The 60948-nt window shown below is 36.2% G+C and overlaps 3 protein-coding genes across 3 annotated transcripts; 1 reads left to right on the forward strand and 2 right to left on the reverse strand.

Moving 5' to 3' along the window:
* The first annotated feature begins 1662 nt into the window (after positions 1-1662).
* wu:fc38h03 (acetylcholinesterase collagenic tail peptide) lies at positions 1663-29959 on the forward strand. The gene is made up of 17 exons (XM_056479368.1): positions 1663-1990; positions 6945-7051; positions 7126-7239; positions 7317-7361; positions 7442-7468; positions 10205-10276; positions 10552-10614; positions 11067-11093; positions 11190-11234; positions 14884-14919; positions 15010-15090; positions 17012-17108; positions 19061-19194; positions 20600-20719; positions 20808-20934; positions 25804-25906; positions 29270-29959. The coding sequence occupies exons 1-17, from the start codon at positions 1888-1890 to the stop codon at positions 29337-29339; spliced, it is 1371 nt and encodes a 456-aa protein (XP_056335343.1). The 5' UTR covers positions 1663-1887; the 3' UTR covers positions 29340-29959.
* Positions 29869-54014, reverse strand: wipf3 (WAS/WASL interacting protein family member 3). Its single transcript, XM_056479367.1, has 8 exons — positions 53481-54014; positions 50308-50391; positions 43993-44125; positions 41680-41850; positions 40776-41594; positions 36280-36429; positions 34643-34744; positions 29869-30953 (listed from the first exon to the last, which is right to left on the reverse strand). Exons 2-8 carry the CDS (start codon positions 50377-50379, stop codon positions 30913-30915), a joined length of 1488 nt encoding a protein of 495 aa, XP_056335342.1. The 5' UTR covers positions 50380-50391; positions 53481-54014; the 3' UTR covers positions 29869-30912.
* A 727-nt stretch (positions 54015-54741) lies between these two features.
* Positions 54742-57647, reverse strand: LOC130246738 (proline-rich protein 15). Its single transcript, XM_056479861.1, has 2 exons — positions 57284-57647; positions 54742-56492 (listed from the first exon to the last, which is right to left on the reverse strand). The coding sequence occupies exon 2, from the start codon at positions 56482-56484 to the stop codon at positions 56098-56100; it is 387 nt and encodes a 128-aa protein (XP_056335836.1). The 5' UTR covers positions 56485-56492; positions 57284-57647; the 3' UTR covers positions 54742-56097.
* Between the last annotated feature and the right edge of the window lie 3301 nt (positions 57648-60948).

The raw sequence follows: 60948 nt of genomic DNA on the forward strand, positions 1-60948 counted from the left end.
CTCCTCTCTAGCTTTCTCAGTCAACTCATATTGATAGGAGACTTCAGTTGAATATTATTCAGTTGAATGCTGGTTAACAGGTTGGGTATTGGGTGTCTGCTGGCTTGTTGTCTGGATACCCAGAGAAACAGACATTTTCTGACAGGATCTTATTTATCTGGCGTAAATAGTGTAATCTAACAACGATGAGCAGGATGATGAATTTAAATCTTTTTAATCTTTAATGATGTACTAAATGTAACCATCCCTCTGTCCTGTCTTAGCAGTTATAAATTACTCGTATTAAATTACAAATCCATATGGATGAAATAAAGATATTTTGTTTACATTTTTATAATTTGAAAACATTTATTTGAAATTTTACGCTATTTGGGTTTTACTTTTTGATAAGCATTTTTATATTTTATGTAGTTGTTTATTTAGTTGATTTAGTTACTTTTGGTGACTTTAAAAAAAGGTCACAGTTATTTGGTTTTGCAAAAAAATGTTTTGAGGCATTTATTTATTTTTACTCAAGAAGACATTTATTTGTCTCCTGAATCAAAAGTTACAGTAAAGGCATCTACAAAAGATTTATTTATATTTTAAATAAATGCTGCCCTTTTAAACTTTCTATTCATCAAAGAATTTTAGAAAATATATTAGAATTTACACCAATATATATATATATTGCATGACTAATAGAAATAGAAATTCTGAAAAATGTTTTGAGTACCAAATTACCTTATTAGAATGATATACAGTGCTCAGCATGTATAAGTACACCCCTCACAAATCTATCTTTTAAATTCATATTTTTAGTAGGAAACTATATTGTACAATGTTATATTTGTGCATATATACTTTAGATTAGTCAGTACTTAAACCAAATCTGGAGCTTATCTAACAAAATTGCTTACGATAACGGTAAAAAAACTAGTACACCCAAATTTATATGTTAGAAAAATATTAAATGCAAATCTTGTTAAAATTTTGTACGTTGTTTTTTTGCAATATTTTGCTTGAATTTAATTGTATTATCTTTCAATTTCTACACATGTTTAGTGACTAAAATATTATTTTAATAAATATTTCTGTTTAATAAATCTGTTTTGTTTAAATGCACCAAAATACATTGCCAATATCCACAATTTCAAAATAGGGTGTACTCAATTATGCTGAGCACTGTAGAACAGAATAATTAGAGTAATAATATAAAAATGCAGTTTTTTTTATCAAATGACACAATTATATTTAAAAATATGTTAGAGAGCAGTTTATTTGGTTTTTTATAATATTCCAAAATGTTTTTTTTTTTTTTTGGAAGTTTGAAAAAATAAATGTAAAATAAAGATAAAAAATTGACTACCTTTTCAAAAACTGACTCCACAAACATTGTGCTTACTAGTAGAATAGCCTACTACACTATATAGACACAAAACAAGTGACCTGCCTAAAATAAGCTTTCTCATTGTAGGCTGCCACATAATCAGATTTGAGAATGCGACGATTTGTGATTAAAAATTGAAATGTTCTTTTCTTTACAAAATTTGTTTCGCAAATATCTCGACAACAGTTGTCCATCACAAGCTTCCCCTGAATTCTATCCGGTCAGTTTGTTGGTGGGTGGTATTAAGTGTATGGTAGTACATGAGTCTAATCTTGGCATGAGGGGCTGCAGAGGGTGGATCAGATGTCAGATCCCTGACTGTAATAGCAATCTCGCGTGGAGATTCCCACAGCCTCCGTGGGAGTCATTCTTACGACTTAATAACACAGCCACATTGACAGACGAGACCGAGACAGCAGAAAAAAGGTGCCAGAGACAGAGCTGTCGCTATTTTGATTGAGCGGTGAGAGGGCGGGAACCGACTCGGATCTCCGTATTTTTGTCACACTCAGAGAACCATGGCCACGAGCAGGACTGGGATACAGCTGCAGTTTCTGCTGTACTCGGTGTCAGCCTACCTTTCACCGTATAATCTGAATAATATCCTTCCTATTCCTACAGGTAGGTTATGAGAGAGATTGAGAGCGCGAATCCGTGTGCGCGCACGTGAGCAACACCGGTTAGTGATAATGAGCGAGTGGTTTGCGTACATTTTATTACATGATGCGTTTTTTAAATGTATTTAATAATGTGTGTGTACTGTAAGTGTAGGCGTTTAATATGTTTGTGTCATCAAATTATTATTTATTTGTTTCGTTATTACACATTATATTATCAGATTAACAATTTAAATCAATCCGAATTATAAATAATAATATTGTTAATCATGAAACTCTCAAGTACCTACATCTTATATCATGTTGTTGTTGTTGTTGTTGTTGTTGCTTCACTGACAGCTAAAATTTGTGGAAAAATAAAAATCAGATAGGTGTTCTGTTTATCCCAATTGCTATTTGTTTGGAGAATTTTATGGTAACGTTATGCTAGTTAATTTTTTTTTTTAATTCGTAAAAATGGAAACAACATTATATTTAGGATGTTTCTCATGGTTTATATATGCATGTATATGTTTTAAGAATTCATTTGGTTTGTAAATTATTGTCTGGGACTAGAAATTATAGAAATATTTAATTATTAAATTATTTCATAATTGAGTTTTATTGAATTAGCAAATTATATAGAAATAATATAGAACATGTAGAAATTATATAAAGCTGCTTTGAATCAATAATTATTGTGAAAACACTATACAAATTAACTTTAATTGAAGTGATTAGGCTAAAAAAAATACAGTTCTTGAAAACGTTCAGGGATCATCCACTTCAAAGTTATTTTAAGCAGTAGATATTTGCTTTGATAATGACTTCAGATGAGGTGTAATCAATATTTCAAATAATAATATTATCAACATCGCTTTGCCTTAGAGAAAGACCTGGTTCAAGTCCAAGTGTTGTGCCCATAAAATGCACCCCTGCCAAATGATGCACCCCATGCTGAATTCACTACCTGACTGACTAATCTTAACCATACCCCCTAATCCTAACCCTATCCCCACACCTAAACCCAAATGTACCCTATACTGGTGAATGAGGGGTGCACAATCTGCAGTCAGATACTATTGGAGCTTTTTGGCACTGCATCTCCATTTTCTCCAGTTTTACTCAAAGATATACGATATAATTTAATTGGATAAACTAATTTGGCCATAGTGTGTGAATGGGGAGAGTATGTGGGTGTTTCCAGAGATTTTATACAGTGAGGTCCTTCATAAACATTTGGACATTGACACAATTCTAACATTTTTGGCTTTATACACAACACAATCAATTTGAAATGAAACATTTAATTTGAGTTAATTTCAGCTTTAATTTGAGGGTATTTACATCCAAATCAGGTGAACGGTTTTACAACTGTTTGCAAATCTGCCTTTCCCTTGTTAAGGGTCCAAAAGTAATTGGACAGCATAATAATCATAAATCAAACTTTCACTTTTCACTTGGTTGCAAATCCTTTTTCAGTCAATTACAGCCCGAAGTCTGGAACACATAGACATCACCAGATGCTGGATTTCATTCCTGGTGGTGCTCTGTCAGTCCTCTACAGCAACTGCTTGTTCTTGGGTCCCTTCAGTTTTGTCTTAAGCAAGTGAAATGCAAGCTCAGTCAGATTCAGGTCAGGTGATTGACTTGGATATCATTCCACTTTTTTTCCCTTCAAAAACTCTTTGGTTGCTTTTGCAGTATTCTTTGGGTCATTCTCCATCTGCACTGTGAAGCGCCGTCCAATGAGTTCGGAAGCATTTGGCTTAATATGAGCAGAAAATATTGCCTGAAACACTTCAGAATTAATCCTGCTGCTTTTGTCAGCAGTTACATCATGAATAAATACATAAGAACCAGTTCCATTGACAGCCATACATGCCTACGCCACCATACTACCACCATGCTTCACTGCTTAGAATCATGAGCAATTCCTGTCCTTCTCCATACTCTTCTCTTCCCATCACTCTGGTACAAGTTGATCTTGATCTCATCTGACCATAGAATGTTGTTCCAGCACTGTGAATGCTTTTTTAGAACTGTAATCTGGCCTTCCCGTTTTTGAGGCTCACCAATGGTTTACATCTTGTGGTGAACCCTCTGTATTCACTCTGGTGTAGTCTTCTCTTGATTTTTGACTCTGACACACATGCACCTACCTCCTGGAGAGTGTTCTTGATCTGGCCAACTCGTGTGAAGGGTGTTTTCTTCACCAGGGAAAGAATTCATTGGTCAATCACCACAGTTATTTCAGTGGTCTTCCAGGTCTTTTGGTGTTGCTGAGCTCACTGGTGCGTTCATTCTTTTTAAGAATGTTCCAAACAGTTGTTTTGGCCACACCTAATGTTTTTACTATCTCTCTGATGGGTTTGATTTGTTTTCAGCCTAATAATGGCTTGCTTGATTGATAGTGACAGCTCTTTGAATCTCATCTTGAGAACTGACAGTAACAGATTCCAAATGTAAATAGAACACTTGAAATGAACTTTGTCTGGACCTTTTATCTGCTCACTGTAATTGGGATAATGAGGGATTAACACACCTGGCCATGGAACAGCTTAGAAGCCAATTGTCCAATTACTTTTGGACCCTTAACAAGTGGGAGGCACGTATGCAAACTGTTGTAATTCCTACAGCGTTCACCTGATTGGGATGTAAATACCCTCAAATTAAAGCAGGCAGTCCATAGTTAAAGCACATCTTGTTTAAATCAATTGTGTTGGTGTACAGAGCCAAAACTGTTAGAATTGTGTTGATGTCCAAATATTTATGGACCTAACTGTATGTCATAAAATGTACATTCATTTGTATGATTGTATGAAGTTCAATCCATAAAGGCCACAACAATGCTTCTGCTAAACAATAATCATTACATACATTACATAGCTGAAAAAATCACAATTTCTTGTTGTCTGTGTTAGTGTATTTTTTCCATTTTGTCCATATATTTAAATTTTTAATTTTACCATTACTATTTCATGATACTATTACTGTACAATATCACTTGTAACTTTACTTACTAACATCAGAAGCTCTGAAAGGTAGACTGTTTTTGCTAATAAGATATTAAACCAAGGGCTTTGTAAAGCTAGTGGAGCTAAACAGATACAAGTCAGTTCTGTTACTTGTGTAAAGCACCAATGACAGTAACAGAATTTTATTTTTGTTGTTTGTTGTTATTGCAGAGTGTCTGCTGGGTCTTAAAGAGACTTAAAATGTCTTAAATTTCTAAAATAAATTTACTGAAATATTGTGTTGTGTTATAAATCATTTTAAACAGGTCTTAGTTTTCCTCTGTCCAAGCTACCCAATCGGGCCGACATCCATTCAATCACCAACATTCCATTTTAATAAAATCAGGGTAAGAAAACTAAAAACAGTTTCACAGTTCCTCATGATAATAACAGAGCAATATATCCCTTTACATTATCTTCCATTTATACAAAAACTATTTACAGAAGTAAGGGGGAGTAGACATAATCTTTATAAATAGAAATGAAACGTGAGGTTTAATAACAAAAACTCATTAGGTTGAATAGAAGTTATACCTAATCAATTTGGAACAAAAGCCAACAAAAACACATTTGTTTAATTATTTATTTAACTGCCTCCACAATAAATAGACTTTTAACAATGTTAAACTTGTCATTAAAAAAAAAGAAATATTATGTTAAAAAGTGTATATAACTACAGTTTCTTGTTTTGACACATTAAAGTATGTAAAAAAATTTTGTGGCCACCAAAAAATAAAAAACAATTCCATTGGCCCAATCAGAAATGCTAGATTAGATTATAATATTAGGCCATTAGAAATAATCATTAGTGTTTAGCCCTGTATAACATTCATTCATAATGGCCTTAAAAGAGTCTTAAGAAGTCTTAAATTTGACTTGATGAAACCTGCAGAAACCTTGTATTGGTTTACTTGTGTTTGGCAAGCAATGAATACACTAAGTATGTTACTGAAAGAAAAAAAAATTGTCAAAAGTTGCAAATCCATTCATAGAATCATTTATTTATACATTTATTTAATCTATTGAGCTTATTCTTCAATGCGGAAGTGTGCTCATTTTTGTGACTTTTTTTAATAATTATTTATTTCCTTTTTTATTGGGATAGGATAGTGAAGAACAGACAGGAAAGTATTAGGAGCAGAGAGAGAGGGGAAGGGTCAGCATAGGACCTCGATCCAGGAATGGCACTTAGGTCGCTGTGAGCACCATGGGGTGCTTTATGTCGGTGCACTTAACCACTAGGCTATTGGCGCCAACTTTGTGATTGCTTTGGAACTTCCAATTCAGCTGCCTATGGGAGAAATGACTACACTGTCAGAAATAAACGTACGCGAGCTGTCACTGGGGTGGTACCTTTTCAAGAGGTACACCTTTGTACTTGAAGGGTTCATATTGGTACCTCAAAAGTATATATTAGTACCTAAAAATTTTAAGAGGAACACTTTTGTACTTTTTAGGTACTCATATGCACCCTTGAGGTATTAATATGGACCTTTTAGGTTCAAATTTTTACCTTTTGAAAAGGTACCACCTCAGTGACAGCTCGCGTACCTTTATTTCTGAGAGTGTAGAATTAATAAATTGGTCCCAGAAATTGGTCAAACTACTTGCTCTGCAAACATAAGTTTGCTTGATTACACAAATAAAGCAGAATCATATGATAAGAAAATATCAGTTTTCAACATCTAGCAGCATAACAAGCTGCTTTTAATGTCTAAAAATTGATGGAAGCGAATGGGACTGGAAGTCTCTAACCAAAAAGATTCAAATGGCTGTGCCCGCTGGTACGCAAAGAATAAAGTGAATACACAAGATAAGTGTGTTTTTTTTAGTCATACTATTGTTCCTTACTGCACGTACTGCAGCTTTTACTGCAGTGCTATTTCTCCTCAGGTATTCCTGCCAGGAAGAAAATGAACTACTGTTCTCACTCTTTATCATCTGGTGTGGTTTATTGCTTAGGCCAGGATCCAAGCGATGTCTTGAACAGATTTGACCCTTGTTGTCTGTTAACTCCGCCTCCACCTCCTTTGTTCCCGCCTCCTCCTGGTGTTTGGAAGAGAGAACCTGTGAGTGTCATGACATTAGCATACATCTTTCTACCACCAACATATGACAGTATGACTGTTAATTGCTTTTTAAGGCCCTGCCTCGTCCTGTGGTGAGGGTAATTGAGAAAGATGAGGATGAGGAGGAGCAGGTCAAGGAACGCTGTGTGGAGGGACCCACAGGACCTCCAGGACCTGCTGGACCGCAGGTAGAACCAAAGTTCCTCCTCAAACAATAAAATGAAATATCCTCATATATAAATTCAAAGGTTTTTCTTCATTTTAGGGTGACAGGGGTGTTCCCGGGATGGTCGGACCTAAAGGAGATAAGGTGAAACATCAGAAAAATCTGACCTATTTGCTTCAGACTCTGTTTTGATACTGAAAGTATTGTTTTTTGTTTCACTTTAGGGTGATATAGGACGACCAGGGTCAAAGGTCAGAATCTTATCTTTTACCTTTTGAAGTGTTTATGCATTGCTGTGTATTGATAAGACCAATGATGGAATTTGATGAACGTATTCACATAATGAAGTCTAGGTTTAAACTCGATGGCTTTCATATACAATGTCTGTTTATAATGCGACAGGTTGCAGTATGCAGTCCCGTATGCTGTTTATAATTATGACATGCTCTGTTGGTGCATGTAATAGTTTTACAGGGTGTCAGGCCATGCGCTGTTTCATTGGCTGCGGTCCACAGTGGTGCTGCCCTGTAATATCCCTTAGTGCTGAACTCGAACATTAATCTCAGCCCTGCACTGCTGCTCTCAGTCAAAACGCACACAGTGATTTAATTGCACTAAACTTTAAGCACTTCAAGCTAAATGAAGGGAAGGCGTTTGGAGCATAGGATGTTTAATGGAAGACTATAAAAAAACTTGATTAAAAAGATTTTTAGAATAAAGTTTTTCTTGATTTCCAGTAAAAATGTTTAAACTTATATCAGAAAATCTGAACTTAAAACAAAAATATTGAAAACTCTGTCATATTGACAGCTGCAAGTTAGTGGAAAATCAGTATATTATGTAGAGTGGAGTTTGCATGGTCAGTGTGTCCCAGATGTTTTTTGATTAGTGACCTAAATGTAGTGCAATTAAATTCTAAGAGTATATATTAAATAATAAATAATAGAACAAATTTTGCACACATTAAATATTCTAATGGGAGTCACGGTGGCACAGTGGGTGGCACGATCACCTTACAGCAAGAAAGTCACTGGTTTGAGCCCAGGCTGGGTCAGTTGGCATTTCTGTGTGGAGTTTGCATGTTCTCCCTGTGTTGGTGTGGGTTTCCCCCGGGTGCTCCAGTTTCCCCCACAGTCCAAAGACATGCTCTATAGGTGAATTGAATAACCTAAATTCGCCGTAGTGTATGTGTGTGAAAGAGTATGTATGGCTGTTTCCCAGTGTTGGGTTGTGGTTGGAAGGGCATCTGCTGCATAAAACATATTCTGGATAAGTTGGCAGTTCGTTCCGCTGTGGCGACCCCTGATTAATAAAGGCACTAAGCCTTTATTGTGTGAATAAATGAATGAAATATTCTAATACTGAAATTTTCTTTAAAAATTATCTCTTATGCTCACTAAGACTATATTTATTTTATTTTTAATTTATATAATTTAAAAAAAAATTTATTCGCCCTCAAATACAAGTTTGCTGAATATTTGTGTTTTTATCACAATACCAACAATACCGTTTAGCATAATATCTTTGAAACACAGGCCCTCCCTCTAAACCATGCCTTCTGATATCATCCTGATAGCACCTCAAAGATGACAGTAGACAACCCACTAGACTAAGTCATTTGCCAGTTTATCAAATGTCATTTGCCAGTTTGTCATTTGCCAACTTTATAGTACTTCATAATACTACAATTCTAAATAAAAAACTGTATTATATCTAGCAGGTTTTCAGTTGTGTAGCAACCAAAACTTGTGATAATGTGCAATATTTCAGGCATGCAAGGATTGCTGGTCTCACTCTCTCATGCACTATGTCCTAAAGCCACTACTGTATGCTTAGTATTTGGCGGGGTGCAGAAATTACACTTATTACTAAGCCATACTTACATGCTTTTTCCAACCAAATGTTCAAAGTAGCATGGTAAACAATATAGAGAGCGTGTCACAGGTTTCAATGTTTAATAATGAACCAATGTGAATATAAAACCAACTTCACCTCAGTAAAGCAAGCTAGGTGGAATAGCGCTATTCACTTATGTTTTGATGTTAAACTAAATAAAAATCAACATTTTCGATGCTGTAAAAGGTCCCTTATGAAACTGAAAATAGTCACATCAATCTTTTGCCAGGAGATTTCAGTGGCTGAACAACACTTCTGTGCATATAACCCATTCTTAAAACAACACAATATACATAAGCTTTGCGTGACTAAAATAGTTTTAAAACATAACATGACCTGTCTAAAAGATATACTTCAGCTATGGTGTCATTCTTCCTCCAACGTGCAAAAGTAACTTAATATTGATTCAGGATTTTAAAGTTTTGAATCAGCATTTTTTTTTACCGCTGTCACTCTCTGTTTCGTGTCCACTGAGTGAAAAGGCTGCGCAGATGTATAAATCTACATTAGCTGACAGACAGTTTGGGCTAAATAATATCAGAATTCTGGCAATTGTCGGCCTGACAAATTTTAATTGGATTAACATTTTTCAGTCTCATACCTTACCTAGAATATAAAAAATCATATAAATACATTTAGACAATTTACTTTAATCATTACTATTGGAATGTGAAGAGACTTTCAATCAGCACAACAAAAAATGTTTCTGAAGACAATCACCTACTGCACCTTTAACAAGTTATTTTTCAAGTAACAAAATTTGTTGTAAGGTTGCTTGGATATTTTTCTTTCACATTTATTTATTTATTTATTTATTTGTTGCAGTAAAATGAAGTTAGATACAAAACTGAGCATTAAAAGCAAAAGAAAGTGAGGGTTTGAGGAACCTGGAAGGCAGTCAAAAAGATTAGATAGGCTGATGTTTAAAAGGATTGAAGAGGACTGTCGAGAGGCAGGGATGCTGAGTAGGTGCTTTTGTCTTTGATTAAAGCTGCTCTGAACACTCAGCACATTGGCCACACTTCCAAATCTGCCTGGGATTCAGTGGATAAAAGCAAATTAGCGCATATTTCTTCACTTTGTCATTATAGGGTCGTACTGGGCGTCCAGGTCTGCCTGGGAAACCAGGTTCTGCAGGGCTGCCCGGCCCAGAGGGACCTAAGGTGGGTGAGTTTTACCTCCACACTCCATCTGACCTGTGTAATCTAGTCACATAACGCACTAACCAAATTCAAAATCAAATCAAAATCTTATCAAAGTCTACACTAAATGAGTGCTCTTTCGTTACTGCTTTAATGTAGCTACTGTTACTAGTCAGTCAGTCAGAAAGCAAGTGTCACTCTTGACTGCCTTTTCCATCAAGAGAAATGGACCTAAATAGATCTAATAATAGCTCACTGGAACCCTATTTACTGTTTATATATGACCTCATTGGCAGGGAGAGAAAGGTGACCCAGGACTGATGGGAATGCCAGGAATGAGAGGACCAGTCGGACCTAAAGTGAGTCACTTTCTCCAGGTGAAAAAAGGCCATTCACACCAAGACCATAACTATAATGAACAAAAAATTTAGTTTTAACATTTTTTAACAGTTTTTAAAATTGGAAAGAATGGCTCTAATCCATACTAAAACTATAGCAATAATCACAAAGAGTAACACTATCATTGGAATCACTTTCAGAATTTTTTTTTCTGGATGATCAAAAACAGCCAATCAGAATCCAGATTTTGAATCCTGAGAGTGAGCTTTTTAACAAAGTTTTGTTAATGGTTAATAAACAACATTTTTGAGTGCTGATGTTATCTTTATAGTTATTATTCTTGGTGTGAACGAGGTGAACTTGTGTACAATTTTAATGTTATATTTTGATGTTTATTGCCTACTTCTCTTAGTGAGAAAAATAATCCTCAGATACATCATAATGCATAATGTATTCTTCTCTGTCCCATTAGGGCGTGGCAGGGTACAAGGGAGAGAAGGTACAATTTGTCTGTTATACTTAAACTAAGTAAAAATGCGTAGAGAATGGGTCTCTAAATGACTTTAATTTTCTAAACTTAATCTAATGGTTTCAGGGTGCACGAGGGGATTTTGGACCTGCAGGTCCAAAAGGAGACAAGGTTAGTGATTAGTGGCTAGTGTGAACAGCTGCCCAAAACATCCTATGACCAAAACAGCAAAATATTTAAATATTTATAAGACACCTACAGTAGCAGCAGCAACCAACAAAACTCACTCAAAAACATTTTAGTCATTTAAAATGCTTGCAACCAAATAGCAACACATTAAAATCCTTTGAACATGCTAACACCCACCTAGTAGCAATCCAGTTTACCCTAGCAAGCAGAGAGCAACACACTGAAAACACAACCCACACCCATTTAAAATACCCAAGACAACCAACAACAACTAAAATGTAATGTTAAAAGCCACCCAAAACCAAAAGCAAAATCCTATTAAAATATATTAGGTACACCGAGACTCACAGAATATATTGAAACACAGAATCCCTAGCAACCAGATACTCATATGTTAAAATTAAGCAACCTACCAACCACAGGGCGAGGCATGTCAGATACTAGAAAGAATTTGATTGGTCAAGATTTGATGAGAAACTGAAGTACTGTATGAGGTGATGTGAAAAAAAATGTTGATCCATTTAGGCGGAAGTGACAAATTGCAAGCGTTACATGTTTATATCTGTTTGATAACTTCTAAATACAAATTTTGTCATTGTTTTGTACCACACTAGCTTTTAGATATCCTTGAAGACTAAAATACTGATACTAACATCTAAAAATTTTTTATTTTTATTACATGGGATCTTTAACAACCATATAGAAAACCCTAGCAACCAAATAGCAACACTCCAAAAAGTGTAGAAAAGCAATCATTAATTTATAATTAAGCAATCTGTGTGAAATCAAAACTCAATTCTAGTTAATTTCTCTAGCGCTTTTACAACGCAGATTGTGTCAAAGCAGCTTAACATAGAAGTTCTAGTAAAGTCCAGTTTTCAGAGTTGAAGTTCAATTTAGTTTAGTTCTGTGTGGTTTCAATGTCATTGCTGAAGATTAAAACACTGAAGAGTAATCCATCGATATGCAGCTCCACAAGTCCCAATCCAAGCAAGCTAGTGGCGACAGTGGTAAGGAAGAAACTTCACCAACTGACAAAATGGAGGAAAAAAACCTCGAGAGAAACCAGGCTCTGTTGGGCACAACCATTTCTCCTCTGGCCAAAGTTTCTGTGTGGAGCTGCAGTATAAGTGCTGGAGGCTGGAGAACGCTGGATGTCCATCGTGGAGAACTGCAGGTGTGAGTAGGTCACTGGCGGGTGATCAGGCTGGCCCACAGGATCAATGCAGTGACGGTCACGGTGGTCATCTGTCATCTGTCACGGTGGTCTTACAGGAATCAGTCCCATGCACTCCACTCCTCCATGACCACCACAGCATTAGCTCAGGATACGGCCTGGTCCAGGATTATGGTTACCTTGGCATAATTTCTTCACAGGTCTTGGATCGCATCAATGGCGCTTCATAATCTCTGGGGGACTCGGTATGAATATTACCAGGTGGAAATATAGAATAAAGAAAATAATTAGCATAGCTGCTGTTTATAGTGTATTTAAACGAGATGCAAAAATTAAGTGTTATAAATGAAAATAGTAGTTATACAAACAAACATAGAAACAAACATGTAAAGCATATGAGTGTTTCTAACAAAATGTCTAGTGCATTAAGACTGGAAGACTGTTTCCTACAGTGGTTGTCAAGCCCACTCACCTGCATAGAGCACACTCACGCATCATACCGTTATGTGGTGCATTGTGTGTATGCTTTACTAAAAAGATAAGTCTTTAATCTAGTTTTGAACTGAGAGAGTGTGTCTGAGCCTCAGACATTATCAGGAAGGCTATTCCAGAGTTTTGGAGCCATAAATGAGAAGGCTCGACCTCCTTTTCTTGACTTTGCTATTCTAGGTACTACCAGAAGCCCTGAGTTTTGAGATCTTAAAGAGCGGGTTGGATTGTAGTGAGACAGAAGGTTGGTTAGATAAACAGGAGCTAGATTATTTAAAGCTTTATAGGAAGCATTATTTTTTATTTAAGCATTATTATTTAAAAAATCAATATTTTATAATCAATACGGAACTTAACAGGCAGCCAGTGCAGGGATTATAAAATTGGGGTGATATGATCATATTTTCTAGACCTGGTAAGAACTCTGGCATCTGCATTTTGTACTAACTGAAGTTTATTAATAGAGGATGCTGGGCAACCAATGAACAAAGCAGTACAGTAATCCAGCCTAGAAGTCATAAAAACATGAACTAGCTTTTCTGCATTTGATGGAAAATGTACAATGTTTGTTTTGCTAATGCACATTGTTACACACTGTTGACAAAGTTTGACACAATACTTTTAACCACACCCCTCTTATGAATAAATAAATAAATAAATAAATAAATAAATAAATAAATAAATAAATAAATAAGCTCTGTCCCCTACTCAGTGTTCTGTTTCAGTTGGAAATACATCATTGTACTGAAATAAAAGTTTTGGTTCACAGAGTCTTTAAGAACTTCTAAACTACAAAATATTTAAAATCAACACACAAACTAACTTAAAATGCAACAGCAAGCCCTCAGAATACTTGGTAGTTTTAGATAACATTAATAAGATATCCACTTGTTAAGTCATAACATATTGGTGACGTATGAAATACTGTTTCTGGGTCCAAGCCGCTACTCATTTGAATTTAGAAAATATTCATTTATGACCACTTTTTAATTATATCACACATTAAAATGAATTATATATGAATTATCTCTCCATACAGTTTAATATAGCGATTGGGCCCGGAAGCCACTTTGCGTGACATCACACTTAACAAGTGGATAAGGCTGCTGTCATTGTAAAACCCTGCATAGGTTATAATTATCTAAGGAGAAACTGCATAAGATTTTTTCACAGGTATCTCCACTCGGTGACAGGTGTAAAACAGCAGAAGGATCCCTAACCACTTGATGTTGTTGTGTCCTAAATTATAAGAATTTTGGGAAAATATATTTGAATGTTTTTCTAAAGCCCTCCAAAAAAAAATCTTGAACCATGTCCACTTATAGCTGTTCTTGGGATATTTAGTGATTTAAAGATGTTTAATAAATATGAAAGACAAGCCATGTTAATTAGTATGGTAATCGCCAAAATGGGGATTTTGGGAATGTGGAAAAATGAATCTGTACCTAAATTTGGTATGTGGGGTAGAGATATTGTAAACATGCTTGCTTCCCTGTTAATAACAAAGTAATTAAAGATTGAGTGTAATTGATATTCACTATTCATAATCTATATCTTATGTTTTTAATAATGTGCCCAAACTATTATTTGACAATAAAAGTATAGTCAGGATAATGCTTTTTATTTTTGTAATACAAAAACAATGTTACTTTATAATTAATTTTATTTATGCATTACCTGACCAGCTAAATTATATTTTGCTTCCATGTGCATTTGTCCCCCTTTGTTGTTCGGTTGTTCTGTCATAGGTTAGTGTTTTTATGTATTGTATTTTATATGTATTATTATTGTATTGTATTGTTTTTTTCTCTCTTTCTTCTATTTTTTGTTGTAGTTTTGTTGTAGTTTTTTAAAATGCAAAAAAACACATAAAAACATTTAAAAACTCTGTTAAACATTGTTATTTAGATTTTAACTTATAAACATGCATTTATAATGACTGTATGTCTGGTCTGCTTTCTTTAGGGAGCTACTGGACTGCCTGGTATGCTGGGACAGAAGGTATATGTGACATTTTAACCAATAAAATCAATCCTATGCTTGTGATTCGCTCCTTCTCTCTTAACCTCCCCCTGCTCGTCACTTCCCCAGGGTGAAATGGGACCCAAGGGTGAATCTGGTGTGTCAGGGAAACGTGGCCCTACAGGACGACCAGGCAAGCGAGGCAAACAGGTGAGGGACACACGCATTACGCCACATTAGAGCTCTACTGCTTGGTTTTGATATTGAGACTCGAAGTGACGATTAGATGGTGGATCATTAACAGAAAGAGCCTCGGTCAGATTTAAAACCCACATACACACATCACTGTTAACCTGTCTGCCTCAGTCAGCGGGTCAAATTGTGACTATATGAGTGTGAGTGTCATTTCGTAAGCTGAGGCGTTGAAAATCTCATCATGCTGGTGCCTGGATTTGGACCAGCAGGGCCTCTGATGTTGGATCCAGCCCTGCCGCTCAAGTTTCCGAGCTCTTGTATTACACTGAGGAGAGGCACTTCCTGGGAATGTCTTTACTAACTGCTGGGAAATACCAGTGCTGTTACCGTAGGCTAAAGATTCCTACTATCAATCAAGTCAATGTTTTAACAAATACACATGTAAGATCACTGCGCATGTCTCAGTCTTGAAAGTCATTTCAACACAAGCATCTAGCATTGGCTTCTGCTATATATACATTCACAACCATTTGGTTTGGTGTCAGGAAGATTTTTTTCTTTTATAGTCACAATGTTGAATGTTGTTGTTGTTGTTTTCAATTTTCTATCCAAGAATTCACTCATTCACCACAGTGGAATGATCCACCAATTACTCTGGCATGTGCTTTATGCAACAGATGCCCTTCTAGCCGCAACCCAGCACTACGAAACACCCATACACTCTCTCATTCACACTCACATTCATTCACTAAGGCCAGTTTTGTTTATGCAATTCATCCAATTCAGTCGTCCGCATGACTGTGGGCAAAACACACAGAAATGTCTTCTAGCCTAGCTGAAACTCGACCCAGTGACCTTCTTGCTGTGAAACAAGAGTGTTACCACTGAGCCACCGGGCTATCCAACCTAAAAAATCCTAAAGTTTTCGATGCTAGTGGATGCACATATACACAACAAATAAAGATTTGATGATGACATGGCTGAGTGTGGAATCATGGGAGTTGTCATCTTCATTACATCCAATGAGAGCCCTGCAGAAATCACGTTCATGAAGGAGCTAAAATATCCATTATCATGGTATATCATGGCTTTTATTATGCCACAGTCGACCATTTCCAGTTCTTCTAGTTGTTCGAAAGAAGCAGTGCTGTTTTCAAAAATATATGTTGTAGTGGTTTTTTTATATTTAATTTTTTTATCATTAGTAATAACATTTGAGCACAAAATTAGCACATTTAGCTTATTTTGATATATACCTGACAGAAGTCTTTTTGCCTATCCAAGTTTTAGGAACAACAAATAATAACTTGACTTCCAGTTGATCATTTGGTATCAGAAGTGGCTTAAATGAAAGGCAAAGCCCTCTATATTATGCTATTTTACCAAAATAAAATAGGATCATGCCTTGATTTTGAATTATTTAATTTGGACAGTGTGGTCTTACTTTGCCACTTAACAGTAGTACTTGTACTTAATAATGTACAGTATAGAATATAAAGTCATGGTGCAGTGAAAAAATAATTATATTGTGTATGACTTCCATGAGCTTGTAGGCCTGCATCCATACATCTCTGCAATGACTCAAATAACTTATTAAAAAAAGTCATCTGGAATGGCAAAGAAAGCATTCTTGCAGGACTCCCAGAGTTCATTAAGATTTTTTGGATTCATCTTCAATGCCTCCTCCTTCATCTTACAACTAGAAGTCAAGTTATTATTTGTTGCTCTTACAACTAAAATTGACAACAAGACTTTTTTCAGGTAGTGTAGATATTACAGTATGTGATATTAAAAACTGGATTAATTGATGCACTTCTGATTTTAAAAATGCAGAAAAGACTACATATTTTCATATTGAAATCATATTTAGCTGAATGTTTTAACAGTAGCGTGTGAAGATGAGTCAGCTGAATTATTTTTGCATGCTGTGGCATAGGGAGCTGATGGAGAGAGAGGTTTCTCAGGGCCAGTGGGTCCCATTGGTCCACCTGGACCCAGGGGCCACCCTGGACCTCCTGGTGTACCAGCATCAGGTATGATAGCACATACACACTCACACACTAGCAGGTGTTTCACTATATTAACAAGGACATTGGAAAGGCTTTTTTATTTCGATTAATAGCTTTTATAGCAGGTTATTTACTATAATTTTCTATAAATATCACAAAACAGAAATATGATTTAATAGGATTTATTAGTCGTTAAAAACTAAAATTTCCTCAATTGTCTTTGTATTTCATTAAGTGAGGAGATTTAATAATTACACAGACACACACACAGTTGTAGCTATGTATTTATAGTTAAACATTTCTTTGTAAGCTCTTACATTAGACATAATTATTTTTTATTATTTTTTGAAACCCTTCAAAAAACATTCTTGCTTTTTACAATTCCCAAAATTCATCATTCTGTATGTTGTACTTGCTGTTTTTGTCTTGGGGGCCAGAAAAAAGCCCCCACAAAGTCAAAACTGACTGGAATTGCTATACTTGTGTGGTCCTTCTAAGGTATACCATGGATACCATGTACACACACACACCAAGAAAGTTCTTCAAATGCGAACAACAAAATTTGGTTTAATACAGTTTAAAGCCATTTACAAAAACTTCACTTTTTTTAAACCCTAAAGAATTTTTTTTTAACTAAAACATTATTATTTTTCAGTGGAGGTCAGTAAAAGTAAGGTTTTGTGAAAATTAGTTTTTTTCTGGCAGGCCAGTTTTTGCACTTTTTAATGACATTTTTGCAGTGGTGTAAAGTAACAAATTACAAATACTCAAACTACTGTAAGTCACGAATTGTAATTTACTAAGTAGTTTTAAAAGAGTAGATTTTTAGTGCCGTATCGGTACTTTTACTAAACTACTTCCCTTCAACCTGCAGTCACTACTTTATTTTTTCTTGTCTATGGGGATTAGAAAAATCAGTCCTGTGATTCCTGTCCAATCAAATCGCTGAAAGAAGTAAAGAGGTAAATTGCATCATAATGATCTACCTTAAGACATGGGTGATTTATAATTGCAGCAAACTGTTTGTAAGCATTAAAAGTGTCCAAGAAGATGTCCAAAATCTTTACTCGCTATCACCCAGAGACTGTTTAGATGCATGTCACTGATGAAAAAATGAAGGATGTTTACTGTATGAAAACCGAAATGGCATTAAACACCCAGAAGGCACAAGACGTCAACATGACGTCAGATTGAAGTTTTACCCCAACGTCGTGGGGACGTTGCATTTTGTTTTAAATAAAAATCGGTTTGACATCAGAACTCAACGTCAGGCCAACGTCAATGTCCAACGTCCAACCTAAAATCAACCAAATATCAATGTCTAATGATGTTACAGCTTGACGTTGTGTGGACGTTACCACTATAACGTCTATCAGATGTTGGATTTTGGTTGCCGTACCTGACTAATAATTGCCAGTATTTGAAGTCACTATGACGTTGGTTTAAGATGATGGCTCGACGTTGGATTTTGGTCACTTTCTAACACAACTTAAAATCAACCAAATATCAACGTTATTTGACGTCGTTATTGTACATCAAAATAACGTTGTCCTTAGACACTGGCTAGACATTGAATTTTGGTTATCTGACATCACAACCTAAATCTAACCTAATATTAACATCTTATGATGTTGTGTGCCTGCTGGGCAATGACTAAATACACTACAGAATGTTACGTTTACACACGTCCACAAATTAGATGTAAATGCATCAGCTTTTTACAGCGTAATACTCACTATTCACTACTCTTGAGTACTTTTGAAAGGTCTACTTTTACTCATATGGTGAGTAATATTTATTTGTATTTATTCAGATACTTTCACTTTTCTTTCACTACATTTTTAGGCAAGTAATGCTACTTTTACTTGAGTATGATTTTCAGTACTCTTTCCACCACTGCATTTTTGTACATTTTTGCATTACTAATCTATGTGCAATCTATTTAATTTAGTTTCCTGATGTCTCATAATGTACAGGGCTGTTTGTAGTTGGGGAAAAAGGCGAAAAGGGATTGCCTGGTCCTCCTGGAGTCTGTGACTGCAGCTTCCCCTCTCTCAGTCCAGGCAGTGCCCCCTTACAACATCGAAATAAATATGACAAAGTTCCTGCAGTAAGCCCAACACTGTTTAATTTTTATGCTGATGGCTTTCCATTCACTTCTGTTGCTTGTGAATGTGGATTTTAGTCGGCACTACATACCAGAATGAATCACAGCTACATTCATTCATTCATTTTCTTTTCGGCTTAGTCCCTTTAGGGGTCGCCACAGTGTAATGAACCACCAACTTATCCGAAATATGTTTTACTCAGCGGATGCCCTTCCAGCCGCAACCCAACACTGGGAAACACCTATACTTTCCCACACATACACTACAGCCAATTTGGCTTAATCAATCCACCTATAGCGCATGTCTTTGGACTGTGGGGGAAACCGGAGCACCCGGAGGAAATCCACACGGACACGGGGAGAACATGCAAACTCCACACAGAAATGTCAACTGACCAGCCGGGGCTTGAACCAGCGAAAATTCAAGTTTATTCAAGTTAAAATAATTAAAAAAAAATTTATTTCATTACTATTTGATTAAAAAACAAACCATATTTACTTTAGAATGGAATGCAGAGATAAGTTGTTCCCAATAAAAATTGTATAAATGGCGTCAATTTATTTTTACACTTTAAAGTCACCATGAAATCAATATCAGCAATTGATGTTCTTAAATTTTATGACATTTTGTTACATTTAAAGTGATACTTCACCAACAATGTCTTTCTTTTGTTGAACAACAAAAGTAAGATATCTTGAAGGATGTTGTTAACCAGCAGCCATTTTCTTCAATAGTAGGAACAAAAAATACCATGTAAGTCAGCGGCTGCTGCTTTCCAACATTCTTAAATATATAAAGAGTTCAGATGCAAAAACCTCTAAGCGCCATCTAGAATTTTCTTCCACATTGAGCAGTTTTCTCAGCCTCTTATGTTTATGTTAAGTTATTTCATGTTAATACCATACACACTCATACACTATACAATTTAGTCTTTAGTCTTTGGACTGTGAGGGAAACTGGAGGAAACCCACACAAACATGGGGAGAACATGCAAACTTCACACAGAAATGCCAACTGGCCCAGTTGGCATTTCTGTGGGACTCGAACCAGCAACCTTCTTGTTGAGGTCGTCTTGTGAAGCAACAGTGCTAACCACTGAGCCACCGTGCCACCCCAGATTTATCACAATAGGAAAAGAAAAACTAACAGTTTTATCTACACCTTATCCTTGTTCTTACAGAAAACTATATTCAGAATTTTATTTAGACATGATTTGTGAGGAAGTCCAGCTTTTTGGCCTTTTAATATCACTGTGGGTACATTCTCTCCCTTGGCCTAGTACACATTGTTCCCATCCAGCTTCAAGATCAAATTTACTTTGCCTGTTTGCAACTGAATCAATAAGGCCATTCGTTCAGGTTTCATATCTGCATCTTAATCGTTTTGTTTCCTGATCTTCCTGTTTAGATATTTGTTGTGGGCAGTGAGGAAGAGCTAAAAGGTCTCCATGAAAATAATGCACTCGCCTTCAGAAAGGATCAGAGGTCGCTTTACTTTAAAGATGAAAATGGATGGGAGCCCATTCAGGTACAGGACTTTTTAAAGAATATATAATGCAAAAAAACATGCTGATATACTGGCATTTTGGGAAAATGAGCTTCTGTTTGTCATTTAGCTGATGCCGCTCCAGGCAACTGAGAGGATGAGGGATGGGAATGGAGTTTGTGGTGATGGAGAAGTGCAGGAACTCAATGGTGAGGAATGTGACGACGGAAATAAGGTTGTTACAGATGACTGCATAGGTGAGTCACAGCAACCAACAAACAATGACATACTATAACCAGCCTGATCTCACAAGCAAATATAAAGTTGCTAATATAAGGGCAGCAGATGCCCTTCCAGCCGCAACCCATCTCCAGGAAACATCCACACACACTCATTCACTATGGACAGTTTTAGCCTACCCAATTCACCTGTACCACAGGTCTTTGGACTGTGGGGGAAACCGGAGCACCCGGAGGAAACCCACGCGAACCCAGCCGAGGCTCGAACCAGCGACCTTCTTGCTGTGAGGCGACAGCACTACCTACTGCGCCACTGCGTTGCCTAATATACATTTATTTTTACCTAATTATCCCAACCACTCCCATATGTTTTCCCATATTCATTTGTTCCCAAATCCCTCCTTAGCGTGAAGCTAATCTGCGCTGATTAGACTGATGACCCAGTCTGTTGTGATGGGTCGACTGCGTTCAGCGCGAGACAGAGAGAAATGACCACCACGGCTATAAAGTAGCAGTGTGTGAGAGCCCAATGCAGGAATGCAATAAAGCAATGCAGTTAAACACCAGCATATGACTGTACTCTTAACCCTAACCCCAGTAATAACAACAACTCACATTCAGTAATAATCCACACAGTGGCAAAAGTTGAACTATTCAAAAAAAAAATTATCACACCGCACGTGTGTAGGAACAGCTGACGGGGGACATAGCAAAGGCAAACAGCAGAAGATCACGAGCTCACAAAAGCATTTAAATCAGTAAAGGAAGACGCATGTGTCACATTTTCAACGTGGTTTAGGATGCGATATGTGAATAGCCCATACAGATTTAACCTGAGAGATACAGTACAAGCACTGATCTATAATAGATGCGCGGGACGATTACAGCTTATAACATACAATTAAACATATATTTTGAGAACTACACAAAACAAGGCAACAATTTTAATCATGCTTGCATGTCATGATCTGAAGGAAGAAAAAACTGGTCCATATGAACTGTAACAGTTACTGATAAAGTCCCTGCCGATGTCTGACAAAGTCCCATACATAATAGTCTTTGCTGCTTCTTCCATTAATAACAAACGGTCGATGAGTCCCGCACTGCAGTATAGGTTACTGTATCAAAAATCTAAAAAAATGACAGGAACAAACACAACACTAGATTGGCTATACAGTGGTATTGTTGTGAAAAATGAACTTTAACCCTTTATTCCCCACAGCCGAATCTCCATCTGTCAGTAATCATCATCTTCGTGTCATGATCAGTCCTGTGATTCCCGCGCTCCCCTAGTATCTGAAGGGAAAGCTCGTTCACATTTTTACCGGATCTGGAACTACATATTTGGTGATGTAATGTATCGACGTCGATACGTTCAAGCAAAAGATCCGAACCTAACACGGTTCATTTATTCGACTTTGAGTCGACTATTTTGTTAAAGAATTAATAGTTTTAAACACGGTGCACTTTCAGACTCAAACCTCAGCTAGATGTTTTCATTCACTTAGAGCTGTGTTAAACACTGCATGGAAGGTCATTTTTTAAAAACCCATAATAGGGGCTCTTTAATTTTTTTTAAAAGAAGCCATACCCACCTGTAAACCTACCCCTTATTGGGGGATGAGCAAATTGTACTAAAATATACAAATGAGATTGTACAAATACAAATTAGCCACTAAATCAAAATGTTCTGAATTGCCATGAGATTGCTGTGAATGTAACTAATCAGCTATGCTCCTTCACATATTATATTCACATTTAGGGATATTACATAAAAATTTTAAATGGCATCTGTGCCTACAGCCACTGGTCATTCTCTGACATACAGTCCCTGACAAAAGTCTTGTCGCTTGTGTACAAATTGACCTGAAGCACCGCTGAAATATATTTCTAATCAAGATTTTTTACAACTAATGGCTCATTTTAATCCCAACAGCTTTTGTAAGAATGTTTCAGTGCAAAACAAACTGTCAAAATATATTCTAATATTCCCAGCTTGGTAAAGCCCATTGAGTTAATTTTTGCAAAGACATAAAGCTGCGGTCACACTGGGCTTTGTGTGTGCGAAATTCTGTTGTACGGCGCTGCGAAAAAGGTCGGGATTAAACAAGATGATTTGACATTTAAAAAAGCCAGCGATTGCTCCATCTTTTAAATTTCCTGTTTGGGTCCTCGATTGGTCTCACGCAGTCAAGTAATGCGATTTCGCAGGTTAGAGTTCACTAAGCTTGAAATTTGCACCACAGCGAACTGCGAAACTTAACGCATGACCCTGCGTTTCCTGTCTGACGCATTCACATGCGTATAAATGGAAGTCTATGGGAGGAAAAGCCCAGTGTGACCGCAGCTTAAATGTTGTCGCATTGTCATATGAGCTTTACCTGTGACTAATAATAGATCAATTAGGTCTCAGGTGTGTATAAAAAGAACCCCAGTACACTAGATCTTCAGGTCAACTGCAACTAGACATCTGCAAACATGCCTAAGATTCACCCTGAGACTAAAGTGTTTATTATTAAGAGGCTGAAGACCAGATCCACAGCTGATGTGGCAGACACCTTCAATGTTTCTCAGCATCAAGTACAGAGGTTAGAAGACCAGATCCACTGCTGATGTGGCAGAGGATAAAAAAATATTTGAAGAAACTGTAGACGTTTTTGACAAGCCCAGGACAGGCAGACCCCACAAAACAACTGCAGCAGAGCTCCATGAGACCTGGTCATCTGAAATCCCTGTGTCAACCAGAACAGTTTGTCTGATTCTGTTTCGAAATGGCCTCCATGGCCAAATCAGTGCCCAGAAGCCAGCACTATACATAAGACAATTGAAAAACCGTGTGGCATTTGCCAAGGCCCACAGCCTGGTAAAAGTGTGGATGTTGGAAAAGTGGTAGAAGGTGGAGTTTTCAGATGAATCTTACGTTGAATTACACCACAGTCGCCGCAAATATTTCAGGAGACCTACTAGAGCCGGCATGGATCCGAGATTCACCCAGAAAACACTGAAGTTTGGTGACGGAAAAATCGTGGTCTGGGGTTATATCCAGTATGGGGTGTGCAAGAGATCTGCAGGGTGGAAGGCAACATCAGTAGTCTAAAATACCAAGAAATCTTAGCTACCTCTTATATTCCCAACCATAAAAGAGGCCGAATTCTGCAGCAGGATGGTGCTCTATAGCATACTTCCATCAAAGTTCCTCAAGGCAAAGAAGATCAAGATGCTCCAGGACTGGCCAGCCCAATTACCAGACATGAACATCATTGAGCATATGTGGGGCAGGATGAAAGAGGATGCATGGAAGATGAAACCAAAGAATATTTATGAACTCTGGGAGGCATGCGTGATTGCTTTCTTTGTTATTCCTGATGACTTCATCAATAAATTGTATGAATCCTTTCCAAACCTCATGGATGCAGTCCTTCAAGCTCATGGAAGTCATACAGGATATTAAATTTGGATCTCAGAGCACCATTACTTAATTTGCTGACATATTTTTGTATTTGCAGTAAATTTGTTTCTGTGTAGGCGACAAAACTTTTGTCTTGCCAAAATTTTACCTTTCTGGCTTGATTAAATGATAATTTTTTTTTCAGTAAAACTAATTTATTTCAGTGCATTAAACATCATTTGGGGGGGGGGGGGGGGGGGGGGGGGTTAGCTATTCATAGAGCTATTTCTAACACCAATTGATTAATTAAAAGTCAGATTACTAGCAGGTGTTTCTACAAAATAGATAAGCCACAAGACTTTTGTTAGGGACTGTATGTAGCACAAGTTTGCTGCTGGTGCCACGAGTTTGAGTCTCGACCATTCTCAATCCCATAACCCTCTCTCTAATTTAACTTCCCGACAGTATCTACTGTCCTAAAAAATATAAAGGCAATAATGTCAAAAATAAATCTGAAATCTTTTAAAAATGCTGGATGGAAATTTTAAGGTGCGCTTAAAATAACATGTGAATAAAAGACTTGTGCGCTCAATTGAGATATTGAATTCGTTGAAAAAAACTACTGCAACAAATCATGTGATTGGATAACTGGATTAACCAGTAGATCATTTTGCAAATCTCAAATGTTGTTTTTGTCATGCTAAAATGCCTGAGCCAAACTCAAAATTAATCAAAAAATCTTACAAATAAATAGGATATAACGACTTCAAATCTGTTACTGTCTTCCCAAAAAAGATAACAAACACAAGATAATGTGGTATAGTTTGTAATTTGATGTGTCAAAAGCATTGTTTTTTTCAATGTAGGAATGACGCACTACAGTGGTTTCCCATGTTGCATCAAATTCCAGTTTCATTGAAAGTTTGAACCCGTTTGAACCAGTTTCATTACATTTTTGTTATCTTGAACATGTGGAATGGTAATGGTGCTTTATTTCCAAATTATTTATGTAGCATTACAACGCTTTTTGATGGCAGTTCATAACTTTTTGATTTAATGGCTAATTCATTGGAATTTGTACAATTTCATTTATACAATTTGTTCATCCCCCAGTGATGGTTGAGTTTAGGGGCGGAGTTTGGTGGCATGCCTCCTTTTTAAATTTTTACATTTTCATTTGACTGAACTCGTATACGAATTAGCCACTAAACTGACAAAATGACAAAATGTAAAACAGTTTTAGGTTTTCTTATAAGATAAGGCTAGGTATTTCCAATCTCTTGTATGCTTTAAGCCCAAATACGTGATTAATATGTGGTTTTAAAACTTGCAAATCTTGTTTTGATAATGTGCAGACTTAGGGTTAGGATTGCAAAGTTTTATACAAACTGTAAAAGCAACACTCTCTATCTTGTTGTTTTAGTGTGCTGATCATTTTCTTACATCCGTCTGTTTTCCCTCATTCCACTTCTGTCTCTTTCCTGTTTTTCTGTGTGTAGGCTGTAAAAAGGCATACTGTGGTGATGGATATCGTAATGAGGGTGTAGAGGAGTGTGATGGGAAAGACTTCGGTTACCAGACCTGCAAATCATATCTGCCAGGGTATGCTTGTGTATTATTTAATAATACTATTTATACTATCTGCTATCTATTTTATGTTCCCTAAGCTTAAAACAACCTTTACAGAAAGTGACTGCACTTTTAATGAACAATTATAGCATTTTAATGAAAATAGTTATGCACTGTACATAATTAGGGCCTGGAACCTGAATACACACTACATCATAAAAGCTTCAGTGTTTTTAAGTCAGTTAAAGTTCAGCTTAAAACCAAAAACTCAATTTTATTCAAATACTTTTATAGTAATGAAATATATCTTAAGTAACGAAAATGTTTTCCTTGTATTTTTCAACAAGATGGCAACTAAGAAATTCAGAAAACTCCGAAAATCGAAATCCTTTAAATAGCACCTATAGTGAAAAATCTACTTTTAAAGCTGTTTGGACAGACATAAATGTAGGTATAGTGTATAGACCGTCATATTGGGGTGATTTAAACACACTCAGTCCTGTTTTTTCAAATTTAGATTAGATTAGATTCAACTTTATTGTCCTTACACATGTACAAGTACAAGGCAACGAAATGCAGTTTAGGTCTAACCAGCAGTGCAATAGCAGCAAGTGCAGGATACAGGTATAAGTTATAAAGTGCAGTTATAGAAAAACTATAGTGATATTTACAGATGGATGTACTATCAACATTATATACAGGTTGTATTAGCTATGAACAGATTTACAATAAATGAATATATGTACAGGATGCTATTAATAATCAGGAGTGGCAGATAGATAAACATAATTACAAATGTCCATGTGCTGTGGGTATGTCCAGTTCAAGTAAATGAATCAGTGCAATGAATATGTGCAAACTTTAAATGTGCAAATGTTAAATAGTGCAGTGATTGTGAGGAGTATAAGTTAGAGGAGTGTGGGGGGTGTATTGGGGGGGCAAAAGAGTCAGTGAGGGGCAGAGTTCAAAAGGGAGACAGCTCTGGAGAAAAAGCTGTTTCTCAGTCTGCTGGTTTTTGTCCGGGGGAGCCTGAAGCGCCTGCCGGAAGGCAGGAGAGAAAACAGTCTCTTTAACAGTCTCTTTAACAACATAAAAACAATGGACCAATTGGAGCGGTTTTCATACCGACCGCAACTTGACGTAGGAGTGCGGTCCCCCGCCCACCAATATTGATTGACAGGCGTGCATTAACATGTCTCCGTAGTAACGCATACAATCATATCAACAAGAGAGGATGTGCGCAAAGCAACTGGGAATAAAAGGTCTGTTCAGTTTGCTATGATCATCAATCATCAAAAGTGATCAAGAGTAAGTTTCACATGTTTAAAATGTTTTAAAACAGTGCACGTGTGTAATGAATTATAGCGATTCACTTCAGATTCACTTCACTAGCACAGCCGCGTGTCAGAACGATTATAAAAGAAGACGCTTCAATCCCGGTTTGTGGACGTTAAATCAGGTTTATTTTGTACATTAACATAACAGATATCCATACAGCAGTGGAGATTAACCTGTATCCTGTCACATTTGCGTGCAAAAAGAGTGCAAAGCTAAACGCGCACTGTCTGTGTGTGTATGTGTGTGTTCTCGCTGTGTGTGCGTGAACTTTGTTACGACATTGTGTGTGACTCATGGTTGCAACTCCACAAAAAGATGCATCAAATACTCATTGGTAAAGTTCTTACTGTAGTATTTCTTACAAATGTTACATGAGATCTACTTTCAGAGGGAGCAGAGGGCGGCGATTAAGGCATGCTGCTGACAGGCACGTGGGAACGGTGGGCGGGGAGGACTAGCCTTAAAGGCCCAGTACAAAAAAACAGCAACAAGGTTTTACCAGCTATAATACAGGCAGATAATACATTCAGACAGCTATAATAAATAATCTGATGGGTGTTTTGAGCTAAAACTTTACAGACACATTCTGGGAACACAAAAGACTTATCTTAAATCTGGAAAAAGGGGTAACCTAGGAGCCCTTTAAAAAGAGTATTAAAACCTCTGAAATGTCTTGGATATAAAGGATGAGTAGCCAATATATAGTGTGATTTCTAGACCTGTAGGCATGTGCGGACTTAACCAATAAGCGAGGTAAGCAACCACTTAGGGAAAATAGGGGCCCCGACCAATGACAAGAAGCCTATATTTATTAATCATATGTTGTAAAATATGTCTATAACCATTAAGATTTTAACATTATTCTTTTATAAATCAGGGGGGCCCATGAATAGTGGAACATTCCTTCCTTACTTCACATGCAAATATTAAAATTTAATCACAAGTAGGGCTAATTAACTGTACATAGTTTGTTAGCTTACTTTTTTATTATATATATTGTATTTAATTTTAAATTCAGAAGGCTCCACTTAAATATATCTTTAACATGCAGTTAATTTACAAAAATAAACTGAATCTAGAGAGAAAACAAATATCTATAGAGAAAAGTGTTTTGAGTTTCAATGCTAGGGCCTCATACCTGAATTTGCTTAGGGCCCCCAAATCACTAAGTCTGCCCCTGCCTGTAGGAACATTCTACCAGAAACGTACATTTTTACTTATGAAAAACATTACAGGGCTTGAGATTTAGCTTGTCCTCCTCAAAAATCATACAAAAACAAGGAAAAAAACCTACGATTCAATGACAGAACACATCCTCGATCACTGTCAGCTTCTTCTCTGTCAAATGTCACAACAAAAATGTCACTTCCGAGTTATACCCTTAAACGTGTGATGCACGCATTTCATGTTAAATTTAATGCAAATGTGACAGGACTGACAGAAACACAGGGACAATTGTAAATTTATTTGTATTTGTAGTATTTATTTGTAGAATGTATTTATAATTTCATGTTTTTAATCATTTGATGTGAATAATAACAACTTAAACTTGATATTTCTGAAGTAATTTTTTCCTAAAAAACAGTTTATAGCATAACAAAACTATTAAAGCTGTAGATTCAGTTGGGCTGAGGACAAGGACAATGACAGAGTTTGTACAGTGTAAAGTGTTTAATAAAGGACAAAAATCTAGGAACCAAATGAATCACATATTCCTTCACAGAACAGCTCACAGAAATCAACTATCAGTCCATTTTAGAAATATTTGGAATGAAATATCTTTTATTCACTGTATTATAGTTTTTCTTTCAGGGACAGATAATGTGCATTTCTGGTAAAATGTCTTTGTAAATCATGTACACAAATACATTTTAGTAACTCAGTGGTAAACCATAGCATACTCTAAAAATGTTTTATGAGGTTGAAATCCAATTAAAATCACAATCGAAAACAAACTGGGAAGTCATGTTCAGTAATGCATAATAGAGGAACTTTGAGTCAAAAAGGTATGTCAGCACTCTATATAATAAACGTGTCTCTGTCTTTTTGTACACATAGCACCTTTGGGCAACTCAGGTGCACCGACTCCTGTTTCATCGACTCAACTGGCTGTAAATACAGGACCTGAAGACTACAAACGCACACATGCGCGCGAGGGAAATCCAGCTGAGATCAACAGTATTTAGCTGATGATCTGGGAGGATTTGGCAGATTCTGTCATCTCTCCCTCTCTCTCTCTCTCACACACACACACACACACACACACACACACACACACACACACACACACACACACACACACACACACAATATAAGGAACATCTTAACCTGTTCCTTGATGCTAGTATGTTTTAATGGCAGCTGAGCTGAAGGATGAATGTTTTGGGTAAGGAATATTGTGTATTGAGAAGAAATGATAAAAAGGAATGTATAATATGTTTATATGAAACGTATTTATTAGTTTAATATCGCTAATGCATGATTAAAGCTTAGCACGTTGCAGTATCATGTTAGTTTTCATTGCTAACAACAGGCTTAGTATTACGCTGGTACAGCATGTATTTAAAAGCAGATATTTATGGTATTCATTTATTTTTTTATTTATTGAAATGTGTCCAAACCTTTATGAAACTATGCCTAATAATCACGCAAACAAGTTTGTCTTGTACATGTTTATTGGGGTTAAATAATGTATTTAGATTCAGTGAGAGCAATAAATTGCAAGCATGTCCAGTGGGTGGCACTGTTCCCCAGTGTCTCGCGTGAGTATTTTTTCTCCTGATTGAGAGCTTTAATACAGCATTTTATACTGGCACAGATTTAAAATACAGAGAGATGAAACAATTAAATGTAGAATGAGAAGGAAACAAGTATTTTCTTTGGTGTAGATTTGATAATTTAGACAAAGAGAGTCAGTAACAAAAGGACTACAGCAGCCACAGGAAGCTAAAACAGACAATATTGCCTAAAAAAACATGTGTTAGTTTTTACAATATCATTTCAGTGTGGTGATGACATTGGCCCATGAATATTTCCTGCTTGTTGTCAAATGTTTTAATAACTAACATGAGGCAATTCAATCATATATCTACGTTACAATAGCTGTCATGACGTTATTTATCAATATGTGGACCTTTTAGGATTCTCGAGAGCTATGGAAATTAAAAATGTAAAACAGGAAATTTGTTAGGACCATTGTTATTGTTTACATCCCTCAAAAAGTGTATATATGTATATATTTTCATCCATTTTAACCGTTTACCTTGAAAACCCTGTTTCACTCTTACTGGTTAAACTTCTTCCCTTTTACAAACAAACATGGCTTTTATTTGAAACTGTAATGTCAACAAGACTTTTCTAATTTGTAGGCACTTTTTGCTCATATTTAATCTGTTAGTAGTTCAATCATTTGTTATGGAAATCTGATTTCAACACAGGATAAAAGAAATTAAAAAGGTAATTGCAACTTTTTAATCTTACAAACAGTAGACACTTTCTTGAGTTTAAATCTCCCAATTCAGGGATATAAATGAGACATAAAATCAGAAGATGTCATTGTTTTTTTTGCAGAATGTTTTCACAGATTCCGTTGATTTGACCTACAGATTTGGCTGCTGTTCTTCACTGATGATGAGGATGATGATTAAAATAAACTTCCTGATAAAGGTTAGCACCGTACTTCATATCCATATTGTCCCATTTTATCTTAAATGAGTCTTCATGGCAGGAGGTTGTGGGTTTACTGTAAAACAAAACAAGAGTTCAGTGTCAGATTCTGTTTGTGCTTCACCATGAAACCAAACTGAGGAACTGAGAGTGTTGTACGCATACTTGTTTCATCTTGGATATTATAATAGCAATATCTAGTGCTAGTCAAAATTTGGGATCTGTGTTTTTTTTACATTTTTTGATGTATACTATGCTAACAAGGACTGCATGTATTTGGTCAAAAATACAGTAAAAATAAAAAAATATTTTAATTATTATATAAAATATTGACATATTTTATTATATAATCAAATGTAATTGATTACTTCCAGAATTTTACTGCAGGCTTCAATGAAGACTCTGAAATCCTTCAAATAAACCGATTTAGTTGTCATTGCTTTTATTCAGTTTTATTACGGTGCCTAATTTTTGCCGAAAAACATGTTTGTTTGAAATGGACATGATTTAAAGCATAAAAAATTCTCACTTTTGATCAGTTTAATGCATCATTAAACTATGACTCACTGACCAAAAGAGACAACTCTTTAAGCGCATAATTATATATAATAGTGCATTTGCAAAAACATATAACATCTATTGTACTCTTCAATGCACCCTTCAATGCATTGAAAACTACCCAAAGTGGAGTATATATATGTATATATATATATATATATATATATATATATATATATATATATATATATAAGTATATATGTGTGTGTGTGTGTGTATATATATATATATATATATATTTATATATATATATATATATATATATATATATATATATATATATATATATATAAAATATCTATTCATATCAATGTCTGTTTAACGGAGAGAAGGTTTTTTTTAACACATTTCTAAGCATAACAGTTTTATTAACATTTCTAATAACTGATTTATTTTATCGTAGCCATGATGACAGTACATACTATTTTACTAGATATTTTTCAAAACACTTTTATACAGTTAAAAGTGACATTTAAAGGCTTAACTAGGTTAATTAGGTTAAGTAGGCAGGTTAGGGTAATTAGGCAAGTTATTGTATAACGATGGTTTGTTCTGTAGACTATTGGAAAAAAATTCAAATAAAAAAAATAGCATAACTTAATAATTTTGACCACAAAATAGATTTAAAAAAATTAAAAACTGCTTCTAGCAAAAATAAAATAATAAGACTTACTCCAGAAGAAGAAATATTATCAGACAAAATGTGAAAATTTCCTTGCTCTGTTAAACATAATTTGTGAAATATTTAAAAAAGATTAAAAAAAATTCAAAGGGGGTTAATAATTCTGACTTCAACTGTATTTGGTTCAAATATCACACATTTTAGAATATTAATGTACATTTTGACATACAGAGGGAGAGAAGTAAACTAGGATCCAAATGATTGTGACAATTATTGACCCCCAGATATATATTTATATATTTAAGAAAAAAGTAAAACAAAAAATACAACAAATAATAATAATAATAATAACGATAAAATAATAATAATAATAATAATAATAATAATAATAATAATAATAATCTTGTACCAACCAAAACAATATTTTATACACCAAACTAAATGCCTGGTCATGATGTCACAAGATGTCACACAGCAGCGAAGAATGTAAAAATGAACTATCATCCAGTATGCAGAGAGTATACATTTCCATATATTCAAGGAGAGAACCCTAAATTTTATACAAGGTTTTGGAAAAATCCTTCAGACAGTGTCTAATTTGTTCCAGTTTTATGAAGTCAAAAAAGTCATTAATCAACATGGAGTGAGTAGATGGAGCGGAATTGTCTGTAGACCTCCGGGACAGGATTGTCTCGAGGCACAAGGCTGGGGAAGGTTACAGAAAAATTTCTGCTTCTCTGATGAAACTAAAATTGAACTCTCTGGAGTGAATGCCAGGCGATAAGTTTGGAGAAACCCAGGCACCGCTCATCACCAGGCTAATACCATCCCTACAGTGAAGCATGGTGGTGGCAGCATCATGCTGTGGGGATGTTTTAGCAGCAGGAACTGGAAGACTAGTCAGGATAGAGGGAAAGATGAATGCAGGAATGTATCCTGAATAACATCCTAAATGAAAACCTGCTTCAGAGTGCTCTTGACCTCAGACGGTACATCTTCCAGCAGGACATTGACCCAAAGCACACCACCAAAATATTAATGAAGTGGTTTCACAACAACTCAGTGAATGTCCTTGAGTGGCCCAGCCAGAGCCCAGATCTAAGTCCTATTGAACATCTCTGGATAGATCTGAAAATGGCTGTACAACGTTGCTTCCCATTCAACCTGACAGAGCTTAAAGGTAATGCAAAGAGGAATGGGCAAAAATTCCCAAAGACAGGTGTGCCAAGCTTGTGGCATCATATTCAAAAAGACTTGAGGCTGTAATTGCTGCCAAAGGTGCATCAACAAAGTATTGAGCAAAGGCCGTGAATACTTTTGTACATGTGATTTTTCAGGTTTTTTATTTTTAATAAATTTGCAACTTTTTTTAAAAAATATATTTTTTCACATTGTCATTATGGGGTATTGTGTGTAGAATTTTGAGGAAATTAATTAATTTAATATATTTTGGAATAAGGCTGTAACATAAAAACATGTGGACAAAGTGAAGCGCTATGAATACTTTCCAGATGCACTGTACCGGTTTAATTGCTTGCCCAACTACTTGAGACAATGTCTCAAATATTTCTGACCAATAACCACATAAAGTTGGGCAAAACCAAAACATATGTGCCAGTGTTGCAGAAGCCTGGCAACAATGGTCAAAGAGAGGACCAACATCAGATTAAACAGTCCCCACAGTTCATCTGAAATACCCTCTGATAAGTCCTCCTATTGGGTTTTTATGGATGTCAGTGAGCTTCTATGCAAAGAACATATTTTTAATCTGTTTTTTTAAAGAAAACTTCTCTGATCATTGGTGGTTCATTCCACTGTGGCGAGTCGACCTCAGGGAATAAGCCGAAGTAAAAATAAGAATGTGATTATTTTATTAGCACCTGCTGCTTATTTTGGTTACAGGTTAGTCGATTAGATTAGAAAAAGTTCACCAAAAATGAAACATTTCAGTTCATTTAATCACCCTCAGGCTGTCAATGATGTTACCGGCTTAAGTTTTTTTCTTCAGTACAACATTAGACAAGATTTTTTGCTGAAACTGCAGTCCTTGAAAAAGAAAGTCAGTCATCATTTTGAGATTCAAAATATATATATATATATATAAAGTGAAGCGATCAGTCTTTGCACTAAACTGAACATCATTTACAACATTATTACCTTTAAACCAACTAAAAATTTTCAGTTTTTAGGGTGAGATTTCTGTCTCATAATGACTTAATAATTTGGAATTGCCTGTCCTGTATACATTTTTATTTATTTTTTTACTCTCAATACACAGATAGCAGTTGACTTAATGAATCAAATATGAAAATCACCTATGATCAAATTAATCAAACATGTCACTTTTATTTTGGATGGCCGAAGGGCCAAATAAATGAACAGAAAACATTCTTATTACTGGGTAAATTATCGCTTTTAGGAAAGCTATTTTTTAATTACACATAGATGAAACAGAACAAGATAAGCTCATCTCCTCTCCTCTCTCTGAACTCTGAATTCTCAATCCTCTTTAAACAGAGGCAACATTGTGGACATTGTCACTAAAGAGACTTCACCTTTCCTCACACACAAAGAGATTGCTGTACCTCTGTTCTCCTTGCTGGGGTAGATACGTGGGAAGGGCCTGAACTCTTCGGGAGGGGGAAAGTCCTCTATTGGATGGAAGTGAAACTTTGATTCAAAGTCATCTGTAAAATAGACAAAGACACTTCTGTGAGCTGGACAAACAACAAATGCCATGTTAGTGTTATGGCAATCCCAAACATATCAATACACAATTAGCAAATCATATAGTTGCTGAAGTATTTTTGCTGTAAAAACAAACAGTGAAATTAATTAGTTCTCTCACTTAAATATTGATGTAAGTTCGTTGTACTTAGTAGAAAACATTATGTAAGCTCAATTTGATTGTATTAAGTTAATTACCTGACTTATAAATGAAAAGATACCTCTTTTCTAACAGGCTTTGAGTCAGAATATATGAAGTTGAAATTAACTGTTTGTGTTTTGCACAAGGTTCAGATAGGAAGATAAAATTTGTCTTTAATGTTCTGTTGGGATTTACAGATGTTTCTGTTATATTGAAAATAATACGGTTACCCCTGAAGTCTTTGGTTTGGTGAGGAAGCACACGAGAGTGGATCTTTGATAGTTTCATTAACACGTTATTGGTAAAACTGAAACTTTATCAGAAATGTTTGAGTGAATGTGATGTCCATGCAAACAAACTGCACAAATTAATTAATCTGATAATTCAATTAATTGAAATCAACTTTGTGACAAGTCTAACTCGTCACAAACATATTGTAATACTAAATACAAATGTGAAATTCGAATTGATAAAGTTCATTAGTTTACTCAAAAGTTTTGAGTAATATGAATTTATCAGGTTTTACAGTGTGACAGCACTCTAGATCTGTAGGAAAATACTGGTAGCTGGTACCCACTGACTTTTTATACACTCTCTGACAAAAGTCTTCTCATCTATCCAAGTTTTAGGAACAACAAATAATAACTTGACTTCAAGTTGATCATTTGGTATCAGAAGTGGCTTATATGAAAGCCAAAGGCCTCTAGATTACGCTTATTTTGCTTATTTTATCTTATTAATAAAGTCATCTGGAATGGCAAAGAAAGCGTTCTTGCAGGAGTCCCAGAGTTCATAAAGATTCTTGATTCTTGAAGCAGCAATCCTGCTGAAGAATTTGCCCTCTTCTGTGGTTTTTAATGAAATGGGCAGCACAAATGTCTTGATACCTCAGGCTGTAGATGTTGCCATCCACTCTGCAGATCTCTCACATGCCCCATACTGAATTTAACCCCAAACCATAATTTTTCCTTCACCAAACTTGACTGATTTTTTTGAGAATCTTGGGTCCATGTGGGTTCCAGTGGGTCTTCTGCAGTATTTGTGATGATTGGGATGCAGTTCAACAGATGATTCATCTGAAAAATCTAACTTCTGCCACTTTTCCAAATGATCAACTAGAAGTCAAGTTATTATTTCTTGCTCTATTGTCAGGTAGTGTACTATACTATGGAATTAAATAGGTCCCATCTACCAGCATTTTTTAAAATATCTTCATTTGTGTTCAACAGAAGAAAGAAAGTCAAGTTTTTAAACAAGTGAATGGTTAGTAAACGATTGCAGAATTTTTGTTTTTGTGTGAAATATCCCTCAAGACCTTCAGCCTTATCAATACTGTTAAACCTGCAGTCTTACCTAAACTGTGCAGGTGTCCATTGCGCACTGATCCGGGTGCAGCAGATACTGGCAGAGGAGGAGGAGGAGGAGGAGGTGGGATCCTGCTGGATAGCTCAGTGTTAGGGGAGCGGGCTGGTGGAGCAGGGGGTGGAGCCATCCGTGGAGCACCTGTCAACCCAAAAATGACTTCATAACTTAATTTCAGTTAAGTATGAATATAATTGCTATTACACTACTGTTCTTGGAGTCAGTGAGGTTTTTAGGTAATACATTAGTTAACCAAAATTTACTAAGAGTGAACAGTTCATATTCTCATGTCAATTAATGTGGCCTAATGGTTAGGGAATTGAAGTATCAAGCAAAATGTTGCAGATTCAATTGCCAGCAGATGGGGGGAGTGAATAAACCACTTTCGATAACCATCTGAGATGCCCCCGAGCCAAGGTTATAATAGTTTTCATTAGTTTTGGTTTTTAAAATTGCTTAGGTTTAGTTTAGTTTTTATTAGTTTCAGTATTAATTTTTAAATAAGAATATTTGTTAGGTGCAAGATTCAAAATACAAAAATAAAAACTCAACCAAAGATACATTTTTTGAAATATATATTCAGAGGACACATGACCACTATCATCTACCACTACCATCTACCATCCTCAAATTCAAATACAACAGCCAACAGGATAGCAGCCTTAAATAAAATATGTGGGCAAGGCTGCTTCTGAGGTTAAATACACAGCAGTGATGGGAAGTTCGGATCTTTAACGGGAATCAGATCTTTTGTGACAATCCTCCCATGTTTGGACTTAATATAACAAAAATATGTAGTTAGCAATCATAATTTCAGTCAGTTAAAACATCACCATGATCTAAGTATCTTACAATTATGTTTCACTACCCAACTGAAGCATGATTCACTTATTTAAATTCCATTACGGTTTTGCCAGATCCTCACATGTAAGACCTCGGTTTACCAGCGCTACAGTTGTTCAAGTTTAGTTCAGTCACATCAGACTGTCATATGCTTGTTTGTGTTCACTATCTGCTGAATCACGCATGTGCAGTATTATCGGTTCACCGCTTCTCAAATCTGATCTCAGTGTACTGTTCTAATAACTGAATAACTTATAAGATTTATAAGTAAGTAGTTAGTAGATAAGAGTGCTTACTGGAGACGCGAATCATTTTAAATGATTTAGTTCAATTTGGTGAACTAGTTCAAAGGATCAGTTCTGGTTAAAAAGAACGATTCGTTCATGATCACTAAATGAAGTTTATTTGTTTTGAGAGGATCACGTGCTGATAAATGACCACTGCTGGTCCCACATTAGCTAACGCATGATTCACCAATCGGATGATTCCTAATTCATTATAAATAACCAGAGTTCCTACCCCAGTCATCTTCAGCTTGAAGAATCCCCCCTTCCACCCCTTCCTTGATAGGGTGGGATGGCGGCCCAGTGGTTAGCACTGTTGCCTCACAGCAAGAATGTCACTGGTCCAAGTCTCTAACAGGCCAGTGTGACATTTCTGTGCAGAGTTTACTCATTCTCCCTGTGCTCGCGTGGGGTTCCCCCGGGTTCTTAGGTTTCCTCCCACAGTCCAAAAACATGCGACATAGGTGAATTGACCAAAACCAAATTAGCACCATAGACGAGCTCTTAATCAGCAGCATATCTCTCTGTAGCAATCCCTAATTTATCATTAGTCATAAATAGCATGGGAGTTCTTGAGACCTACCTGAGCTCAAACTCCTCTCTCGCCCTGCAAACGAGGGCTCGAGGATCTTATGAACTCAGGGCTCTCTCCAAGGGACAGCATGCCAAACACGCTTTATAATCAATCATCAGATAAGTGTGAACTCTTAAATACTATTGAATAAAACCCATTATTGGGCACAAATGTGTTAAATGAATAATTTTAAGTCTCTGTATTTAATGCTGTCACCGAGCAACAGGGAGGACTGACTGGAGGAGAACTGGCTTAATCGAGCCAATGGCATCAGACTCTGAGGTGCCATACAGGTCAAACACCTGGCAGTGTGAAGCAAATAGGTTTACTTCTAAATGACATACAGTAGGGTTTCAGTTAGTCCTAGTTTTTAAAAAAACTTGTTTTTAATTTTCAATTTTAGTTTTCGTTTTTTCGTTCATTTTCGTTAACTATAATAACCTTGCCCTAAGCAAGGCACCTATCCCAATATCAAACCTAATTGCAATAGCTTTTCTGGGTGTATGATCTCCAGGTCCGGATTAACATAAGGGCTAGGTGGGGCTGAAGCTCCAGGGCCCACGGAATAAGGGGGCCCTCGATTGGCTGAATAATTAGTTTGCGCTATGACGCGGAAAACGCCTCTTTTTGTTATGCTTTATCTCGTCGATAATGTGAAGTATTCCTTTCGGTTCGCTGCTGTTCATAAACAGTTTATGCTAAACTGGGGCTTGGAGTGGTTGTAGCCCAATCAGAATATTCTATAGCCCTGTTTTAGTCATACATAAGGGTGATCAGATGTTTCAATAGTCCCTTACACTGGCACTATCGGAGAACCGTCCAGCCAAAGGTAGGCTAACCAAGCTCATCGTAGAACAAAAAATAAAATTCAAAAGTGTTCATTGATACACTTGTACATGTAGTAACAGAAGCTGGGATAGGCGGAATCAAACTGAATGTACTCATAACTGAAGCGCAGTCTCGGCCGCATGACGGTTACAGCTGGACTCAAAAAACCAGCGTGCGCCTGCAGAATCAATTCAATTCAATTCAATTCACCTTTATTTGTATAGCGCTTATACAATGTAGATTGTGTCAAAGCAGCTTCACATAAAAGGTCACAGTAAATAGGAACTGTGTAGTTCAGTTTGTAGTGTTTAAGTTCAGTTCAGTTGAGCTCAGTTCAGTGTGGTTTAATAATCACTACTGAGAGTCCAAATACTGAAGAGCAAATCCATCGATGCGCAGCTCTACAGATCCTGAACCATGCAAGCCAGTGGCGACAGCGGAGAGGGAAAAAAAACTTCACTAAAGGCGGAAGTGAAGAAAAAAAACCTTGAGAGAAACCAGACTCAGTTGGGCACGACCATTTTAATTTCTCCGCTGGCCAAACGTCTTGTGCAGAGCTGCAGTCTCAGTGGCGGATGAAATCCTTCCATCACACAATATAACGGAGACAAATCAAATAGCCTAAACAAGCAGTTATCACAATATCCATCGTTGCGGAGCACAGTACTGTATATCTATCTCAAGGAAGTACACTCGGTTATGCTTTACAGTAAGTCTTTGCCTGTGATTTGCCTTTTGCCTTTGCCTGTGATAACAGCGTATTATGTGCATACAGACTGTAACCACAGCTGTTCTTCCCGCCATCGGTGAACAGCGCTTTCATTTCTAAAGCCGATCGCAGCCCTTTCTGTTGAGAAGGTGAAGACAATAACCAATCATAGGGGTGTCACCTGTCAGTGCTCAAAAAGCAAGCGGGATAATATTTACATTAGTTTATTTGCTATAAATGCTCATGCTGTCTTCTGTGCAGGTATTAGAGTTTTTTTTTTTTGATACATTCAGAAAGAGTGTTTTCTTTGAGCAGGTCAAATAAAGGGTACAGTTCATATATCTTACTGCTGTATTAAAGTACAAAATTGTATTACAAAGAATATATAAATATAGTTATATATTTTAATAAAAAAAATTCTTGTGTTGTAAAGAAAAAAACCTAATTATGTATGGAAAGCTTCGTCAATGCACCGAGATGCACCGAGATATCGAATTGAACCGAATCGATGGCATGGTAATCGTAACCGAACCAAACCGTGAGACCAGTGTAGATTCACACACCTACTCATTACAATTATAGATCTTTTTCTTGGCTACTGCATGGACAGCGCCATAGTGACCAGCGTCTTCCGGTAGAATGTTTAGAACTTCCGTTTACAGCGTTTATATACAGCTGTTATAATCTGTCAGATGGTTCAAGCGCGAGAGAAAAACAGTATTGTAAGCCATGTATCTTTTTGTTCTGCTCAAACCCGTGCCCCAAAAAAAGATATTTAAAATAAACAAAACAATATTGTCTTTTGACTGCTTTCTTTACCAACTACATTACACAATACTTGTACTTTTACTTTTAGTACTTCAGTAGTAAATTTTGAAATAAACTACTTGCAATACTAAAGTACAAAAAATTGTTAAATACTTTAGTACTTCAACTTAAGTATGGTGCTTAAAGAGCACTTCAACTTCTACTCAAGTTTTTTTTTCGATAGAGCACTTGTACTTTTACTTAAGTCTGGGTCTCTAGTACTTTATACATCTCTGACAGTAGCTTTATATATGAGACCTATGATGAGCATACTCTTATGCTGACCAGAGCTCTGAGTATTTGAGCAAATACAGAATTTCTGCTTTCAACTTTAAAACAAGTGTTCCTGACCCCATTTCGAAATAACTTTTTAACAGATTTTTTAACCCAAAAACAATTTCTTTTCCATAAAATGTTTCTATAATTTGCACTTTTGATTTACCTGCAAAACGTGGCACTGCAGGAGGTCGTCTGCTTGGGGCGTTACAGGGGTAGGACGGTGGCAAAGGTGGTACGCTGGGCCTGTATGGTGGTGAAGGCAAAGGAGAGGCTTTTTGAGGTAGCGGAGGAGGTGCTGAGGAGGGGTGACTGCACACAAATGAAGCAGGAAGAGGTGGAGGTGGGGGAGGAGGTCCTAATGGACTGTCCTTTATTTCAAATGGCCCCGGAGATGGAGGCAATGGATAGTAGACTCCAGATGAGCGGTTGGAGTGTGATGACAATGGTGGTGGAGGAGGCGGAGGGTAAAAAAACCCAGATGACCTGTCAGGGAGCGATGATGGAGGGATTGATGGAGGTGGTGGAGGAGGCGGTGGATAGAAAACCCCGGATGATCTGTCAGGAAGTAAGGATGGAGGAACTGAGGGTGGCAGTGGAGGTGGTGGGGTAGTAGGCATAGGGATGGAGTGCGATTGGATGGGTAACCAAGTGGGTTTGGCCATTTGAGGAGGTGGGGGTGGTGGAGGGCAAGTGGGGAGAGGAGGTGGTTTGTTATTGAGACGTTCCTGGTGAGGGGGTGGAGGAGGGGGTGGGGCTGAGGAAGGTTGGGTAGAGGACAGTTTGAAAGTAGGATGTGTAGTTTGGCTGGGGGAGGTTGGAGCTGTGTATGAGGAAACAGGACGAGCTTTGGACTGTGAAGAGGTTCTCTCTAAAGGTCTGTGTGAGGGAGAAAGATCAGGGGCGCTTCCTCTGAAACCATCTCCCTGTGATGGAGGGTTCCAGAGAGGCTGCTTCAGGCTTGCAGTAGAACCGGAACGAGACACTGAAACATAAACAAGCCATTTTCAAAAGTTATCTACCATTTTCGAAATACAGTGCATTGCAATAAATAGACTTGGATTCAATACCTGGATTGTGATGTGTTCGTTTGTCTCTTTGTCCAACTGGTTTGAGGACAGGAAATCCTCCAGCAAACAGTCCACCAAGACTTGGGCTCACTGCAGGTGGAGCAGATCCCGCTGTGTTTGAGGAGTTCCCGGTATTTCTTCCACTATCATCCACATTATTCACTTTAGGTTCTGTAAATACATTGATCTCTTTTACGCATATTGTGAATTCAGCAAGCGGAACTAGTTTTTGTATCTGTCAAACTGCAATATATTATTCAAATCTATTCTAAGGTTAGATGTAGGGGTAGGGCAAGTCTTTCAGGTTTCTCCCGATCAGCAGTGAAGATTATTGGGCAACCAAGGATCACCAATGCTTGAAGACACCAAGGTATCCACCCCTTCTTAATCCGCAAAGACATAGATGACATACTAATCAAGGGTCTAATTCTGATGCTTACATGCCCATTTTAAGCTCTTTCTACTATGCACAGGGATCCTCATAATTACCCTGATTGGTTTGCGAAAGTGTGTTTTCACCCATACCCATCTTTATAAAATGTACCTTGTATTGACTTCTACAGAATAGCCTTGTTGCCCTCATGCTTGGATAAGTCTTCATCTCCCAACAAATTGCACCCAGCTTGTGGAACATTCTCAATATTGATGACTGGAAGTAACCTTGTCACCCCAGAGAATCCCTGACTGAAACATTTTGCCATAACATTTTGGCTATTGTAAATATTCCTGGCAATTTCGCCTTCATCCTATTTGCCAATTACAAGGATTGATTGATTGCCTATACAATCTAATCTACTGATAGTTCACCCAAATTTGAAAATTCTGTCATCATTTACTCATCCTCCATTTGTTTCTTTTTTCTTTTGAACACAAAGGAAGATATTCTGAAGAATGTTGGACAAAACATTCTTTGACTTCTATCGAGTTTCATGGTATTTTTGTCCTACAATGGGTGTTAATAGCTGCTTTTTTCCCAACATTCTTCAGAATAACCTATTTTGTGTTCAACAGAAGAAAGAAACTCATGAAAGTTAACAACCCCTTGAATGTGAGGGAAGGGTGAGGAAATTTTTTTGTTTTGCGGTGAACTATCCCTAATAGGTGTGCTTGTTAAGAGCTGATCTACAAATTCGCTTGCCCTATGACTGGTCATAATGTTTTGGACATTTTATAATATCATTTCATTTGTATTTATTTTCAAACCCCAATTAAAATTAATATCCAGTTTTAATCTTCAAAATAACGGAGTTAACTTGTTAACAAAGGTTTGTTAGCGGAACCACGCCTCACTTTGTCTCCTTAACCAATCACCTATTCCCTAAAACTTATTTAAGGCAGACCAGCCCTCTAGCACTGTTCTTCTTGTTCTCTCAAACTCAGCCTCCCTCCCTCTATTTCCTCGCTTCTGATTAACAATCCTATTACCCTCTCTTCCCTTCTAGGTTGAATCAGGGGGGGTCCAATCACTCTACCAAAATATTGCAGAGATGGTACCCCCACTCTGAGTCTCTGGCATCATCGTAGGATGCCCAATCAACCTACCTACCTGTTTACTGTTTATCCTCTTACTTCCCTTCCCCTTCATCCCACTGTTCCCCTACCATGCCTATCATCCCTACATCCCTACAATAAAGTCTAGTTCAAAGTGTGGCGTGGTCCATGCTGGTGAAATTCCTGTTTGCAAAAGAAAATCCAACAAAAGACACCACTTTAAGAACATGACTTGTAGACAAAAAGTGATGCATAAATCGGAATTTTAAAGTTAAGTGAGTCCATGACCCTTTACTGACCATTGCATATCCTGAGCATAAAAACAGCTGTCTTTTGTAATCCAGAGGAAGAGAAGGAACACTGTCCCCCTTACTCAACACTTTCAGTCTAGGTCTTTGGCACTGTTCATTTCCATATACAGAACGCCTATATATGCACATGAATGTTTTGAAGTGTGAGAACCCAAAAGCTATGGACCTTGAGCTCAAATACAGCTCTGCCACTGATAAGCCCTTACAACTTATTGACCATTTAAACTTTCTCTGATCCCCTGTAGTGGCTTGTCTTTATGCTTTGTCTCTTTTGTTGCATTCAGTTGTATTTGTTTAAGAGAACTCAACACAGGTTCTGTATCTAACATTCTCATGTTAATCAGTAATAGTTAAAAATGAAATCATACAGCAAATTTATGCTCAATCGGATAATCAAGAAATGAACCAGTATTTGTTTAACATTTGTATTGGCCATGCCATGCAAACAGAAACACATAACACATTTAACTTTATTAGTTAACTTATCAGAATGAATTTGATTTGCACTCACTGTCAAAAACTGGTGCGCTTCGGTCATTGACCTGTGTGACCTTTTTCAGTCTTGTCCCCTTCTGAATGTCAGACAGAAGCGCACTGCGTCCTCCACCCTCAGAACGCTGGAGTTTTGGAGGATCTGTTCGTGACTTTAAAGGAAAAGAAAAAGATGCTACTTAATTTATTATCTTCATGCAACTCTAATGAGTTTAACAGTGTCACAGTTTCCATCATACATAAAAAGAATAAACTAGCAAATAGCTCAATCTATTTCTTTTAGCACTGCTAAAGTTTGTCTAGAACAGAAGATAACAATACATAAATACATTAACTGGCTTGAAGACTTTTTAAACTGTTTTATTTTTTTTTTGAACCCACAGACTTTTGTTGTATGACCAAAAACACTGAGGCATTTTTCAAAAACTTTGCAAGAACAAGTTGTTTGGTAAAATGACATGAGGGTGATTAAATTATTTACAGTTTTCTGTTTGGGGTGGATTATTCTTTTAGTGCTGGTTTGAAATGTGCATTTTAAATAAACCTTGAATGCAAGACTCTGAAGGCTGACCTCCTGATTGTATAATCAGCACACACTCATTTGAAAAATGTGCCTCAGTTTACAATTTAGAGAAACGTAAAACAACGTTGCTCCAGGGTACGTTTCGTTCAGGTTTCTGATGACAAATCCACTGGGAAGCAACGTCTATTTTTTATTTGTGAATATGAAATACGCTCACCGGCCACTTATTATGTACATCTTACTAGTACTGGGTTGGACCCCCTTTTGCCTTCAGAATTGCCTTAATCCTTTGTGGCATAGATTCAACAAGATACTGGAAAAATACTCAGAGATTTTGCTCCGTATTGACATGATAGCATCACGCAGTTGCTGCAAATTTGTTGGCTGCACATCCATGATGCGAATCTCCCGTTCCACCCCATCACAAAGGTGCTGTATTGGATTGAGATTTGGTGACTGTGGAGGCCATTTGAGTTCTGTGAACTCATTGTCATGTTCAAGAAACCAGCCTGAGATGATTCACACTTTATTACATGGCGCGTTATCCTGCTGTAAGTAGCCATCAAAAGATCAGTGGTCATGAAGGGATGGACATGGTCAGCAACAATACAATTGTACTAATGGGCCCAATGTGTGCCAAGAAACTATCACCCACACCATTACACCACCACCACCAGCCTGAATCATTGATACAAGGGAGGATGGATCCATGCTTTTATGTTGTTGAAGTCAAATTCTGACCCTACCTATGTCGCAGCAGAAATCGAGACTCATCACACCAGGCAACATTTTCCAATCTTCTATTGTCCAATTTTGGTCAGCCTGTGCAAACTGTAGTCTCAGTTTTCTGTTCTTAGATGACAGGAATAGCACTCGGTGTGGTCTTTTGCTGCTGTAGCCCATCCGCCCCAAGGTTCGACGTATTGTGCGTTCAGAGATGCTCTTCTGCATACCTCGGTTGTAACGAGTGGTTACTTGAGTTACTGTTTACTTTCTATCAGCTCGAACCAGTCTGGCCATTCTCCTCTGACCTCTGGCATCAACAACGCATTTGTGCCCACAGAACTTCTGCTCAGTGGATATTTTCTCTTTTTCGGATCATTCTCTGTAAACCCCAGAGATGGTTGTGGGTGAAAATCCGAGTAGATGAGCAGTTTCTGAAATACTCAGACCAGCTCGTCTGGCACTAACAACCATGTCACATTTTAAGTCACTCAAATCGCCTTTCCTCCCCATTCTGATGCTCGATTTGAACTGAAGCAGATCGTCTTGACCATGTCTACATGCCTAAATGTATTGAGTTACTGCCATGTGATTGGTTGATTAGAAATTTTTCTAATCAAGCATTTGGACCTAGAGTATACAAGCATAGGTCGTACCTTATAAAATGACCGGTGAGTGTACATTACTTAGGGTACGTTTGGTTGTTGATTTCAGATACACATCCTTCTTGTACACATTCATGAAAAGACAGGGTTTATCGAAAAATCAACTTGTGAATCACTAACCTAATCCCTTCCCTAAACCCAAACAATAGTGTTTTCAAAAGCATAATTGGCGAGAAGTGCACTGCAACCACATAGTTTCACATTGACTTTGTTTTGCTTTTGTTTGTTTTGTGGAACTGTGCTTTACAAGACTCAAACTTATTTGCTCACCATTACAAGTCCACACTAGATAAGTTCTATTCAAGGCTTGTTGCAAAAAACAAGTTGAAACAAACTAATTTAAATCGCTTAAGATCGGGTTAAGCAGTTTCACATCACTCTTGTGTTCTTTATACCTCATTTTAAGGGTTTACATCATTTTGTAATTAACAACACTTGCACCTGAAAAAGTGACATGTGCAGCAAACAGCCAATCACACAACACACGAGAGAGTCAGTCTGAGCGTCCTTTCTTTGCCCTTTCAGTGTAATTAACTTCTCTGTTGAAGATGAAGAGATATCTTAGATTATAGATTTAAAAACATTTATATGATAAATATATCAACCAATTTCAAAAATGTGGGTTTGTTATTGAAATAATGTCATTTTAATAGCTTTATATATTAACCTCTTAAGGCCCATGTTGTTTTTTTACATGCATTTTTTATTTCTCTTTGCTATTTGGGCTTATTGAAACCTAATTAGAATAAAAATCTAAGTATCATCTTTTGATATGATGTACTTTTAGAGTAAAATGATGTCCATATACTGTGGACTCGTGGTCTAAATTTACGTAAAACACTTTTTCCTGAATGTTTTTTAATGCATATATAACATAGAATTTTTTTTGGACAGTTAGAAATAGGGTTTGGGACATTTCATATGCTGCAAAACAGTTGCAGGATGACACTGTATGTCTGTAACAAAATATAAAAAATTCAAAGTATTTTAAATGGCCACTTAAGAGCTAAAATGTGCTGTCCACGTATGTGGACACTCAAGCCCAAGGAGGTTATAGCAATTGTATGTGTAAACATTTAAATGTACATTTTTAATTAAAAGTATTAGTATTAATTATTAACATTAAGTATTTATTTATTAATAAAAAGTATTAATATTATTTTTAATCTATTTTAATATAAAATATTAAAACGTAACATACATAATTTTGATTTACATAATATAAATTATTAGCGACAAATTTAACTCAAAATAGTTTTAGTGTAAAATGCTTTCAAATTGAGTAAAAAAGATACACTGACACTGGGAGTGGCTTTATTGCAAAATGTCACTTTCAGTCTCAGTTTGTTTGTTTAAGTTTTGGTTTGTGATATCTAAACCAGAATAAAACCTGCTCCAGAACAGGTTAGCCATAGTGATACCATCCTGACGAAACCTCATCAAAACCTACTCCCCATTTATGAAACTGAATACTCAAAGTTTGATTAAACAAAATAAAACCTTATCTGGCTAAAAACCCAAACCAGATTTGTGCAACAGGGCAATGGAGATTAAAACTTGAGGCAAACATTTTCAATTACAAATCTTAAATGTTACTTATTTTATTTGGTATTTATTTGGTGTTGCGCAAATAATTAAACAAAACAATCATTATTTTGTCAATAGTATGTCCCTGTAAATGTTATTAGTCTGAAAAGGAATAAAAGTTGTCGGTCATACTTCCCCATAGTATTCGTTTTAACTAGATACTGCAATAAAAACAAATGTTGAAGTATGTTTTTGCAGTTTCACAAAAATATAGGCTGAAACACATTTCCAACGAGCCTGTGTTACGTGCCATAGTATGTAATCTATTAAAAGGATAGTTCACCCCAATATGAAAAATCTGTCAATGTTTAACCATCCTACACTGGTTCCATACCTCTTTGATTTTTGTTCAAACATACTCAAATAAAAGATTAAAGATCTTGACTTCCATGGTATTTTTCCTACTATGGATGCTAATGTCTATTGGTTTCCAACATTATTCAAAATATTTTCATTTTTGTTCTACAGAAAAAAAAGAAACTCAAATATTTGTTTAGGACCACTTGTCTGTGAATAATTCAAGAGTTCACACTTAGCTGATGATTGATTATAAAGCGTGTTTGGCATGCTGTACCAGGAGCTCATAAGATCCTCAAGCTCCCTCCCGTTTGCAGGGCGAGTTTTAGCTCAGCTAGATCTCGAGAACTCCCCTACTGTTTATCGTTAATGACCAAATAGGAATTGCTATGAAGAGATAATTGCTGACTAGGAGCACATCTATGGTGCCAATTTGGATTAGTCAACAAACTTAAGTCACATGACCACACTGAACTGAACTAAACTGAACTGAACTTAAACACTGAAAACTGAACTCACACTGTTTCAATTTACTATAATCGTCTATGTAAAGCTGCTTTGACACAATCTACATTGTAAAAGCGCTATAAAATAAAGGTGAATTGAAAAATTGAACATGTCTTTGGATGATGAGAGGAAACTGGGCGAAACCCACACGAGCATGAGGAGAACATGTAAACGCCACACAGAAACATCGACTGGCCTAGTAAAGACTTGAACCAGTGACATTCTTGCTGTGAGGCAACAGTGCTAACATACCTGTCAACATTGGGATGTGAAAATAAGGGATACACCCCCATCAAGTTATCAAATCTCATTAACCTTTTCTTCACTGTATAATTGAATCATTCTGATTAAAGTGCTAATTAAAGTGCAGCAAATGATTCTCTCTTTTAGATTTTTCATTTGATTACATTAAATAACAAAGGTGTCACTTTAAAAATGCACAGATCTATAATGAAAGCATTTGATTGCTTTTCTAACTTTTTATGCTTATATACTATTTTTAACAAAATTTATTGTGTTTAAAGGAAACCCACCAAGATCAACATGTTTAGATATTATTATTATTATTATTATTATTATTATTATTATTATTATTATTATTATTATTATTATTATTATTATGTGTATAGTATATGGTTGCATCCGAAATCGCATACTTCCATACTATACTGTATAGTACGCTAAAATCAGTATGCAAGCAGAGTAGTATGTCCGAGTACATAGAATTTGAAAAACAGTATGCAAGAAGTACCCGGATCACCTACTACTTCTGGAGAAATTCTAAAGTGTGCATCCGATGCACATTGTGCTGTGCCATGATGCCCTGCAAGGGAATTCATGAATGGGAGTGAAGTGACGTGGGTAGGTCACGTGATCATGACAAAATGGTGGATATAGTACGTCCAAGTTCCATTCATACTGCTCACATTTATACTGTATAGAATATACTTTTCTAACAACCGAGTAGTACGTTTAAATTCAAATGCAGTAACTACTGAGTAGTAGGCGGTTTTGGATGCAGCCTATGTCTGTTCAAACATGCACCTAAAACCCAGAGTGTCCACTTTTGCTTCGCTTCAAATTGCGTATACAGAATCCATTTGGGAAACAGCATCTATTTATCACTATTAAGCGCTTCAGCTGACAGTCACGCACCGCTACATTAACTGACTGTTGGTGCCTGTAATGGAAAGGAAGGGAATTCCACCATATTTATATTTATTTCAAAGTGTTTTCATGCCTAAATAAAATGAAAGCACAGCACAAATTCACATTTAAGACTAGAGCAAAGGGCGGTATGGGTTGCGTATAGGGAGGATTGGCTCTTTGATGCTTATTGTCATCCTTCATAGAAAGATTAAAAATAATCAAGAAAAAGGAGGAGGAGTAGGCATGAAAGGGGGATTCTTCAATCAAGACTAAGATAACTGAGGTTAGAAACTCTGGTTATTTATAGTGAGTTAAGAATCATCATCCGATTGTTGAATCATGTGTTAGCTAATGAGGGACCAGCCGTGGTCAATCATAAGCATGTGATCCTCTTGAAATTAACTTAACATAGTGAGTAAATGTCCATTTTTGGAGGTACCACAGTAACTAATTTTAATTTTAACATTTCTTAATTGTTGTCAAATGTCAAATGAAAGTATTTTTGGAGAGATGTTTTGTCAGCTGAACAACTAGTATATTGTCACACTACAGTTCAGTTTAAATCCAACTTTTGTCCCGCTTCAAGTTCATTTGTGTCAAAAACGTAAATATGGTCTGCTCTAAGGTTTAAAAATGTCACTGCACATGCATTTAACACAAAAGCCAAATCTGAAAATGTGACACCTGTTCTGTATATCCCTGTGTGTGTAATTTTATCTCTAATTAATAATGCAAATCTAGCCAGGTGGTTGCCAGGAAGACTGGCTTGAAAGAAACAATGATAGGGAGGGAGAAAGCAATGGGCAGGTGGAGAAAAAGAAACATTCACACAATGTTTAGAGTCGCATTAATTGTTAAGTATAATTGTGTGTGCAGATCTCACTTGTGCAGGAGCAGCAGGTGGAGGTGGGGGAGGTGGTGCTGGGGGAGGTGGAGGAGGAGGAGGGACAGGCATTGCTTCAGGAACCTGGAAAAAAAACACTGACATATTAAAACACATTCAGTGAGCTGTGAGCTGCAGGGATATTAAACGTACCTGAAATTAAAGCACAACACTAAAACCGTTTTGCTAATTATAAAAATAGAATACATTTTAAATTAAATAGAATCGATAATGTAAATTAACATTTTATTTCAACTACCCAGCAGGCACGGGACATCAACATGACGTCAGGTTGACATTGTACCCCAACGTTGTGGGACGTTGCATTTTGTTTGGAAATGAAAATTGGGTTGACATCAGAACCCAACGTCAGGCCGACGTCAGTGTCCAACATCGAACAGACATTGCATTTTGGTTACTTTCCAGCGCAACCTAAAAACAACAAGATTTCAACGTCTAATAATGTTACAGCTAGATGTTGTGTGGACTTTACCAATATGACGTCTATCAGGCGTTGTATTTTGGTTGCCATACCTAACGAATAAATGTCAGTATTTGATGTCAATATAACGTTGATTTAAGCTGTTGGCTCAATGTTGGATTTTGGTCACTTTCCAACACAACCTAAAATCAACCAAATATCAATGTCATTTCACGTCGTTATTGGATGTCAAAATAACTTTGTCCTTAGACACTGGTGACCTAAATCTAAACTAATATTAATGTCTAATGATGTTGTGTGTCTGCTGGGTAGTTTCCTGTGTTTATTGATGCATCAAAATATTCATAATTTTTAAAAAAGAAAAATGAATAAACATGGAATAAACACAACAAAAGTACAAAAACTGTAATCAAATTTAAAATAGAAACTATAGAATCAGAAAACTAATTCAAATTACTCATAAAAACGGTATGCTGGAGATATTTACTGCCCGATATTTAATTTTAGAACTATAACTAAACTAAATGAATAGTTAGATGTTTAAAGATAACCTAATAATATCATCAAATGAATTGAATTATATGTATTATAACAAAAGTAAAAAAAGTATGTATAATTAATAATATTTAAAATAATAATACAATTAATTTAAGAAATGTTTTTATAGTCAAAATAAATAAAACAACAGTATATCTTTGAATTTAATAAAGACCTATTATCAGATTGATATTTAAATATATTATCAATAAGTGCATAATATTATAATATTATTTTTAAGTATAATTATAATTATACCTCGACTAAATAGTTTATAGTAAATATACTCAAATATTACAAATATGTAAAATAACATTATGATTAACCTAAATTAAGTGTAAACTATCAACTATAATTGATTAAATGTATTAAACTGTTTAATTAATAGATTTAAAATAACAATAAAATACATTTTAATAGCTTACTATTCTTCAATTAAATTAGATTCCCAAATATAAAGTTTATAAAGACTTTGCAGATGTAATTTACAGTCATTCACTGTAAAACCCAATAAGTTAAGGTAACTGCAACAAACTATTTAAGTTAAAAAATGAATCATAATGAGTGCTGTGAACTTAATCTATTTGAGTAAACGAAGTAATTTGAGCAAAGTAAAACCCAATAAATAAAGAGAACTCAAACCAACTGAGTACTGTAAAACCTCTTAAGTTAAGGCAACATAAACCATTTTTCAGTTAAAAAAACTAATCTATGAGTACTGTGAACTTACTCCATTTAAGTTGAAGTAATGAGGTATTTAATTAACTCATTACCTTCAACACTGAGTTCAAAACTCTTTTTAAATGAGTAGAATTAACTTTCAGTAAATTTTGAGTTAACGACACTCATTTGATAAAGTTGACTGTTGGGTTTTACAGCGTTTATAAATGCTAACTTACAGTTGGAGCTAAAGCTAAACACACAGTGTTAAACAACACCAAGACCTTTTCAGCACTTCAGTGTGGTTTCGACATAACAAAGTGATCTCCCTCACACCCCCCTCTCCCTCCACAATTCTACATGTTCCTCTTGGCAGGAAGCTTGTCGATCACAAGATGCACCCAACAGGAAACCTCCCTTCACATTTAGGAAAACTAATCTCCTGCTTCCACAATGGCTAGTAAGAGGTTCCAAAGGTCATCTTTTAAAGAATTTTCATTTAACCCTGAACTAGGACCATCTCTCGCATATAAACCCTGCACTTGTCCTTTAAAAGGAACAGGCATAAAAATGAACTGAGATCAGTGTAAAGTGGCAACCTTATCAAGAGCTGGAGGGTTTCGGAGATAACAATGGAGTCTGTTGTTTGAGAAATAGAGCTGCCCGACTTCTGGCAAGCCCAGCGGCCAATCAGAGTGATTGTGTGAGGAAGAGAAACATGCTAAACACGGCTGAGAAATGTAGAAGGAATTTAGTTAATATGTTAATTTTCTGGAATGTTTATTCCTGCCAAAATACAGAAACACTGTGCTACTCTGATATAGAATATGACATGTTCAAGCATTAGAAAAAACAAACAAATGCAAAATTTATATAGATCATTAAATGGATAATTTCCAAACAATGTTGAATCTTTTACCCATTTTAATTGTCCAAGATCTTGTGGATTATATTTGATCAAGCAGCATACGTCTCTTTCATTCTCTAGAGTCCTATTAAGAGCTTTCCCATGGAGATGACACACAAGACTGTGCTGGTCCACCCATGTGGAAACATTTTATCCAACATCTATTCCTATATGTAAAAGATCTGTATTCCATTACTGTATTCTGTCTGTTTACCTTAATATAAAACATGGGCTAACTATTTTATTTTAGAATAAAGGCTATGTATATGCCCAGACATGCAGTGCAAGTCGACTGTCTTAAAACCTGTAAGCGGTTACCATCATTATTTTCATTGCTTTGGACAGACATGAGGGTGAGCAAATGATAACAGATTTTTCTTTTAGGTGAACCCTTTCAAAGTCTATCACCGTTTCACGATTAAAATCCAGACACTAAACATTATTCAAAAAGTTGTGAAATATGACCAGACTGTTCCCACTGGTTACAGTCTGTGTCACTCCCCAGCAAAGTCTATAGTTGAGAACGCTTATGAAGTAATCATATACTAAACATAACGGTAGTTGTACAGCAGCATTAGCCTATGTAAAAATGTGTTATTCTAATGTAGTTTTCCGAGACTGCTTTACCTTAGTGGGTTGAAAAACCTATATGTTTTGTGGCTCCTGTAGATGTTGGGAAGTTGTCAGAGGCCAGTCGTGGCGCAGGGCTCAGTCCTCATTTGCGCGCGCCTTTGACCCACCAGATACAGTTACTGACCGCAAGCTCGAGTTATAATTAGGAAGACGCCGAGTACGTAGACGTACGTAGAGGAGTTTCACGTAGACGTTTGCGAGTCTAATTTTCCATGTACTACTCAATCCGCAAAGTACATGCTAATTTGCCGATCAAATGAAAAAAGAAAAAGAAAAGGCTTGGGAATATGTCCTCTCCGCTTGGTGGAAAACAATCAACTAGAAATATACGATTCATAAATCACTTCGTGGCGTCTTTTCCAAAGACTGTGCTTCTTAGAATTTATATGTTAACTGAACCGGACTGCTTGCGCAAAGTGTGGTCCGCCTGTTGCGTCTTAGGTGCACGCGCAACGCGAGCGCGTAAAAACGTCAACACAGCAGTCAGTGCGCTTTGGAAGGTTATCTCGACCCTGAGCCTGACAGCTTCATATCTATTATTAGTTACCATTTTAAACTTGAAAGTTACAATTTAACTCTGTCGTTGAGTGGAAAGGTACGTTTCTAAAATTCTAATAAAACTTGAATGAATCTTATACGTTTAATAGTTGTTTATGACAAGTGTTGTGTTTCGGGTAACTAGCACAGGAGAGCCCGCTGTATGCTCTGCGCGACCAGATCGCTCTCTAGTGGTAGTTTTTGTACTGGCTGCGTTTGTGTGAGCACGCAGTGTGGAGAATGATTGCTAATTAAATATGACCCAAACCAGATTTAAGCAGAAATTTTGTGAAAAGTGTATTTGAATTATTCATAAACTGATAATGACATCAGTTAAGAGCTACGCAAAAATAACATTTAAATGTGTGTCAGTTAATGAGAACTCACACAAATCAGAATGCCTGACTGAATATTCTCTGGTGACAAAACCATTTAAACTTGTAAACCCATGCAAATGATCTAATATATTCCAGCCTATTAGGAAAAGACAGTGCAGTCAGTCATTCTGGCTCTCTGAGAAACTTGTCTTTTAAGGAGGAATGTTGTGGCACAGGGTTGAGGAGGTTAAAGATGACAGCCTCAGGCAAGGTGACGAGCATTAGCACACTGTTTTAAATACTGTAACTCTAATAATGACCTATTGCTTTTTTTTACCCCACCCATAACAAACACTCACACGTAAGCACATTCAAAAGCAAAAACACATCAGCAAAAGCAGTATGAATAGAATCATGTTTATTTAATATGATGTAATGACACTTCCCAGAGGTAAATTTGGCATGCTAATGTGTAAGATTAAAGTATATGTTTCAAACTAGCCTAATTGCACTAAACCTTTCACTTAATATTTATTAATGCATGTTTGTTTTTATTGACAAAAATCTCATGTACTTGGTCATTACTTTAACAGATAATGTTGCTCAAAGGATCTGAATATCTGAGGCTCATTTGTCGTACAAGCTTCACTCATATTACCAGAAAATTATCAGGTGTGATTACAGTTCTTTAAAGCCAAGTTGTTGTGTTCAGTTCTGATTTAACATAAGTTAATAAAACTTTAACCAAATTCACCTATATAAAGTACTTCCCATCTATAAATTACTGTGCAAAACTCTTAGGCCACTATTAGATCTGTTGTTTCAGTAAAGTTATAATGTATAATTCATAACATTTTTATGTTATATACAATAATCTCTCAGTCTCCACTTGAACAGTCTAATCATATTTGGAGATGAAAGCAGTTGATAAAACGCTGAAAGTGTTTTATATATATATATATTTTCCATAATAAATAATAACATGTAACTATTGTAAACACTGTTTGCTGAACTAACCGCTTATCAATTATTTTGATTTTCTTGACCTCTTGGTTATATCTTTACTTGTATCCAAACATATAAACCCTAACAATGTATCCTACATTTAGTAAAATAAAAGATATTTAGGCCAAATAATATGATTTTGATTTTTGCCATATCTGATGCAAAACTATCTTGACATATAAAGTAAAAAACATTTGATTCTGGACGGATAGGACCACCACCCAATCCCGCTCAAAACAAAAGTGACATGCATGCACAACCATTCAAAACAGTCATGATAAACATTACATTGATTATCTTCAAAATAAATTCTGCTCAATCCTTCGTACATAAAGTCCTTCATAAAATGTTGCAGTAACACCATAAAACAGTGCAAATGTTGTAGGCCTAGCTATAACAAAGCTCTAAAAATAATGTGTTGTATCCTTCACAAATATTGGATGTATTTTCCCTGCTGGAGAAAAAACAGCTTATAGTTTGCTGGTTTTACCAGGTTTAGGCTGACCTAGCTGATCTCAAGCAAGTTGTAAAGTGCCTATAAACCCATTTAAACCTACTAGGAGAGACGTTTTATCCTCAAGGAAATTCCATCATTTCCAGCATTTGGAGAAAAGCTCCAGTAATAACTTAGTCCAAAAGTCTATCACCACAATATCAATAAGTGCATTCATGACTCAAGTTTATTAACATTGTCAGTTTGAAGGTAGTGCCTTATTTATGGCTTTACCATCGGGTGTAAACTGCGGCTGCTATCAGCGCTTTGACTGGACTTCAGTTGGTTTGGCGGCGGCAAGTTTCCCTTCGTCTTCGTGGTTCTGTGGAAAACTCGCTCGCGACTTCTTTTTCTCTTTGAAGCGACCGGAGCGCGACACAGTGAGAAAACGGCGATTGTTGCCCTCGTTGAATGTGGGCTGATCAGCGGAGTCGTCATATGTTTCGTCGCTTGGTAGGTAATTGCCTGCTTTTTTCACTAGGGTCTGTGAGGTGATTCGTTGGTCGGGCTCAGCAGAGGGTTGCTGCGTGGATTCTGCAGATGTCTGATTACGGAGGTCCTGCTCAAGTGTCGCTGCCGATTCTCTGGCTGCTTTTCTCCTCTTGCCCACGAAAGATCTCCACCAGGGAGCTGTTTTCTCCGTCATTGTTAAAACTAAACACATAAAAGATAAGCAAATGATTAAAAATACATTTAACCGTTTTAACCTAAACTTGGAAGAAAAACTATGTAGGCTAACTAAAGGCTTAGTTAAATGTGTAGGCCTACCTTTCTAATGTATGGGCTTATGACGCGGTGATGTAAGACCAACAATAGACACAACATGGCTATTCAAGAATAACAACAAACACAGTGTAATTTGAGATAGCCCAGATCTGTAATAGATTAGTTTTAATAGGCCTACACTTTATTGAAATAGGCAAGGCCTCCACCCATCACGGGAACGGCTGTTATAAAGAAAACTGCTTGGTCAATGACAAAAATGTCCAAGATGATGAACTATTTTAATATTAGTTTACAACACGTGAAGTTCTTCTATTAATGTCCATTCAAAAATAAACGTGTTGCCAATATCCTGATTTGATGATAGCGCCACCATGAGACTCTCCGCTTGCTAAGTAGGCCTAGCCTAGTTTTTATATATGTGTAAATAACATATAATAATAATACTTTACCTTTAAGGATTACACGTTGATATTTATTTTCAGCCGCAAAATTATCAGAATGACTTTGAAGAATATGTGTATTCAGTGGCATTTTAAACATATCTTTTTAAAAACTTAAAGATTAGTTCCAAACAAATGTATCAAGTCATACAAGACAAACAACCTAGGATGTTTTCCTGCGATGCAGAACAGGTTTACAGCGCAATAACCTCAAGAGAGGTTTGCAGGTGATGATTCATGCAACAACAACGAACCTGATCATCAGCTTGAGCGACTCACCTGGATAAAAATGACGAGAAGAAGATAAACGCAGCCCGAGGTTCCTCTAAATGAAAGGTGTGTTGAGACAACAGAGAAGAGACGCTGAATCTTCTTCAGAAGAAATCACTGTGTGTGAAATCCATCTTTCACTCCCACGTATCCGAAGATGTCAATCAATGAGACGCAGATTTGTGCATAACTCGGTTGAATGGATATCAATGTCTCTGAGAAAGCATAACATCATCCTTAGCCCAACATCACCTGGAGGAGGTTCTGAATGTGCCACGCAAAAATTGAACTTACGTGAAAGACTTTATAGTGCCGTCGCAGTTTACAAGAGTACCCGGGATTCCACCTCCGAAACTACAACGAGTGCACCTGTCCTCTCTTCTCATTGGTCGACCGGTCTGGGGATCGGTCACGTGAGGAGAATTCAGGTAATTCTACTATGGCGGTAGGTTGGGCTTGCGTTTGCCCTGGCAACGAAGAGCGAGTCGGTTTTTTTCTTCTGTGAAACTTTTTTCTTTTTTTTCAAGGTTGGGAGCATTCTTGTGCGCTCTAAACAAACGAGCCCAACCCTCAACTTCTATGTCAATGTCTATTGATAGACAAGCATCGAAATTAATGAGAGCAGCTAAACAATTTCAACTAAGACTATCAACTTTACACAGAAGAGCAGTGTTCCCACCAAATAGTGGAGTGATGCCACATGCCGCTCTTAAATGTTACAGAAATGACAATGGATACATTATTCTAGGCTGTCATTCGTAGAGATGAATTTAGAATGTAGTGTGTAGGCTATGGCTAGAACAGTAACTTGTGTTATATTTGACTTCATGGCCTATTGATGGTGAGATAACTGTGGTGAGAAGTTTTATTTTGCTTTGCGTTGACTATTTAGTCAAAGACATTTCAGAGCTAAACAATCCAGTCCTCAATGGTGCGCATATCACTTTTATCGGTATAGATTACATTTGCAGACAGTCTCAGGGTACTGGTATTGTTTGAGGAAATCCCTCGAGATATTGCAACATTTCGTTGACTCCTAGCTTGTCCTGAAGTAAGAATTTAGGTTTAAACAGAAATGTGGAATAATGCCAGTTTCTATTGTACTATCGGCCAACAAACTTAAAACACTTTCACTACACACAATCACATGTAGAGTAAACCATCAGGGTTTACAAACATTATTTTTATTTGCAGTATGTATCTCAGTTCACACTCAGTTTTGTGTTTTTCTCTGTCTTTCACAAAGACAGTCACATCTTTATAAAATATGTTGCATTTGTTATTAAATTATACATTTTAGGACATTCCCTGGCAACATTTAAACAATTTACTGTAATGCTGTTTAATTAAAGTGTTATTGTATATTTACTACAATTATTTGATGTTCAGTTTGATTATAGAAATTATAGATTTGTAACTATTTGCAATATATTAAATAGCATCATATATATGGTATTTAATTTTAGTCTTTACTAGTATCTTGCAAAGTAAGTAGTATAATCTTATCAATTTTGTGTATGTATGTATATATAGTTGAAGTCAGAATTATTAGCCCCCTGTTTATTTTTTCCTGTTTCTGTTTAACGGAGATTTTTTCAACACATTTCTAAACATGATCATTTTAATAACTCATTTCTAATTCAACTGATTTATTTTATCTTTGCCATAATGACAGTAAATAATATTTTACTATATATTTTTCAAAACACTGCTATACAGCTTAAAGTGGCATTAAAAAGCTTAACTAGGTTAATTAGGTTAACTAGGCAGGATACGATAATTAGGCAAGTTATTGTATAATGATGGTTTGTTCTGTAGACTATCGAAAAAAAATAGCTTAAAGGGGCTAATAATTTTGACCTTAAAATGTTTTTGAAAAAATTAAAAACTGCTTTTATTCTAGCCAAAATAAACACTTTCTCCAGAAGAAAAAATATTATCAGACATACTGTGAAAATTAGCTTGCTCTGTTCAACATAAGTTGGGAAATTTTTAAATATTTAAATATTAATATTAATTCTAACTTCAACTGTATTATATATATATATATATATATATATATATATATATATATATATATATATATATATATATATATATATATATATATATATATATATATATACACACACACACACACACACACACACACACACATATATATATATATATATATATATATATATATATATATATATATATATATATATATATATATATATATATATATATATATACACACACACACAATAGTTCTGTCTGGTTCTTGAATCTGATTAGATTAAGCTGTGCAATATTCAACAAATAACAGTACTTGTACAGCCTCTTCACCCTTCACCCTTGTGTATTACTCCGCCCACATACAGCGACAAGCAGAGGACACTTTACGGTGTGACAAATATTGTTGCTGTTGGACAACATCATGTACTTTTGAGGCTTTTTTAGTCAAGAATGTAGTTGTTTACATTGCAACTATGCAGTTTATTTATAAGGATAGAGCCTGTTTCTGAGCAGACCAAAGAAAGTGGCGGTTGATGTTCCGCCACAAGATGGCGACAGAAAACACAAAATAAGTCCTTAAGGGAGAACAACAGCATTTTCTCATCGTAAGTTTCAAAGTACAGCTGAACAAATCACAATAAAAATCAAAAAAAAAATCTCTTTTGTATTTTGTAGTGCTGTATTTATACCACAGAAAATGGTAGTGTTTGCTTTGCGCTGGCTTTTTCAGGGTTAATTATGAAATCCTGATTGCAACAGAAATACCAATGCAATCTCATGGCAATTCGTAACTTTTTGATTTAGTGGCTAATTCCTATAAATTGTACAATCTAATTAGTGCAATTTAGTACAATTTGCTCATCACCCAATGACGGTTGGGTTTAGGGCCGGGGTTGGGTGCCAAAATCGTATATTTTCATACGACTGAACTTGTACGAATTCGTACGAATTAGCCATTAAACTGACAAAACTGTAAATACTTACGTTTTCTCATGAGAATAGGCTGGAAATACTGGGAAATCTCTGTTCAGTCTTATAATCTTAAAATATGAGCAAAAATTTCCTGTGTTTGTCATCACTATTATGCTAGAGAAACATTCAAATGTTAGCTCTAAAGGAACGTTTGTGAATTAGTACAATTTCTGCTGTTTTGACATCAGCTGCAGATGTGAAGAGTGGCGGAAAAAAATAGTTCCTCATACATTTTTGAGACTCTCTGTGTTATGCCATCAAATGGTTGTATAAACGCAATATCACACTCGTAGCATTATGATATGGCTGTATATTGGCACTGGTGGGGGGCACTCGAACCAACCCATGCCTCAACCCAGCGCCGATATACAGCTATATCGCACTGCTACTCGTGTGATATTGCTCATATATATACTGCACATGTTCCCCCAATATTTAAAGTCTGAAAATATGGAATATTTCATATTCATCTATCGTCGTTTCCTGCAAAGAAAATAAATCGAAATCTAAGTTTTATTCTAATTTGTACAATAGAAAACATGTTTTCCGGAGTTCATTTATACACAAATGATTTTTTCCCCAGAGCTGTATAGGAATAATTCAATTCATCTTTATTTCCATAGCACATTTTACAATATAGATTGTGTCAAAGCAGCTTAACATAGATGAAGAAAAGAGCAGAAGAAAAGAATATAAAAAGC

This window comes from Danio aesculapii, chromosome 19 (assembly GCF_903798145.1).
Source record: "Danio aesculapii chromosome 19, fDanAes4.1, whole genome shotgun sequence".
In the NCBI taxonomy this organism is placed as follows: Eukaryota; Metazoa; Chordata; class Actinopteri; order Cypriniformes; family Danionidae; genus Danio; species Danio aesculapii.

Bases quoted from the DNA above. Each gene is read 5' to 3' on its own strand.
- LOC130246738 (XM_056479861.1), bottom strand. From the start codon at position 56,484: ATGACGGAGAAAACAGCTCCCTGGTGGAGATCTTTCGTGGGCAAGAGG.
- wu:fc38h03 (XM_056479368.1), top strand. From the start codon at position 1,888: ATGGCCACGAGCAGGACTGGGATACAGCTGCAGTTTCTGCTGTACTCG. The intron at 7,052-7,125 runs GTGAGTGTCATG...TTGCTTTTTAAG, and splicing joins GTGTTTGGAAGAGAGAACCT to GCCCTGCCTCGTCCTGTGGT. The intron at 17,109-19,060 runs GTATGATAGCAC...CATAATGTACAG, and splicing joins TCCTGGTGTACCAGCATCAG to GGCTGTTTGTAGTTGGGGAA.
- wipf3 (XM_056479367.1), bottom strand. From the start codon at position 50,379: ATGCCTGTCCCTCCTCCTCCTCCACCTCCCCCAGCACCACCTCCCCCA. The intron at 36,430-40,775 runs GTAAATCAAAAG...TTGGGTTGACAG, and splicing joins TGCAGTGCCACGTTTTGCAG to GTGCTCCACGGATGGCTCCA. The intron at 34,745-36,279 runs GTAAGACTGCAG...TCTATTTTACAG, and splicing joins TGGACACCTGCACAGTTTAG to ATGACTTTGAATCAAAGTTT.